This window comes from Saccostrea cucullata, unplaced genomic scaffold (assembly GCF_032062105.1).
Source record: "Saccostrea cucullata isolate Sc308-1 unplaced genomic scaffold, CSIRO_AGI_Scuc_v1 ctg2988, whole genome shotgun sequence".
NCBI classification, from domain to species: Eukaryota; Metazoa; Mollusca; class Bivalvia; order Ostreida; family Ostreidae; genus Saccostrea; species Saccostrea cuccullata.
The window spans coordinates 2,356-74,444 of NW_026940002.1; the positions used below are offsets into that span (position 1 = coordinate 2,356).

Genomic DNA, 72,089 nt, shown 5'->3' on the forward strand with positions numbered 1-72,089 from the left:
TTTGTTCTTTTTAGTTTGTGTATGCTTTTTCATAGGCAAATATTTTCAGTCTTTGTGAGATTTTTGTAAATTATGGAGATTTTACAGTAAATATACTCTAATATTAGATAAAATATCAAATAAAATTGGGATATAATTGAGATTTAATTTTTCACCTCTTATCTGTCGCGCTATAGGCACTTCGACCGCCTCATCCCCCAACTTCTTTCCTCTCACCACATATATAAGCTTTTATCAAATTTACGCGTGTTTTACATCACCTCATTTACATAGTTTGAAAACCTAAACTGAATTAGCATTATTTCGCTGTTTCATTTTAGATGTTATCAAAAAATAATAGAATTGAATGAAGATTTCATAAACTCACTGGTATTGCATATATACAGTTTAAGACGGTCGAATCTTTTCTTGGGATCTAAAAAATTTCTGTATTTCAAGATGGAAAATTCCTCCTTTCCATCCGGAAGCATATCCACTTTTTTTCCATCTGGATAAACCAGGACGAACTGGGTATGACTCTTGAACTTCTGCTTGAAGGGGCGGTTTTGCATGGAAAATTTTTCAAATGCTGCCTTTTTAATCTCCTCCGTGGTGTTTCCTTCTGTATTAAAAGGTCCCACAAGTACAATACCTCTCTGAAGAGATAAACTGTTGGCTGAAATCCGGGTAAATTTCCATGATTTGAACTGACCATGCCCAACCTTTAACTTAAAAAATAAAGGAGTCATTAGTATATCTACTTTTCTGTCATACATGTAGCAAATGTAAAGAGCATTAGCGCATTTGATAGTCACTTTCGCCTACTCTAGTAGTGATTTTAACCAAATTTTGTCATACAATATTAGTTTATACATGCCTTAAAGCAACTCACACAAAAATAATACTCAATTATTAATAGTTCCCTCATATGATACTTATAAAAATCGTTTAGTTATATGGAGAATATAGTAAATACTGAGGTACCCCCATAAACAATGACAAACTGTAGGAAAAAACCACCCTTAACCAGAAAAACAACTTCTGAATGATTTTCTTTGGATATGACTGCACTTCATTATGTTTAGATAATTTTGGTTAAAGGTGGTTTTCATATGGAAAATGTTGAAAATATGTATTTAATTTTTCTAAAATTATTTCAAAATTCAACAATCTGTCTTAATTTTATTCAGTTGATGATCAAGACTTCGCAGCGTAGTGGTTTGATTGCTGGATTGAAGACATAGTGATCGTGAGTTCGAATCTCACAGTGCGTGTAACTTAACTATTTTATTTTTTTTCTCTGTGTGCATTTTCATGTTTTCTTTTATTATTTTATAATACATGTATAAATATTTTTTAAAAGAGATATATAATACATTTAAACTATTTTAATGACCCAAAATCATAGCTGTTAGCCTGTTTTATTTTTAAATTTTCAAACAATCTTGTTTAGAATAAGAGTATTGGACGAGTAAAATTGCTGTCATGCAACAAACTTGTAACTATGAAAATATAGCACTGGTTCACAAATGATAACATACATGTACTTTGATTTTAAATTGTATATATAAACAGAAACAGGTGACTCGACTCACTCGAGTAGGCCGAGTCATCGGTAAGGCAGCTATGTCTCTTTTCAATAAGGAGTTTAATTTTCGAGATTGTAAATAAGAACATATTTACCATAACTGCTGCTTCTTCGTCTTTTGTGCTGCGTTTTTCTTTTCCGTTAGACGATGATGCTAACTGACGCCTATATGACTGAAAAAGTCCGTGGTGAGAGGTAATCCCATCTACAGTGTATATGAACAGACCATGCACAGTTATCGTTCATACGTTGAAAGAATTGAGTATAACTATTTTCTGAGACACTACAATTTTGAGAATCAGATACACACCTCTTTGTCCAACCCCACAGACAGCTAGATACATTCGATTATTTTTTAACCAACCCCCATCTGGCTCTACTAATTTGTCGTCTTTACTTATTATGTGGTAATGAAGTTTCTGGTCTTCGTCAGTGTAACGCAGGGAAATGATATTAGGGAAAGCACAACCTTTAGTAAGAGAAGTATAATGCTTGAATAAATACAGACATACAATCATGTTACACATTGAAAATGAATATAAATTATATTCGTATAGTGTCTATTTATTTACTACTACATGTAGCAATTCATATCCATGAGAAACGAAACCGATGTACATACGTAAATCACTTAGAGATATTTCCGTTCCAACAGGAAACAAAATAGGAGTTTCATCTTCAACATCGGCCCTTCTAATGGTTATAAAGGACCTAAAGTATTAAACAATAAGGTCTTACTGAACGTGATAATTAAATTTAGCAATACGTAAGGTATTCAGTGTATAATGAGGGGTTTTGAGTGATTTAAAATAATTATAAACTAGTGAAAAAAACATTGCTAGATAACGATAAAAGTTAACCATATTCACAAGACTGATAACATGTAACGAGTCAGTCATTTTGCACTTTAAAAGTTTTGGAAGAATTATCTGCCCTTGATGAAAAGAAGAAAATTTTTCTTTTCTCAAAATTTCTGTGGTAGATTATTTATTTTATTTCACAGTATAATAAAGAGAGGGTTAATGCATATTTTCTTCAAAAAAATTGTTTGAAATTCAAATTGCTTTTTACAAAATCTGAAAAAATCTTACACTGCTAGACTTCAATATTAAATTCAAGTTACAATTAAATGGAAAATAATCAAAATTCTGTGAATGCCATTGGTGGAGCATTTTAATTGGATAACATCTTGATAAAACATATTGGATCATACATTTTAGGTACAAAATATGGTCGTTATACATTGAATATTTTAATTAATCATCATACTTGCTATCATCATAAAATAGAATAATGATCTTTGTATTCTTAGCCATATTACATTACTTGTTGTTTATGAATGTTCCATAAATCTTAAATTACACTTAATTAATGGTATATTGTATTTTGATTCCGACTTTTGCAGAAAACAGTACTCACATTTTCAAATAGAAACCGTCCTTATTCCCCAAAAGATGAAATGGATCTGTTCTTTGTTCATTTCAGCAACGGTGTCTTAAAGTTCAATCCGCAATAAATGTCTCTGTTTATCATTCATTTAATTGAAAAAGCGTGAAAACCATGCACAAAGAATTTTAATGCGAGTAAAGTGTAAACTGCCACCGGTGAAAACGAAGTCAGATCACTCATTACTAGCAGTATGAGTGCCAAAGCTGATTTGAAATTTTGGTGTGCACGTTGTACACTTTACGAAAGCTATAAGAAAGCAAACAACGTAACGTGTACAAAACGCTGTCACTTTACACTTAATTTAACTGTAGAGTGTCATGGCTGATTTCGGCCATCGTAGAATATCGCCTCCCGTAGCAAAAGGTGACGACGAAGCACATAGGTGTACATATTGGGTAAACACAGAAACAGGTAACACACGTGGTGAATAGGCTGATAATTCTCCACTAACAGAAATAGTAGCTGTTACACCAGTTTTACGATCAAAACGATATAGAGACAAGTATTAGCTTTCCGAAAAAGCTTGTCTGACGTGGTTTGCTTTAATTCATAGAGCGGAAAAAAATAATTATTATACAATTATTGCATGATAGTGAGGGAGACATGAAGATTTCTTCGCCCATGAAAAATCATATTCCCCGAGGGCAACGGAGACATGAAGATTTCTTCGCCCATGAAAAATCATATTCCCCGAGGGCAACGCCCGAGGGCGAAGAAATCTTCATGTCTCCCGAACATTCATGCAATAATTATTTTATTATACCGAATCAAGCACAATGCAAAAAATAAAAAGAGAATCCAATAAATAAAGTAAACATTTGATGAGAACAATATGAAAAACCAATAGGTGTAAGTCACACTGCTAGCGTTTCATCAAAAAAACTCGCCGCATTGTGACGACACAGTCGGGGAACACGACGTGAAACACGTTCTGAACACCTCGGCTGATTACATCCAGATGTGGAATAGCGTAGTCAGCCGAGGTGAACCGAATGCGGGAAACACGAAGTTTTGTTGCAGGGCGAACACGACGGTCACGTGACTGCCTCAGCCAATCAGATTCCTCTTCACTTGTGTTTATTTATATGAGGTATAATAATATGTTTTAATATATCAGTTGTATATATATAATTTCTTTAGTTTGATAATATATATCTTCAAGAAACCATGCGTAATCAATATTGTATACAATATATAACTTTAAACTTTAAATTGAAGCTTCTGGCTCCAGGATCATGAAACAAACTAAGACTTATTAATAAGTGAAATTTTTAATCGCCGATAAAATATTTATTATATAATTATGGAATTTATTTCTTCATTTGCACATGACAACATCTCTGTAAAACAATATCAAAAATATCCCTAACCCTGACCTTTCTGGTCTGCTTGACTTTTACAACATTCTGTTATAAAATAAAGATTTTGATCGACTTAGGCTTAACGAGGCCGAGTCTAATTATTTCCGCCCTAGGGATTTTAATAATTTTTTGATAATTAATTTTTACTGTTATATTTTTTGTTTTAGGATTAAAAAATCGAATGTTTACCACCCCGAAGCCTTAGTGGGCCATCTTAAATGTTGTCAAACTTTACTATTGGACCCCAAGGGAATTTGTTGGAAAATCGCAAAATTTTTTTCAATATTTTTTGTACTTCTGCCCTAGGGATTTCTTTTTCATTCAAGTAAATGAAAGTAAATGAAAAAAGTCACTAAATTGTGAATTTTTAAAAAAGTTTACCATCTCGATTGGTCTAGGTAGTACATGTAATTACTAAGGTTATTTTTTCGAAGCCAACTACATGTACCTCTAAAATTGTCATTTTACAGTATAAATACATATCTTTTCTGATGAATTATCGGTGCATACAATTTTTTTCGGCATAATTAGCAATTTTTAGATTGCAAGTATGTTTCGTGGGAAGTTATGTCATCAGTTTTTAGTATAATATCTATGGACGTCTTGAACATACAATCGAGTCATGAGTCATTTTTCAGTGTTATGTATTGCTTACAAAATCCGATAATGGTGACGTTGTTAGAGCCATTTCAACATTCTTTTTCCAAGAATTGTCGTAAAATCACATTTTCAGATCAGTAGGAGTTACAAATAATGCTATTTTTGTATTAAAATGAAAATAATTCATTACTGCATGAAATTAAAAAACTGCGCAAAGTGATGCGCACTCGAATTAGACTCGGCCTCGTTAAGATGTTTCAAGATCCCGGGTCAGCATTTTTCAAGTAATTAATGTTTTATATGTTAAATGGCCTAACTTATTTTTTATTCAACAAACAGAATAAAATGAAGGTTGGAAATGAAATGAAATGAAATAGGAAGATCTTTGATCACTTAATGGGCGCGTATAAATAACCCTGGTGATAACAATCTTGGCAGAGCGTTACACATGCTGACCATTCCCCTGCTGTTCTTGAAAGCTTTCATTGCTTCTCTACTTAACACTGTTACGTTATTGATTGATGAAATTCTGAACTGACGCATCTAGGAAAAGAAACAAGAAGATGCAAACTAATTTACAATGTAATATCGTCCAAATTATAATCGTTGGATAGGAGTGAAGTATAAGACTTCAGCAACATACAAATCTTTTTACACAATAAAGAATTAAAAGCGTACTTGAATAAGACATTTTTTTCTGTTTTCACTGCATTTTCCTCAGGCACTGTATTATCAGTTTTTACAATACATGGAGCATGGCAACTAAATATTTAATTTGACCACGTGCCTGATGTTTAGGTACTAGTAATTCAATGTCAAGGTATAATTTTACTGAAAATAAGCAATTATTTAACCATAAAATGTAAAATGACTTAATCTTTGATACACAACACAAAACTGAGATTTATATGATAAGGCATTTTTTAAAGAGAACTGAAGCGGACATGTTCAAAGATGAAAGCACAGTTATACTAAAGACAAGACCATTCAATTATGTAAATAAAAGCTCATTTCCTCCTGGGACGAACAACATGCGTCTTTGGAGATTATGCATGTATCGAAATTTCCACCATCGAACTATCTAAAGAATTTCATGGAACGACTGCATAAATAAGCCCTGGTTAAATCTAGTACTGTCTGACGCCAGACAACAATAACGAGCAGTATTCAATCTCAATGTCCATAAAACAATACAAAATAAGAGCAGAGCAAACACGGACCTCCGAAACATCAGAGGTGGAACCAGGTGTCATTTCACGGGATTGTCGCGAGAAAACATCTTTGCATACTGTTGAATGACAGAATTTTTCACAGACTTTCTCCTTTCCTTAGCTTCTTCTCGCTCTAAATTTCATTGCATAGTCTGTTTTCTAGGGGGTGAATTTTCTTTGGGGTCAACAAAATCACTATTTGGCACTCGCATAATCACTAAATATTAAGAAAATCACCATCATGAGTATGCCGTTAAGGACAGAAGATTTCAAGATATTTTGATGAATTAAGTATTGCATGCTACCGGCCCGAAGTACAGTCATATTTTACAATGTTAAATTTACAATTTCAGATCAGGCTTTAAATATTCAATATGGATACATATAAACTATGCTTATAAATTATTATGTATTAAATTTTCAATGAACCTTTCCCTCTCTTTAAAAGCTAAAAAGGAAAATTTTGCAATGTCATTTAACACTACATCATTTCCATATACATGTATAACATTTTCACAGTGTTTTTATGATATCTTAATTGTTTCAAAATATTACAATTTACTCTAAATATCCATATATAGACAACACCCATTATATTGTTCACGACATCGTCTAACATCATCATTTTGTTTACCTGCCATTCAGTGGCTGAATGGCAACTGAAAAGTCACTGAAAGCCGCCTTTCAGTTTTAACTGAAAGGTCTCGTTTCTTCCTTTGAAAGGCTTGGACAGCAGCTGTCACTCCGAAATAAGTATTTGGGAACTTCCGCAGCCAAGTCCTCATCACTTCGGCTCTTCTCATAAAGCAGTCAATATGAACTTTCTGTTCAGGGTCACAGTAATCTTTCGTTAGCATGAGGCAACGGCCATGAACATCCGAGGAATATGTGTCTCCTCTCGGTCCTCTGAGGTAGGACTGCTCGACTGTTGAGCTTCCATTCCGAAACGTGAGAATGTGAAAGTTAGCGACATCAATCAACCAAACTTGTAAGAGATTTATTAGGACCCGACACTCCAAACAACACTTTTAATAGATATGTTTTCGCATAGAGCAGATTAATATTTGATTTGAATTATGCAAGTTGTTGTAGAGTGTTTCGGCTATTAAGAAGCCTCATCAGGGGTCACGGACATAAATCATGGTGTTTGTTTTAGGTGAGACCGGATTATCTCTTCACCTATATTCTTGTGTTTGCTGTAAGCTATAATTGGTAGAGAATGAAATAAAGTTTTGCATTCTGGATTTCTAAGAATGGTGTTCCAATATTTCAGAATTTGTAACCAACTTCTCTCATCAGTAAATGAGGATTACACACAGGCCAATAAAATGCAATTAGACATTCCATATCCTAACTTTGAAGGATCTAAACTTCTTACTGAAATGCGTCTTGGAAAACAATTACTTTGAATTTGATGGAAAATATTACAAACAAATAATAGGAGCAAGTATGGGGGCAATCCTCAGTCCAGAGATTTGTGACATCAGAATGTATCAAATTACAAAGCATATAATGGCACAATTTCGCCATGCCAGTAATATCGTCTTCCACGGCAGATACCGTGATGACGGTTTCATAATATTCAGTGGAACACAACCAGAGATAGAAGAATTCTTCAATATTGGCAATCACTGCCACAAGCATCTAAGATTTACATTTGAAATTTCTCCATCTGCTGTGAACTTTCTTGATACTACAGTTTACAAGGGACCGAAATTTCAAACCCTTAACAAACTTGATATCAAGTCGTTTATCAAACCAACAAATAACTTTCAATATTTACACAGACAGAGTGCTCACAGCCCAGCTGTTTTTAAAGGATTCATTAAAGGAGAGTGCATTAGACATGCAAGAAATACTACTGACCCTGAGATATTACATGCAACACTAAATGATTTCAAAGCGAGGCTACTCTACCCCGGAAATTGATCCTACTATCGAAGAAACGATCAAAACAAACCGATCAAAACTCATCATCAAAAGCAATAAGGAACAGTCATTACTTAACCCTACAGTATTGGTTACTAAATTTAACCCTTGCATTAAAGGACTGAAAAAACGAATTCTGAAGTATTGGAACACCATTCTTAGAAATCCAGAATGCAAAACTTTATTTCATTCTCAACCAATTATAGCTTACAGCAAACATAAGAATACAGGTGACGAGATAATCCGGTCTCACCTAAAACAAACACCATGATTTATGTCCGTGACCCCTGATGAGGCTTCTTAATAGCCGAAACACTCTACAACAACTTGCATAATTCAAATCAAATATTAATCTGCTCTATGCAAAAAATCATATCTACTAGAAGTGTGGTTTGGAGTGTCGGATCCTAATAAATCTCTTACAAGTTTGGTTGATTGATGTCGCTTTTATGTAAAATCTCTACAATTTAAAAAAATCTCACAAAGACTAAAAATATTTGCCTATGAAAAAGCTTACACACACTAAAAAGAACAAAAAACGATCATTTTCTCATACTTAAACAAAATTTTTCAATATGGGTGGGTCTTCTCTCCATTTTTTTGAAAGATGATCCTAAAAGTTGGCAATAAAATACACATTTTTTGGTTTTCAAAAACATGGAGAGAAGACCCACTATACCTTAAAAGTACACTTTTATGACACAACATTCGCATATTTCCGGGAAATACTTCAAGTCCATTAAGTCGGGGGTCATATCACTAACATGATTTAAATGCCAAAAAATCATCATGAGCGGTGTAGCATAGTGGTTAACGCGTTAGTCTCAAAGCCGTATGCTATTGATACGTCGGATTTTTATTGTTAGGGTTCGAATCCAACGAATACCATCTAATAATTTTATGAAAGAAAATTTTTTACGAGATTTTTTTTCTCTCAGAAAAGTTATTTTTTCTCATAATTTCTAAAATTTCAATAATTAGACGTTAATTTAGATAATCAATTCACATATTTGATATGATTTCTTAATATCTGACGCTATAGGCATTCTGCCCGCCTTGTTCGCCCATCTTCTTTGAGTGACTTTATGTTATTTGCAATGTTAAGGTTCGAATTCTTTATCATGAATTGTTTTTGCTGATAATTTTCAATTTAAGATCTTAGAATCTTCAAAAAAAAATTAGAAATAAAATTTTTATTTTTCAAGTAGTTTCGAAGAGTTCTCATGTGATAAAAATTCTTATGTTTTAAAAAGAAAAAAAAGGAACAAACTAAAGCTAAGGTTTGTTGTCCTGAATATTTTATATTCAGGGGATGTGTATAGTTTCATAAGATATCATAAATGTCCTTCAAGTATTGGATCTATTAATTTATACATGGAATGAGATTTTACAAAAGTAGAAATTTAACAAGAAATAATATAAAACTAGAGGTACTGTGAGCAAGGAGCTCACTAAATAATACCCTCTGTCTCCAATATAAATATAATGGCAGTGTCCATGTTTTTTATGGTAAAAACAAAATATGTTTCAGATTAAAAATTAAAATTAGAGGTGCACAATGCTAAAATGTAATGAAGATCTTATTCAGTGGTATAAAAGGAGTTCCGGGTAAGAGATGGATACACGCAAGGGTAACAGACAGATTGATTGATTGTATATTGTCCATCTCGAGAATTTTTCACGCATATGGAGACGTCACCGTATGCCGGTGAAGGGCTTCAAATTTTGACCTTTACTCGGCACTCAGGGCCATTGAGCAGTGAGGGATCTTTATCGTGCCAACGCCTGCCGCTGAAACATGGCCTCAGTTTTTAAGGTCTCATCCGAAGGACCCGCAACTTTCACTTCAAAGTGCCGAGCGCATTGCGAAGGAACAGTTGCTACCCATTTTAACGACTAGGCGGTCGCGGCCGAGATGCGAACTCACGACCTCCCGATCACGGAGCGAGCGCTCTACCGACTGAGCTACCGTGAACGGTTGTAACAGACGGACGGACATACCGATTACTATATACCCTCCCGCTTTTCAAGCGGGGGTAAAAGATCGCATTCGAGAACAAAAATCACAGACTTTACGATTTTTTACCCTTTAATTCTAGCAGACATACAGTAAACTATCTGTAACAGTCTCTGTTTTATCAAACAATTAAAATATTGTATCGGTTAGGTCGGATCTCCTTTTTGGAGAGGTGTGCTTTTATCACTTTATCATAAAGATTTTTAACTGATTTTCGAGAATACTGTCATAAAAAGACAACTGCAAACTTCAATTACAGGTCAATCCCCAAGTACTCATCTGACTCAAGATGTCTCCTCTACTGCCTTTTATTCTTGGATAAGTATGCACTCAACATCAATGAACAAAGTCATAAAAATTTGTGCAAAACGGTCAGAGGAAGGTATTTCAAAGATCTGGCATTATGCAACGAAATTAAGGTGCCAGCTGAGCTGAAGGGAGTGGTCAACAAACAGAAAAGTTGTTATAAGTTTAAATCGGTGGAAATCAGGCAAGACGTTATGTACGCTTTTGTGACGGAATGTTTAGTTGAGGAAAGCGATCTGGAGTTTTTCCTGAAGATGGCATCCAAACATGTGGTATCAGAGTACTGCAGGTCCTGGAATTATGAAAGGAGTGCAAATGAGAAATGTTTGTATATACCCGACAAACCAAAGGAGATGTACGATCTCTTCATAGACAATTTACAGGTGGATATCTTTAGTACATTGTTTCATGTCAGAGAAAGAGCATCATAGTAATATAAGGAAACGCCGTAAGTACATATTAAATATAATATCCCCCACGCTCTCTTTTTTTGAACTGATTTTACTTAAAAGGGCTTGGTGGTCGTGGCAATTTTCACCCTATTTTGATTTCCTTTAGAAAAAGCTTGCCATATGAAATAAAATGATCAAATTTTAATCTAAAATTTATAATTATTTCCTTGCCAAATGAGAGTTGAAAGTTTAAGATATCATATCTTAAAATTTAAGATATATTGGATGCTTAATTTGTTGAATCCAAGTCAACTTAATGCAAATATTATAATAAAAAAAGAATTGCAATTAAAACAAACATTCTAAGATTGCATCAACCGATTTTAAAAACACTGGCAATTATAAGAAATATTTATTTAATATTTAATGAATATAAAACAAATTAAAGAAAAACAGAAAAATTAGCAGTTGTAATAAAGTTATTGATTGGAGAAATAACGATAGGTTTGTTCAGATTTGTTAATACCTATTTAACATCAAATTTATTATTAATAAAAAAACCAATTATTATTATTTGTTCAAGTTTACATATATCTTTCAGATTAATGCTCAGACTCGATATAAAGTTCAGAAAGATATGAAAAATACTGATATTTTTAAACAGCAAGTGCGAAGTGATCCGTAATAAAATTCTTTATAAAATGCCTTGGGTCACCAGATGAAAGTTTTGGGATAATTAATTGGATTTTTGCGAGAATTGATTTTTTTCAGACGAATTTTTATTTGAATTTTATCTTTCTGTATTTCTCTTCTCGCTCTTGATGGCCAGAGGTAGTTATGCTCACGATCCTTATTAAGTTTTTTCCTTACATCAGCTACTATCAATACATGCATGGTTGTTGCAATATATAGCTACCGTAATTGTTATTAAATTTCAATTTATTTTGTTAACTTTATTGTATATTGGGAAACTCTTATTTTATGTCTTTTTATAGATACGTGTTACTGACTACTCTTGGAAGATTCTGAAATCTACAACATATCAGAATGTTTTCTTCAAAAAGTGTTTTCATGCTTTTGATTTTATTTTTTATTGCACTAGTATATGTTTAATCATGTAGATATGTCTTGATGTCCTTTTAGTGAATATACCTGAGGAAATTTTCTCGTGGGATCTCAGTGCTAGAAAACGATTTGTTGAAATCTCCAGGAAGGAAGAGTAGAAATGTTCCGCGCTAGAGGAATGATCGTTGGATGCGCTGGCGCTGGAAAAACAACTCTCCTTGAAAACCTAAAGAGGGTAAAAAGGAATAATGAATTCGAAAAAACTGAGACAACTGTTGGCCTGGAGGTCCATGAGGATTTGTTCGAAATCATAGACGACAAGCTAATGGGTGATAGTTCCTTTTCTTTACGAAATGTTCTATTAAAATATAGCGAAAAAATGTCTACCATAAAAATGTCTTTTATCCATTTTGCGGTTTGAATACGATGATTCAAATTTCAACTGAAAGCTAACGGTCTAATATTTTTACCCTGATTTACTCAAGAAAATCTAAATTCCAAAAGCCAAATTCTTTAAACATGTGACCCTTATTCTTCACATAACTTAGATTTAAAAAATATACAACTTCTATAGGGATGTCAAATCGGTCAATATGTGATTATCGGTTATACTCGCACGTTTTTCCGATTACGTACCCGGGTAGTCGGTAAACTTGTAAATACAAGTCTGTTAATTTTCTTTAACTCTGTGAAACACCAATATTTTTCTTACCTTTTGAGTGCATGTTTAAAAATAACGAGTCCAACAGATAATTTCTTGCACTTAATTTATTCATTTTATAAAAAAAATATGTACACACTTACAGAGGACATCAATTTGATGCTCCGATAATTACAATTGATTGATAGTTTTTGTTTGGATAGAGCTTTAATCAATCTGTCATGCCTCATGCCCCTTCGTGATGACTACACTAACGAAACAGAAAGAACAGACGTTGTTGGGATCGCTTGTCGTATATTATTATTGTTACTTCGTATACGCTACATTTACTCCTCATAGCTGACTTTAAACTTTTTTTTAAATCTTTAATTACATATTTTACCAAAATACGTCTTTACATTTTTAAGGTTGATGCAGCATATTTATGCATGTCGGATTTCGTTATTATTTACTTAATTATTTTAAAATGATGTAAGATAATAGAACACCAATGAAAAACAAATCATTGAAGCCATCTAATGATTAAGGACCGTGATAGGTAAGAAAAGCTGTGTACCACGTGATTGGTCACTAATTACTATATATACACAACCATAAGCGATAACAGGTGTTTTACAGATCTGCGCGACGGTACTCAATTATCGTGTGACTGTACAATTGAGTTCTTTTTTATGTTTTTGATAAATATATGTACTTTAGAATAATAGATATAAATACCTCCGAGTAACCAATTTTGGTATTTGATACTCGGACGTTTCGCTCGGGTACCCTGTAAAGCGGATACTCGTTGACATCCCTAATTTTCTGTAAAATTTTATTTTGATAAATATGCAATTGTTCTACCAAGAATGCATGAATTCAATTTAATGTCTTCTTCATTTAATCAGAAATCATTTCTGTAGTGCATGTATTTGTAAACAGATTTCAGTACCAATGAAGATGGGCTGCCTATCAGAGGAATTCAATATGAGAGCAGTCATGGGAAAAAGTTGATTAGCATGACTGACTTTGCAGGACAAGTAGCTTATTATGCCTGCCACCAAGTTTACTTGTCAAAAAGAGCGTTTTATCTCATTGTTATCGATATGTCCAAAGAACTTAAAGAAAAAGTATGCAAGCACAATGTTGACCGTCATAATCCAAAAGGATCTTTATTCCATGCATGGAAATACAAAGGTAATAGGTGACATGAAAATAAATTAAAAACTTATTTTATATCAAACCCTTTCAGATTATTCAAAATTGTTCAAAAATTTTTTTTTACAGAGAATTGATTTTGTTTTTCTCATTTAAAAAGCTGAAACCATAAAATAGTTCATTCATTGATAAAAATCTGGAATTTGCTTTACCACGGAAAATTAAATAACTTTTTTGTATATTCTTTGGATTGCATAGGTAAGCCTCTTCATGCAAACTAATCTTATACATGTATTTGAAAGGACCTTTTTGTAATGATTTCAAGATAAAAAATGAATTAAAATCTTTTTAAAAAACACAAACCGAAATAAAAGTTGTTTGGACTCGGAATGAAATTTAAGTTTCATTTAAAATTAATTAACCATAATAAAAAGCTATCCTGAACTTATGTTTCGTTAGTGGTTAGTTTAGATAAAAATATTTGAAATGTTATTAAAAAATATTAACGAAATCATTTTTATATTAATGCAATAATATAAGTATTTTGATAGAAGAAAGATATGAAAATAACGAACAGTATTCAATCTCAACGTCCATTAAACAAATATACAAAATAAGAGCAGAGCAAACACGGACCTCTGAAACATCAGAGTTGGGATCAGGTGCCATGGAGGAGTGAGCATCCCCTGCCGACCGGTCACACCCGCCGTGTGCTCGTTGTCATAATCAGGAAATAACGGAAAAAATCCTTGGTCAATTCAGTGTATAAATAATGGACTAACAATTGGTATGAAAACGTCAGTCAGCATTTCATTCAATGATAAATTGTATTTGCTGACAAGGTCATTGTATCGACCATAGAATTTACGAAATGATGACTTTAAACGAGACTGTTGATATTCTTGTTTCATCAACTTGCTTGTCAATAATTTGCCTCGTTTAAGAAATTGTTCATACGTAGAGCATGCTCTTGCGTATCGAATCAACTGCGATATAAATACTCCGTATGCAGATGATGAAGGTATATTGCTGCATAAGTAAGGGAAGTTGACGATAGAAATGTTAAAGTCATCACGTTTATCATATAGCTTGGTTGTTAGATTACCATTAGAGTCTTTTTCAAGTAAAATATCCAAGTATGAAGCAGAGGTTTTGGACTCTGTGGTATCTTTTATCTCAAGCTCACCAGGATATATCGTGTCGACGTAGGAATGGAAATTGTCATTATTAATTGACAATACGTCGTCGATATATCTAAATGTCGAGTTGAAGGCCACAGCAAGTGTTTTCTTCTTTTCACGCAAAAGAGTTTACATAAATTCTGCTTCATATGAATATAAAAATAAGTCTGCTAATAACGGAGCGCAATTTGTACCCATGGGAATTCCAATAGATTGTTGGAAGATCAAATACCCATAAAATCATTTACATATGTAATTTTCTCTATAATCCTCTAACACTAAAATGCATTTTATTTCTTCAATGAACAAAAAGTCAGTAAAATGTTGTTGTCACTTTTCTGACGTTTAACTATTTGTTTGAAATGCTAAAATTTATTATTACGAATGACATTATTTTGGTAGACACAAATATAAATATTTTTCTTTTTATTTCTTGGATATTTGGCAGCCAAACCATTTTAAATTTATACTTACTGAGTAGCAGTTTAATGACTTTTTTTTTAGAATATCTATATTCTATAGGGTTAACAATACCCTATTCATACATTTTTTAGACGAACAAAATAATTACTTGATTATAAATTACATAAAAGAAAAAAACACCAAGAAGGCGAAAGCGCAATGGAAATTAGTTCCATCTTGTGCTAAATCTTTATTATTTTCTGGTTAACAACCGGTGTCCTATGTATGATTTAACGTCATATTATGACCAAATTTAGTACACATATTTTAACAACAAATTCAAATGACTTGAGCAAAAAAATTGGAAAATATCTTGATAATTATCAAAATTATCAAATATCTAATACAGCAAAAATGGGGTCACGGAGCAGGGTCAAAATTGAACTATTTACTAATTTTACACTTCATAATGTCTAGAGTCATACCTCAAATAAATGGCGCTTAAACAAAATAAAATTGAATTGTTTAAATTTAGTATCGTTTTATAACTTCAGGTGCTAAAATTCAATATGATACATCGCTTCGTTTAAAAGATATCAGTTTCTGAAGGCAGATAGACTTCATGAAAATAAGCAGAAAACGATGACGTCGAAGGACGTTACGGAGCAGCGAGTAGCGATAAAATTTTGTCTTGCATTCGGGAAACCCTTTAAAACAAACTCTGAGAATGCTTTATGAACCAGTAAACAGATACAAAATGTGCTGTGCATTTGTTTACAATGGAATGACTATTTTTTGAGTGTTACAGACTTCAAATTGGACCCTGAATGATCTACGAAGAAACAAATAATAGTTAAAAAGATTGTCAATGAGTTAGTAACGTCATGGAACGTGATGAGCTATTCACTTTTGCTGAACTTGTGCAAACAAAACTTACGCGATAAAAAATTGAAAATATTGAGAATCTACCTTTAAGGTATATTCAAACAATTGCTAGCGAACTAGGTGTCAAGGGCTAAGGATACAATTTGATGAATCGAGAAGAATGTACAAACCTTGTATGAAATGAAAAAAAAAGCTTAGTAATTTTGAGAAACTTTCTCGACGTTGATTTTGACGTCACGGTATTGTTAACCGTACTCCGTGATGACAAAACATGCTGCTTTTAACATTTTCTAATACGAGTTCCATTTAATCAAATCGAATAAAACTTTACACACAAAAATGTTTTTACATATGAAAATGTGTTGATCTTAAATTTTGTAAGAATAATATCATGATAGAGGACATTGTCTACGTATTTTTTGAATGACCCTCGTATATGGTTTGTAAATTGAATTCTATTCGTGTTTTATTTTTACATGTAGAATGTGATATCGGCTTTTATGGCACAAACTGTACAAATAGATGCTTAAACTGTCTAAATAGTGCATGTAACGCTGGCAACGGGATTTGTATTCAGGGATGTGAAGACGGATACATGGGTCAAAGATGTGAACAAAGTATGTTATCCCATTATCAATCGACTGATACTTTTCAATAAAAAAAAAGAAAAATAAAGAATAGAAATCGTATTAATCTGATTCCTTTAAACACATATGTACTTCAAGAATGTGAAATCTTTTTGTTTTCCTATTTTTTTAAACGTGCTTTAAATTTACTATCTTTGCCCTAAAGCTTGCATAACGGGACGGTTCGGGCGAAATTGTTCTAGTGTGTGTAACCGCAACTGTAGATTGAAATCGTGTGAAAACACACAGGGTGGGTGCACAAATGGTTGTGAACCAGGATGGGAGGGATTCAATTGTTCAGAAGAAGGTAATCTAGGATTCTTATGCGCCCGGATTGATAGATCGGGGCTGATATTGTTTTTGGCCTGTCATTTTGTCTATCAACTTTCACTTAATTAAGCTCTTTTGAATGACACCATGGCAAAACATGACGTTGGAGTACGTCACGGAGCACTGGACAGTAGCGGTCAACTTTTTCAAAGCCAAATTACTTTCACATCCAAATTTTTTTCTACAACTCCTTGATATCAATATACTATGGTAAAAAGTGGGGGGCCAACCATCCTTTCAATGAAGATTTTCTATAGTAAAGGTAATACTGGGGGAAAAAGTGGGGGGGCCACCCTCCCCCCCTGTTGCTATGTCCCTGGAACTCCAATTATACAATATTTTTAAATGTGATGCATGTTAACTGTCGCCGTCTATACAATTCTGCTCAAACAAATTGATTCTGATGTTTTTTATGTCTTTGTTTATGAATGCAAAATTACAAATACAAAGTTAATTTTCGTAGAAAATGTAATTTTAAAAATCTATTTTAGCATTGAATTTGAAAATAGCAGACTCAAGGATAACTGATGCAGATAAAGGTGTTTTGGCTGGATCATTAGCTACAAGCATCATTTTTATTGGTGCTGTTACAATCACAATCATAATCATTATTAGGTACTGTATTATTATGATATAATTACTTTTTTGTTATATACATGTATTGAATGGATACAGTTGTAAAGTTTATTTAGCCAGTTTTTCTTGTCCATGTCTTGGTTTATCTTTATTTGTCATGTCTCGCTCGTTGCCTTCCCGCAAATTAACCTTAGCAATTTAAAGTGCAATATTTCTTTATTGTTAAAGTTAAAGTTTAATAAAATTTATTGGTTATTACGGAATGTTTTGTTAAATACATTACTTATGGTAAAATTATAGAGTAGGCCAATCATGTCTGAAAAATTAAATGTAGGTATATAAGACGATTCCAAACTAACAATTGTTTTTTTCAGACGGAGAAGAAACACCAAAGAGAGATACACTGCAAATCAACAACAAGGTTCGGGATCATTGAATTTAAACGGTTAAGTATTCCACACAATAAAAGATAGTTGCAATTTGTGAAGGAAATTTTAAGCTGGAACATTATATTCAAAAAGGCTCTAAATTTCTTTCAAATAAGGAAATATGCAGATGTTTAGCATATTTTAGAATATCAATATGCACTGGGTTTTTTTTTTCGATTATCGACATGGGCGTTTTTAAATAAACTTAATCCAGGAAATTAAAGATGTATCAGTCTAGAAATTAAAAGTTAATATGAAATATGTTATCTGACTTTTGTAGGATTTGAAGAAAATGAAATAGATGGCTTTGATAACCCTGTTTATATAACAAATTCTTTGGAAAAAACACATTCTCCAAGACACAATACCCTGAAGATTTTTGAATTACAAGCCATCATTGAATCTATGCCAGTCAGCGAGAATGTTTCATTTAAAAGTGAATATGAGGTGTGTAATCAAAATATATTTCAGCTGATATTTACTTTTATCAAACCCCTTCCATATGTTGAAAGAAGGAAATCAATCATAACACCAACGAAGAAGAAATAAAGAGAACATTAATGATATAACATTCAAAACTAATCATATCCAATTATTAAGTAATTTTTACAACTCTCTTGCAAAACATATCTTCCATAATTTGATGGCTAAAATTGAAAGACTATTTTTGGTAAATTTTTTTTTTTTTTTTTTTTTTTTTTGTTCTAATCTAAGAAAATACCAAAAGGAGAATTGTATCCATGTACCGAATGGAAAAAGGTTGAAAATGTTCCCAAAAATCGATTCCTGTCTGCTTTACCATGTAAGTATGTTATTGCCATTACTTCAAATATTTGATAAAATTCTTTCCTAAACTTGGAATCGATATAAAAATTTTACATTTAGGTGAAAGATTATGAAGTTAACTCCTTTCTCCTTTGTTAGGAAGCATATATTGATTAAGGAATTTTCTCCTTTTGAATGTCCCTATATTATTTTCTATTTTTAGAGGAAATATTCAAAATTAAAATAAAAACTTTTAAAATGTATCATTCTGGCTGTAATTACATTACGTTATTATGTTAAACATAAATATGTCATTGTAACATTACGATATTATATATTATAAAAAAAATAATTAGATGTTATTATAGACGACCATTCCAGAGTTATTCTTAAGAAATCTTGTCCAGGGGAATCGGACTATATAAATGCAAATTACGTAAAGGTAAGATTTCAAAGGATAAATGGCAAATAATACATAATCATAAGATCAAACCTTTAGTAAAGCAATACAATCATATTTTCTTTTTAATTGAAGGACGTTCAAGGACAAAAAGCTTACATTGCCACACAAGGTAAACTGCATGAGAGAAATGATTTGTTCTCTGGATCTGATGGATGATTAAGATTCTTTTATTTTCATTTTTTGTTAATTATTGATCAATGTAAAAAATATTGTGTATATATATCCGATTACTCTTCATTTCGTTTAGGGCCAAAACCAAAGACATTTACCGACTTCTGGAGAATGGTTTCGCAGGAAAACGTTTCAATAATTGTTTGTTTAACTAATTTAAAGGATGGTATAAAGGTATAGAATAATGAAACGTTAAGCCGACTTTCGTATGATACATACTTTTAAAACCAGAACACGATTCATAAAAGGCATTTATCTGTCATATTTTATTTGTTTCTCGCTATATTTAGGACCCCTATATAAAGCTGCTGCCTTGATCATTGCTCAGTGTAATCAGGTGTTACCTGTGTAACCTGGCATATGCTAAACAGCATTTAGTAGCGACAAAATATAACTGTACCTCTTCTACTGCAGGGGAGTATACCAAGGAAACTTCCAACGGTTTTATAGGTCAATGCAGGATACCAACCAACTGAAATATACGTAACTGATTTAAAATGTAAACAAAAGTAATGTGAGATAGCCAGCGTGAACAAGTGTCGTGATTCCACACCAATGCCCGTGACAATAAAGCAGTAATGTGTTACAAATCAATGGGAATGATAAAACCCGGTGCTGATATCGTAGCAAGTAGCATCGAAAATGGTGTATGGCTTTTTACGAGTCGCGTTCAGCTTTAACTATATGGTGTAATGTTGCATCATGTTTATGTTTATTTATTCTAAGATATAAATATTCATACCAACAAATTATCCTTTTAGGCAAAATGTGCACTTTATTGGCCAAATGCAAATAGTAGAATACAAAATGGTTATTTGTCTGTTCAACACCGAGATGAAAAAGTATATGCTAACTACATAGTCAGAAGATTTTGGATCCAGAACATCTCTGTAAGTATACATGTATAATGTTATTGTGATTGTTAACCCAGATACGTATTATTCCTAGTATATTCCTTTAACCTTTGTTATGTAATTGATTTACATGTACCAAAACATGTATATATTGTATGTCATCAAAAGGTATTGATGAAAAACTCTTATCTAGCTTAAGTGTGCATCATTTATTAGTAACTTTATAAGTATTATATTTAACAGAACAATTCGAAACGTGACGTCATCATGTTCCACTTCACGCAGTGGCCTGTTCATGGTGCCCCAGAACCACTAAGTCTCGTGATATTTCATCGTCACGTGATGAAGATGTCTAGAATATACCGGGGAAAATATACATTAGTACATTGCAGGTATAAAATAAACAAACTTGTAATATCGGACGCTTTTTAGATTCTTGCTAAGGCCATAAAAATTTCCAAAACCTCAAAAATTCCTGTTGTCCTTTTGGTCATCTTGGAAAATGTCTCCAGGGCAAAACAAATGCAGCAAAGTACAAAGCATATTTCAGTGAAGAAATGCAATATAGTGGAAATATTTTATTACATGTTATTAATCGTAATATAATTTCATTTTGTTAATTTGAATAAGTGCGGGGATTGGTAGAACCGGGATTTACATTGCGCTTGACGCCCTCTATCGGCAGGCTGAAGAAACTGGAGAAATTGATGTTCCTCATTATTTGGAAAGTATGAGAAAAGACCGAATGAATATGATGCAGGGGGAGGTAATATATTTTTAAAATTCCTTTTAAACATCTAATAATTAAGTTTTAAAATGTTTGAATTATCAAAATTCTCATGATGTACATGTATATATGTTGTTATTGATGTGTTGTAATTCAAATCTCCATATGGAGGAAATAAAGAACGAATGAACGAATGAATGAATGAATGATTGCTAAATTTAAAAAGTGATCTTATGACGATTTGGTTTTTATAATTGCTAAATGTAATATTTTAAAATCATACACGCGCAGGAGTGGCTAAAATTAGAAATTTTTGATTGCCTGATTTGATACGTTTGCAGAGACCAATATTACCAGTACCTGATCACTCTGTGCCTAGGTCTGATCATAAATGTTTCCTTTGTCTAATGGAATAACAAGAATCAATAGATTGAAAAAACAAACGAAAAAAATTAGACGGACGATAATATTTTTAAAGTGTAGAAAGAGAATGGGTTCATCGAATTCTGTAGAAGCCTTCTAAATACTTCAAAAGAACATCAAGATCCACGAATGGGTGTTTTATACATATCTACAAACTATTTTGAATTCCTACCCTTGTCAACAGGAACAGATTTTCACTAAATGCATTTACAAATTTAAATAATAATTCTCAATGAGTCAATCATATTTTATTCACTATATATTTTAAAGAAATCATGGATGATATGATCAATTCAATCAATTTTGTCAATTTAGAAAAAAAACACTATTAATCTTAATAAATTTATATGGCCTGGTATCGTCTCCATGGCAAAATAGTGCAGTTTGGCAATATAACGTCAACAAGTTTTTCAAGTAAATCCACCCGGCAAATACTTTTTTAGATGTGATGATTTGGAGGCATGCACTGACAAAAGATGCAAAACAGAAATTGCGGGTTTCTAGTGCATTTAGCTCTTGGCATCAATTATATGTTGGTTTTTTGAAATTTGAAAAATCCTGAAAAAAATGTTTTCATCACATGTAATTAGGTATACACGTAACATGATAAAATATCTCAATATTGAACTCAAAAAACTAGACAAAGGATATCAAAATTAAAATCGAATATAGACAGGGAAAGAAATGAAACATAATTTTTAAGGATTTCGAATTACTCGTGTTATTGCATTCATGTAAATCATGATTTTTCATCAGTTATATAAAAATCTTCTGTATTATCAGTTTGTCTCTGGGTCAGCAAGGTAAAAAAAATATTGAACAGTTAGTTTTCAAGGAGAACAATCTTTATACACATAATCTAGCAGTGCATAGTGTCTTCGGTTACAAAAGCGATCAATTACCTGAATCAATAGGGTGAACATATAAATATGGTATAAAAATTAATAACAGCAATAATGAAATAACGTACATGTAGAAAATTTGTGTTGTAACATTTCCTTAAGTTATTTTCGTGTAAATATTTTACACAGACACATGATAGTATATGCATCTTGATATGTTGAAACACAAAATCAAATTTCTAAATATAAAACCACATTAAAGCTACACAAGACTCGAAAATGTAAATAGGCATAAGTTATATTACATTTAAGATATTCGTTTAATATTTTAGATGTATGTTCAGCTTTAATTCACTTTACTATCTAGCTGTCATAGAATTCTTTTTCTAAAGATATCTTATTCTGTAGTATGCTTGGGGAAGATGTCTTCAATGAATAAATATCCAAATACGTTTCAATGGCGGTAGTGATTCGAATACACAACTGTTCGCAAAATTGCAGAAAGTATCATGATGAAAATTCCAATTACAACGGAAGTGACGACAAGGCTACGTGCGAGTCTCGACTGCGCTTGTGCTTCTACTTCATCTCCCTCAGCAGCTGCAGCGTTTGCCTGAATAAGAATGACAAATATTTGAAAATATATGACATTTTTATACAATTAATTTTTTTCAAAACTTCTTACTGTCCAAACCTATATAACATATATCCCTTATCTCCCCTTTCAGCGATGAATGTGAAAATTATTTTGTAAGTTGCAATTTTCTGTGCTCAAGTTTAAGCTTAAGTTATGATGATAATGTCTAAAACAAAGACGCCATTAAAAGACATTATACTTTGACAGGTTGGTTAAAGAGAAATCGATTACAAAAGTGTTTCTGAGTTCACATACTGCTACCAGTCCATTCAATTGGAGAAAATGAAAGCTCATTCTAAACGTAAACACTTAAGATTGTTATTGCAAATGAAAACATACATTTACACCATTTATGTATAATTCTGCCCTAATTAAATTAGCTATGGATACTTCCATTGCAAAAGGGGTTATTCTGAATTTGCAATGAATAATTTGAATCTAACATATTACTTGTGCGTTCATATATTAATTTTAGCATATTTTAATATGAAATATTGACATCCTACTCTAATTATTCTCTCATTTTATTTCTAAAGAAAGCCGTTGTTCTTTATCAGTCAATACACCCTAAGCATATCAACTGTACAGATGTGTTGAGCTGTTGCTATTCCATTATAACACCCATAGAACAATATTTAAGGACAGACGAGACGTTCCTCAATAATATATGATTTTTTCCATTTTTTTTTCATTAAAGAATTACTACCTTAGCATGTTTACATGTACTCGCAAAAAATCAAGGAACCTTATCATGCGTTTTTTGTGAGATCCCAGAGGATGGCATTTTATATACAATTCTTTAGAAAAAAATACTTAGTTTTCCAAAATCACATTTTCAGTCTTTTAATTTTTAAATACAATTAAAAACCGGTTTAGAAAACAGAGTCATAAAGACTTTGTTTATTTTTCATAAATTATGAAGATATACAAAACAAATATTCGGGGAAATTATCGAGCTAGTGTAAAAGAAATATTACCTAACTCGCTTTATATTTTTTTTTACAGTTGCAACAACTATTCGCATACAAACTAACCAATGTAAAAAAAAATATTATTTGAATAACCACAGATTTCTTTTTTAAAACTTTTAGATTGGGTTATGATTGATTATAAATAGATCATTTTGAGACCCTTATACATTGCATTAACAACTGTAAGACATAAAACAAAACTTAATGGGTATCTCATATATTACAGCCATCTAAAAAAATATTTGTTTATTTTAGGGACGACCAATTGTAAAGTGCTCACTCAAATAGGGCTAGACATAGATTTTATTTTTTTTCGAATTATATTGTGAATTTGTAAATGTCATTGTAAGCATTTTAACTTTCTGGTTCTTTCTTCACGGTAGAATTATACTTAGATACTCTTTCTTGTCCTCTTTACTTTCATGAAATACTATTTCAGTGTAATGTATCTCCAAGTATAGAAGTTTTCATAGACAATCAATGTGCTCAAATAATGATAATAATTCTATGTCTCATCTGATTTTGTGAAATTCTATTCCACATATATTCATAACAAAAGACTTTCTGTTACAAATAGCTTGATGTTTTATCATAAATATACTACATGTACATTGTGTAGTTTGCACTTAAGTTATACACATGCTTACATGGCAGTCAATAAATAAGCTCTTGTCTATTCTCCATAGTCATAAAGGTAAGAGTACTAATTTCACATACTCGTTTTTATATAATGATATCATAAATGCAAGATAAAAAGCAGACCAACAGAGCCCTTGTTTAGGAGAGTATACGAGAATGATATTTTATAATATTTCCATTTCTACTTTTTTCTCTGTGATAACTCATTGACAGTTGACGGAGTCGATTTCTTGATAATCTACCAAAATGTAAATTAGGCAGGTCGATAGGGCTAAGGGGGCTTACAGGCATGCAACTCTCGTGCGCATATGTCTCTGAGGCGGACGATAAGGGGGCAAAATGTGCATAAATCTCGCGCAGATGTCTTTGTGTTTGACGTCAGTGGGCAAGCACTATTGACATTTGCATAGGAATCCTCGTGTGATTTAAATCTATGTCTACATTTTTAAAGTCTAAATCGCCAATTTTTACAAAAAAATGGAAAAAATAAGGAATCATTTTCTAGATAGTATAGTATGCCAGGGACATCAATGTTATGCATTAGCCAAATTATTCCATGTTTCCCACTACCGCTGATGCCCTGGCATGCTATACTAACTAGAGGGTAATTCCTTAAATAACACATACAGCTGCTTCTACTCTACTTACGATTGAGAAACTCGTCTTAAAAAAAGTTATTCATATAAATGCTAAAATCACTAAAAATACGAGTAAATTCATTTCTCCAATTACCTTGCAAGCTGCAAAAATGGCAAAAATTCCTGTTGGCCAAAAACAGCATAAACAAGAAAGAATGGCAGGCAGTGTCCAATCCTGTCTCATGAGCCGTGATATCATCGTGGTAGCAGAACCAGGCTGACTGACCTAATAAGGATTCGCAGATATGACTTTTTGAATGGTTATCTACCTTTTGATATATTAAGGCAACATCAAGATATCATACTCGCCTATATACAATATGATATCATAGTAAGCTGTATAAATTGAACTTTATCGATACTGATTTTTTAATATGCACACGTACATGTATGTGCATGACTACCATACCTTTGTTTAGAAATCCATAATGTCTATCTTTTCTAAATTTCATATTGTGTTTATGCGCCCGGATCAATAGATCTGGGGCATATTTTGTTTTTGTCCTGCCTGTCTGTTTGTCCGCAAACTTTAACCTTCGCCATAACTTTTGAACCATGAAAGATAGAGAGATAGCTAAAATAGCTTTTTTGAACGTTACCCATTCCAATCGAGCCACGGGTTATTCTTTTTTCTCTTAGATATCTATAAGATTATTCTTATATTCATCTCAAAAGCGTTTCATTTTACTATGTTAATATATTTTCGAGTGTATTATATGTCTCTACATGTTCGTAGTCTACAAGAAAAAGATTTATTTATTATGTTTTGTACCATAGCTTTTCATGAACATCCAAAGTAAGATCCAGTAAATAAAAATGAAATCATACCATCCCCAGCACGCTAATTTATGGAGAGAAGGAATTAAGAAAAACGTAAGTAATTGTGACGTTTTTTCTTTCTTTTTTATAAAAAGGGAAAAATAGAGCAGGTCTTTGTTAATTTTGTTAGCGGGTCTCGCTCGAAGACCTCAATATTATGGATTTTGTCCATTACCGACTGAGCTAGTCGGCACTTATATTCGAACACGCGAATTGTTGACATCAGCAATTGCTGTTGATTATCAATGGCTACTTCTACCGGTCTATGTTATTTGTTATTAGTTATATACTTTATTTCAAAATTAAAAAATAATAGTGACAAACATATGCCGAGAGAGAGAGATAGAGAAAGAGAGAGAAAGAGGGAGAGAATGCACCAAACATAAATACAGTAACTATTCTAATTTTAGAATATAAATACAGTAACTATTCTAATTTTAGACCACTCTTCACAATTTCAGCTCCGCCTCTTATGCATATTTATAAATCTTATCTCCAATCAAGGGCAGGTAAGTCTAATTTCCCGATATTTGCAGAGAGGTGGGGTAAGAAAACAACAAATTATTTTATTGCAACGCAGTTTATAAGCTTTATGACAATGCCTTTCATTTGGAAAAAGACCAAACTCTATAACAAATGACTTAAGGCAAAAATGAAAACAAAAATAAATGTGACAACAGAGATTGAAAAAGACCCAAAAACTATAAAGTCTTTTGATAATATAGAAAAATAATAAAAAAGGAAACCTCGTTTACATTAACATTTGATTTAGTATATTTCAAAAATAACATCATACAATATTTCGAGTTTGAATTTAAGAAACTGCATAAAACATTGATATGATATATGAATATACACAGGGAAGGAAATGAAGCAATTTTGAGTTATGATCCTTCATCAGTTACATAAAACAATATTTGTACTATAAATGTGAAAATGAATGTATCTAGGTCAGCAAGTTTTAGGATATTGAATATTATATTAAAAAAAAATCCTAATATTACAAGAAAAGGTGATCTACCCGTGCATAATGTTTCGAGAGAGAAAAAAAAAACAAAGAATGGTTAGCTTTAATAAAATTAAATTAACAGCAAATCTGTGAAGGTGCATGTAATGAAACGACGTTGAAAAAAAAAATATGTATCATGATTTACTTAAGATGTATTTTTTCGTTATATATTTTACACATTTTTACATCCTGAGATAAAAAAAATTACAAAATCCATTTATTGAAAATAAAGTCACATTTAAGTCACAAACGACTCATACATGTAAAATTCCATACGTCAGATTAGATTTTGGATATCCGATTTTAGCATGGTACATGTAGCAAACCTTTTCGAATTTGTCACATCCGACGGTATTTTTGTCACGGGGACCGGTGTGGAATGGTAGGCACGTAAGCATTCATGCAACTTATCTTACACTACCTGTGTTTTCCATTTATCTACAGTTAAAGTTTACTTGTGTTTGTTTTTTGTATTGTTTCTTTTATCTCTTTCTTCTTCCACACACAATAAAAAAGAAAAATTATGCAGCATTAGGTAACGACTAATTTCACAGGATAGTGAACGCCTTGTACATGGGCTTCATATAACAAAAAAAAAACAATATGAAAGACAAATCCCTGTTCAGGTTTAACTGAACTAAACAATCCAATTGTTAAAGCTTTCGTTCTTCTGAATTATTCTTATTCAAAAGTATGTCTGCCGAGAAAGTCTTCAATGACGATAGTGGTTTGAATACACAATGGTTCGCAAAATTGCAGAAAGTATCATGATGAAAATTCCAATAACAACGGTAGTGACAACAAGGCTACGTGCTCGATTTGACTGCACTTGTGCTTCTTCGTCATTTCCGCTAGCTGCTGCAGCATTTGCCTGTATAAAGAAAACAAATATTTGAAAATATATGACATTTTTACCCAAAATTATATATTCTCTTTTCTCCAGTGAATTAAGTACAATGGATTTAGGAAATTGCAATTCCCTTTGCTCAAGTTAAATCTTAAGTTACAATAATAATATCGAAAAGAATGCGGCTACAAAAATATGTACTTTGATCAAAATAAAGACAATTCTATTACAAAAGTGCATGCTTCTATGTTCACATACTCTACTCAATTCAAAGCTCAATCCGAAAGTAAACCCTAACAATTGTCATAGTAAATTAAAACTTATATTTACAACATTTAAGTCCAATGTTTCCACGATTACTTGTACCAAAACTGTGGATACTTCTATTGTATAAGGGATTTAATCTGAATTTGCGATGGATAATTTGAATCTATCTTTTTTGATTTGCGCACTAATTTGCTTATTCAAGAACATTTTGATACAAAATTCTAAATCCTAAATAAAATTCTCTCAGTTTACGTGTATATCTGAAGAAAAGCATTGTTGTTTAAGCACATCAATCTAACAGATTTCTTCAGCTGTACGTTACTTTTCCATTATGAACTCATAAGATTTCGCCAACATCAACAGCTTAAAAACTGACGACTTTTCAACTTTTATACACAACAACTTCCCACGATAAATTAAAATCCAGACTTTTTGATATCATTGACAGTTGTTATTTTTTTTAATAAAATGGAACTCGTAAATTTACTTACCTGGTCATTGGTCATTTGCAAAATTAATTTGTTAAGAAAGATTCAGATTGCAGACACAAGTACTCTGAAGTTGATATCAAGAAACTTGAGATTCTGATTGACAATATCTTTGTGTTTTTCGGAGACCAGGTCTTCCGACAATCTATCGGAATTCCAGTGGGAACCAATTGCGCTCCGTTATAAGCTGACCTATTTTTGTATTCATAAGAAGCAGAAATTATGCAAAATCTTATGCGAAAAAAGAAGAAAGCACTTGCTGTGGCCTTCAACTCGACCTTCAGATATATCGACGACGTATTATCGATTAACAATGGTAATTTCCATTCCTACGTCGACAGGATATATTCAGGAGAGCTTGAGATAAAAAAAAAAAAAAACACAGAGTCTGACACATCCACTTCATACTGGGATATTTTACTTAAAAAAGACGTTAATGGTAACCTAACAACCAAGTTATATGATAAACGTGATAAAACCACCTTAACTTTCCTATCGTCAACTTCTCTTACTTATGCAGCAATATTACTTCATTACCTGTATACGGAGTGTATATATCTCTGTTGATTCGAGACGCAAGAGCATGCTCTACGTATGAACAATTTCTAGAACGAGGTAAATTTCGGACAATAAGTCGATGAAACAAGAATACCAGCCGTCTCGTTTAAAGTCATCATTTCGTTAGTTCTATGGTCGATACAATGACCTTGTCAGCAAATACAGTTTGTTATTGAGCCAAATGCTGACTGACGTTTTGTATACCGATTGTTAGTCCATTATTTATACACTGAATTGACGACAAAATTTTCCGTTATTTCACGATCATGACAATGAGCACACAGCGGGTGTGATCAGACAGCAGGAAATGCTCACTCCTCTATGGCACCCGATCCCACCTCTTATGTTATGGAGGTCTGTGTTTGCTCTGCTCCTATTTTGAATTGTTTAATAGACTTTGATTTTGAATATTGTTCGTTATCTCCATATCTATATTAAAAGTACAATATTTATTCATCATGAACTTAATACTGTTATAATTGAGTATTTGTATAATTATGAATATAAACAATAAGACGGTCTTTGTTTAATGTATCAGAATTAATTTTACAGCTATATTATAAAACAAAAATAACCCAACCCTCTTGCATGATTACATTTTTACTATTACAGCTGCAACATCGATTCGCATACAAACTAACCAATGAAAGCATTTAATTTTAATTACTGCATTTTTCTTTAATCCATTAGATTGAATTGTGATTGGGTACGAATGAATAGTTTTGAAGCCCTCATATATGTACTGAAAAACAGTAAGACATAGGGACAAAACGTAATGGGTATCTAATAAATTGTAGCCATCTGAAAATAATTAGTTTATTTATCTATATATTTTGGGGACTAGAAATTGCATGTAGTTACTCATATGGGCCTAAACATCTATTTTTTTTTTCAAAATTTGGAATTTTTCATGCATTTGTATATGCCATCGACAGCATTTATATTTTCTGGTTCGTTCTTCAAGGAAGACATTGTGAAAAATATTTACCAATATTCATTAAGTATTTGATGATTCGTTTTCGCTTTTATGAAATACTATACATGTACAAGTAAAGAAATTATAAAAGTTTACATGGACAATTAAAGTGCTTCAAAATGAAAAGTCCCTATCGTCCGATGTTGAGAGATTCTTATCAAAATATATTCATAATGAAAAAAAGACTTTCTCTTAACAGATAGTTTGATGTTTTATCATAAATATACTAGGTTATATTTTTGCATTCAAGTAATGCGCATGTTTACTTGGCAGTCAATACAGAAGCTCATGTCTATTCTCAATAGTTATGAAGATTGAGTCCTAATTCACATATACATTTAAATTACTTCAATTTACCTAATATCGATGGAAGATTTAAAAGCAGACAACCAAAGCCTAGTTGGTTTACAATAGTGATATTTTACAAGAACATAATCATACAGCTGCTTCTATTTTGTTAATGACTGAAAGGCTTCACTTGTCTTTAAAATAATTCTTCCTATGTTTGCTGAAATCACTAAAATTACGAGTAAAGTCATTCCTCCAATTACCTTGCAAGCAGCAAAAATGGCAAAGATTCCCGTTGGCCAAAAACAGCATAAACAAGAAAGAATGGCCGGAATTGTCCAATCCTGTCTGGCGGGTCGTGATATCACCATGATAGCAGGACCAGGCTGACTGACCTAATAAGAATTCGCAGATGCATGACTTTCTCTGGTTTTTAACTTATTTAAATCTTAAGGCTACTTTAGAAATCCAATTCACCTAATATGTAGAAATGTATAAAGTTGAGCAGGGTTTAAACTTTAAAACGTTTTTTGTGAAGGAATAGCATGATTTTAGCAGCATTTTTCATGAACATTTGATGCTTTGATATATATATATATATATATATATATATATATATATATATATATATATATATATATATATATATATATATATATATATATATATATATATTTTTTTTTTTTTTTTTTTTAAAGAATAAAAAGAATAAATTATACAGGTATTGTTTGATCTTTTCAATTATTCCATAACAATGTCTGAAAATATTTAAATCGTTGTTTTTAGAATTAATTTGAATTGGAAATATTTGTTACTTTGGTTACACAAGCAGTAAAATTGTAAAATTTGGAGAGGAATATCTAAGTTTTTGGAACTTGTTTCCAATCCATTTGAAATATATCATGCATATTGTCATAAGTTCAAAACAAACTAAATTGTTATTCAATTTACATGGTTTTCCAAAACCATAATTTATCAACTGTTTAACACAAAAATGTATGCATAAAAGATAAATTCATAAAGTTGTTCATTTGAGTATATCCACCAAGATATGGCTGAAATATTGCCGACTCGGCGTAAAAAGACAATAATCAATCATTTGAGTATACGCTAAAATCATTTACATGCATTTCGCAACATGAAGTAAGCTTCTTGTGTTATGAAAATGATATAAATTGTTACTACATCGTCTATAAAAATAATAATCCAAATCTTCTTAGAAGAAAGGTCTTGTCAAGTATAAAAGGTATAAACTCAAGAGTAAAAATCCATAGTTAAATGATATATATTGTTCATTTTAAATTTCATACCTTAATAATTAGTAAACATAACCCTAAAATATCGTAAAGAACTTTATTCGGTAATAACCAATATTTGATGGAGATATATTTAATTAAGTTGTTAAACATGGGAGTATATGCTGACTTCAATGCACTGAATATTCTCATGAGTAATGACGCCATATGTACGTAATGACGTCACAAACATGACGTAAATTTCAGTTTTTTAAGAATTTTACAGAAAAATGTACATGTTTCGTCGATATTTTGAGTAAAAGTCACCGAGCGCATGTGTGTTCAGGATCAATATTTTGATATAATGTGTAGAATGATAATATCAATGAAATATGTCAAAATTGTTCCTGAACAAACTTGCGCTCTATAAACTTTAAAGCTAAAATTGTTGAAATTTCGTCCATTTTGTCCTCTTTCTTAAAAAGGATATAAAATCGGACCAGTTTGTGACGTCATAAAAACAAAAATTGCGAATACACTGCTTTTACACTATAATATTTTTGTTAATTTATATTTCTCATACGATTTATTGAATTCAGCACATTTTAGGAAGTTTCAAAATTTGACTTTTGTGGGAGCAAATATATGCAATATACCGCATATAGTTCTTTGTCTGTGGTTCTAGTTTGTTATAGTCCGACTTTGTGTAGTCCGAGTTTGCTACGGTCCGATTTTGTTTTAGTCCGACATTTTTTTGGTCCGACCTATCAGTAAATCACTTATTCATACAGGAAATTCTTCATGTTAAAAACAAAACACTAGATGATGACGTCAAAGTGATTTCTGTTAGTATAATGCTCAATTAAGTCTTAATATTGGATACTAGACGTACTATGATATACTATGACTTTTTTTTAAAAAACCATATATAAAACCTGACCAATTATGTATTTTAAATTAAAAAAAACAAAACAAAATATGCCAAAATGTTCTGTGTTCTGGCTTAACACAGACCTTCGTCTATGATGTTATAATGTTTTTTCTTTATTTACTCAAAATAACACCTTACCACCACATTGTGAGTCAATCTTTGCGGAGCGCCCGGTACGTGTTGGTAACTATAGGGACCAGTAGAACTACCCTTTGGAGGATATTGATAACCGGGATATTGTCCTGTAGCGCCACCTGGCGGCTGATACTGGTTGTACTGGTTCTCAGGTGTAAAGAGAAGCTGGGAACTAGGATTGGTTACTTCATCGTAAGAAGGGGGAGCTACAAAAATTAAATACCTCATGGTAACATTACATTTCAGCAAATAAACATTGTTATCATTACGAGGGTAAATAATGTCATCAGCTCGATGACATACAACACAGACATCATACATGTATGACATAATGATTTACTTTCTGTCATTATTGAATCTTCAATTAACTGTTAATATTTATGTGACCATTTTTACCACATACTTTCATTGTGGGAAGCTATAAAACAAGGGCTATTCGAGTCATTGCATTAAAGTTAATTTTAAAGAATCAGTAAACTAGAGCAAAGTTAAAAGCTTTATTAAAGGTGCTGTAAAAATTGGTTAGAATCCTAAAGAAATTGAATTCTACTTAAATATCTTAAATTTACTGCAACCAATGTCTCTTTTATAACAAATAAGCTGTTGGATTTTCATGAACAGAAATGAAAAAAATTGCATGAAAAAATGGGTACCATCCAATGTTTTGTTTGCAAAATGTCAACAAATTATGTTTGATTGACTTTAAGACACATACTAAATTTGATAGGATTTATTCTTGGGGTAGTTCACAATGTTTTAAAGAAACATATAACAAAGCTGTATACTTAAAGGTCACATTAAGTTTTGAAAAGTGGATGTAAATGGCACGTAAGAATATCTAAACATTTATTTTTAAACATAAAATATTGTACTTATCCACGTGTCAAAAATTAAAAAAGATATTCTTGATATCCATTGTCTTAAACCCTCAAATAAAATCTACATTACATGTAATAAGATACACTTGACAAAACAGCAAAGGCCTGAAAAGAGCAGAGAATTGCAAAAGCACAAAAACTGGTTTATATGCTATTTTCGTAAATATTAGTGGTCTGATTGTTCAAATTCTTATTCGGGGAAGCGGTTCAATTTCTAGAGGAGTCTAGAAAGCATTTTTTGCCAAAAAAATCGAGAGGTTTGTGAGAGGAAGCGACCGGAATCAGTAATCCACTACATTAATTTTCTTCACGTCAGCATCAAAACCAACAGACCAAGAAGAGTGACGGTTTTGGAAATAAATAGAAAGTTAATGTTTTGTCTCATCAACAATATTCATAATATCTTTCAACCTCTGACGTTTTTAATCCCTAAACATGTAAAAACACCTTTCAGAAAGAAAAAAAAAACAAGTACAGGAAATCATGGGATCTGCTCTATTTCAGTATGCGATGGATAATGCTCAAAAATGTGTTCTATAAAAACAATAAAAAATTGAATAAGAATGTTACGGACAAGTAGTTTAATTAAAAGAGAAAATCTGTGTGAAATCATCAAGGTTAAACCATTGGAAAACGTTCATTGTTTCTTTCCAAGCAATGATGACATTACTTACTGAATAATCCTCGTATTAAAGATGGCCAATAGGTTAAGAGAGATGTTCTCTTTAAATTACAGAATAGGAGAAAACAAATTTATAATATGTTGATGTATTAATTTTCAGAATTAAGTGGTTTTTGTTTTTCTTTTACCTAATAAAAGACTTAAAGATTCTCTTAAATATTTAGATTGTGGTTCACATTATTTTGGTTCACACTGATATAAATTGTACGGTCTGCCTCTAAACTTTGAAATGAAGCAAATGACATTTCTTTTATTGCAAATCTCTTATAATTAATTAGTATTTGGTAAGTAAATTTTCTGGTTTTTGATACAGTCATAAAAAGTATCGATTAATCAAAAGTTTTTATTTAACATTGATTTGAAAATTTAATTGTGGCTCTCGTTTTAAAAAAAAAATGTGCAAAACAAGTATTTTCCGTCAATACTTTAAAAGCATTTAATCATAATAGTGTTAAAAATAGTTAATGTGTTTAGACAATTACATTGCATAGGTTAAAACAAAATCGAAACAGTTGTCTTAAGATTCTACGAGTAAGTAAATGATACTTGTAACAGTTGAAATGAAATTAAAAAAAACCCTGTCCTACGTTTGGGTTGCAGTAAAACTGTATGTTCAAAGACATATACATCAATTAAAAAAAAAATGAATGAGTATAAACAATGATAAAAAGAATTTTTATCACGGGTCAGCTCATATTGACCCAAAGAACCCAATGAAAATATTGGGATAATATTAACACTTTAGTACTATAGTATGCAGTTTTGCATAGTTATAGTGTATTCATAGTATTGATCAATCTTTGTTATGAAATAGTCGCCGTACACCACTGTGTAATTTATTTGTTTCTGAAAAAAAAACAGTCGTGAGATAAGTTTGTAAGCATGTATATATCTTCATGTATATGTTTCTGCATGCAATTTCAATAAACATGTGTTCAATGTTAATGTCAACAAATATATTTTTAGGTTATTATAATTTCCAAGAAAGCTTGATCGATCGATCTCACTAATGACCTCAGTGTTACTCCATTCATCAGTATGGGATCAATAAATACTCCTAGAACATTCTACACTACTCTAGTCTTCATTATACTACGCTACTCTAGTCTATTTGGTCCTGTATATATTCCAGCAGCAATAACATGAAGCTATGCAGATGGATTGCAAAAATTCATTTTCATGAAAAATTGTTTCAATTACAGGCCCAGTTTTTCTTTTTAAAACACACACGTGTGTATAGTTTCTGTTTACATCCTAAGCCAGGAGATCTTGATGCAGAGAAGAAATGATAATAGAATTGATTACATATACAGATTTGAAATAAAACAAAACATATACAATACTGAAAATTATATATGCCTACTTACGTCCTCTTTTATCCTCCGAAGACATATTGACACTGCTCAATACGCAATAACCATCATATTATCGCACGGAAGTACTGACAGATTAGCCAAAACTGCGCACGCAATATTGAATTCCCTCTGCAGAGGATGAAATCTAATGCAAACAGAATTCTTAAATCTGTACAGTACATGCGCGGATCTAGAGGGGGGGGGGGGGGGGGGGGGGGGGGCAGGAACCCCCCCCCCCCCTGGAATTTACACGGTTAAAAAATGTATTTATTAAAGCAAGAAAAAGTCACCTTGGACCCCCCTCCCCCTTGAAAACGCTAACCCCCTGGTGAACCTGATAATGTGTGAAATGGGTATGAAAAGTGAAAGATTTAAGGCAATAGAAGTCATAGACTACACCCCCCCCTCACGAAATAGATTTTTCACCTTTGGGCGAGTTAAGTTTTTTTTTTTTTTTTGCTTGTCAAGGAATTTCTGGGATTGGAATTTTTTTGGACTAGGTGGACCCCCCCCTGGAAAAAATTTCAGGATCCGCGCCTGCAGTATACACTGGTGTATTGTAATTCTCTCTCTCTCTCTCTCTCTCTCTCTCTCTCTCTCTCTCTCTCTCTCTCTCTGTATTAACAATAAAATAATATTATTGTCAAAAATATAAGGGGAAAAAGAAATTCATTATTACAATCTTTGTTTTAAAACAGTAGATATAACTAAATATAACTAACAAAGCTGCGCATATACTTGTAGAATCTACAATCTAAGTAACTAAGACGACTTTCACAGGAAGGTATCTTCCTGTGGAAATATTTCGTTTCCCGCCAAATGTTGATAATCAGATAAGATAATGATAGACTGTTATAAGTCAGCTTCTGAGAAACAAATACAAAGAACTTTCAACTTACAGTTATCACAATTCAATATTTAAAAAAAGACATACATGCATACAAAATAAACAATTTAGAATACAAAACTTTTAACAGTCTAAAAAACGTAAATAAACAAGACATATATTCATTTATTTATCATGTTTCTCTTAATTGGAGATATGTGGAGGAGAAACCTTTAAATGTCATTAGGTTAAGGATCTTTAATCCGATATATTTTTATTAACGGGTTTTTTCCTCTCATTATATGCTAGAAATACATGTATTGAATAATTTCTTTTTAAATGATATTTTAAAGAATAGTTTACGCATTGAATCAAAAGATTTTGCCCGCAAGAAGATTGCAGACTGGTTGTGAAAATGTCATTGTTTGATTAATATTATTCTTAAAATCAGTGACTCCAACTTTTGAACTAAATACATATAATACGCAAGGCCGACCAGGAGGACAGAGGTTTTAAAACCAGATTCAGTATTTTATAAGAATTCTAATGAAACAAGTAAGTCAAACTAGGGCCCAAATGTAGGTTAAATTTTCTAACAAAATCATAAAGTATAAAATTTATGAACAACACTGAATGAAAAATCCAGTTTCCGCAAAACTGAAACTATATTGAACTGTTAATATTAAAATCTTTTGGAAACTTGGGGTTTCACTTTTTAGTATGGTTTCCGCAGTGCTATAACGATATAATATAACTGACTTTTAAAAAAGGTGCGTACTCGGTGAATATCGTGAAAATTTAAAAAAAAAAAAAAACTGAGAGAAATAAAAACCGTATGCAGGTGAAAGCGGGATATATTAGCATAAATTTGAAAAGTTCACGATAGATAAGTTGACATCTAGACTTCCACAAGTATTACCGTAAATCTGGAAATTTTTGCTGTGGATAAATTTTTAGCAAATTTGCGAGTTCATTGCATTCGCAAAAATATTTTTCTTAAAAATAAATTACCAATAAGAAAATGTTAACAAAGCAGTGGTAATTCGCAAAAGTTTGAAACATAAAAATTAATCAACACCATTTTGACTCAAATTCGAAAAATAAAATCGACGTAAAAATTTCCAGATTTACGGTAATGCTTTTATTTTTATTTTTTATATTTTTTTTTTTATAATTATTTGTTTATTTTTTGTATTGGTGTCCTCTGCTCTATACCATAGTTAAATGGTATTAAACATAGATCTGTTCTCATGTCTGTATGTTTCTATTTTTTATTTTCTTGATTGTTTTAAATTCTTTGTTCATTTTTGTATTGCTTTTCTCTGCTCTCTTCCATAGTAAAATGTTATCAAAATTAGACTTATGATAATGAGCCCCACTATTAAATCTGTCATCATGTATAGCTTTACGAGTCATTGTTATGGCCTTTCACAGAATTCAGGTGTTTTTCTCAGCTAACAAGTAAACTCGAATGGCTGCTTCTGCATCTAGAAAGATTTGTTTTAGTTTTTTTTAAAAATACACCGAGAACAAAGAAATTATTTGTTTATTGTGTGGGGAAAAAAACTGAGGTTAGTAATTTTAGAACAGATGATACAAACATTTAATAGTTAAAAATAGTAATTCAAAGTATCAAGTTTTCGTCAAAGTTTTTCAAAGAGTCAAAGTTTTCGCCAAAGATTTTCAAAGTTTCAAAGTTTTCGCCAAAGTTTTTCAAAATGTCAAAGTTTTCACCAAAGTTTTCCAAAGTGTCAAATTTTTCCAAAAAGTTTTTCAAAGTGTGAGAGTTTTCGATAACGTTTTTCAAAGTATCAAAGTTTTCTACAACGTTTTCCAAAGTATCAAAGTTTTTTATAAACGTTTTCAAAGTGTCAAAGTTTTCCATAAACTTTTTCAAAGTTTCAAAGTTTTCGATAAAGTTTTTAGAAGTGTTAAATTATCCAAGTTTTCGATAAATTTTTTTAAAGTGTCAAAGTTTTCGATAAAGATTTTCAAAGTGTCAAAGTTTTTCATAAAATTTTTGAAAGTATCAAAGTTTTCAATAAAGTTTTTCACTATAGTAAATCAAAGTTTACAAAGTGTCAAAGTTATAACTATACAGGTAACTCTTGATGGCTCGAACTTCGATCTCTCGAAGTTCTTGATCGCTCGAAGTGAGTCTTCGGTCCCGAATTTTTTCCTTATATAACTAAGTTATACTCTTCATTTCTCGAACTCTTGATCTCTCGAAACCCTTGATCTCTCGAAGTAAAATTGCAAGTCCCGCGGTGCATCTTCTATTGAAATTCACCCTTGATACCTCGAAGTGGCTTTGTATATACAAAGTTACATAATTAGTAACTTTATCTGGACATTTAATGTTCAGGTGACACTTATTCTGGAAGGTGATAATTGATTTATTTATAATCTAATGATGCCTATATGCTATCAAAATAATGATCATCGTCTGTATTACGATTATTCAGATATGTAGTATCGCTTAGAAATTGTAATTGTAGATTACGAGACGAATCAATTAATTAATTAAATTTTTATTTCGAATCAGTTTCAAAGTTTAACGAAATATGAAAATTCAGAAACAGCCTCGCTGTCAATATGACGACTTTTTTTCGGACAAATACATACAGAATTTCGTTCAATGCACATGTTTGGAGAAGTCACAATGCTATGTACCACGCGACGCTGGTCTATGCCGTTTTCATATAACGAATGAGTAGAATGATATCCGTATGATAAAAAAAAAAATTAAAAACACGAACTGCCGATGTACATTTTTTGCTTTACTCAGTTTAATAAATATTCACTTAAAATACGAAAACATATCGTTGTTTTGTAAAATTAACCACGTGTAAAAGGTTTTTTAAAATAAATAATCATTACAAATTGATTTCAAATCAATTACTAAAACCTTAGTCTAGGTTTGTTTGTTTTTTTATACATATTTTTTTCAAATGTCACAATAGTAAAAAAAAATGTTGATGTACTATCTTAACGCAACAAAAAATCAAAGTGCTTTGGGTGTGTCCCAAATTAAACGCACTTTGATTTTTTTTGTTTCAAAGTGCGTTGATTTTGTTCTTTTTTTTTTAATTTTCAAAGTGATTTAATTTTGCTACAATGCAAAGTGCGTTGCCACAATTGACATAAATCCAGAGACCCATACAGAAACCGTTTACCGCAAATGTGAAGTGAAATTAATAATAAAAGTGAATGAGACTGTCTTAAAACTAATGCACTCAGCCAATGTGCACTCAATACTTTCTTTTGTAATGCATTTACTTGACTTCTTATAAGAGAGGTCAAAGGGGAACAATTGTTTTATCGAGTTGAACATAAGGCTCAGAACAAAAAAGAGCCAGATATAAGGATATACCACTTCCTGTATTTTAACAGAGGAAAACATCCTTTTTTTTGTATAAATAAACTTCTATAATTTTTTTCTGGTTCAGTTTTATTTCACTTATTAATATTAGAAAATTGCTTTAATCAATTAGATATTGCTTGAAATATTTTTTTTTTTCATTTTACTCAGAGAAGCTTAAGAAAAATGTGTTAAATTCGACCAACTTTGTAACATTTAGGAAATCACCTAAACCATTCATCACCTGTCAACTCTAAAATTATAACCAATTCTCCAGCTGCTCGCTTCAGTGGTGTAATATGATCCTGTAACCGACCATATTCTGGTCGGTGAGGATATTATAAAAAATTATGAAAACATAGAGAATTGAGCAAGCTCATAAAAATGTTTATGAATAAATATATCATGCACTGGCAATAAAATATTTCATGTAAGTCTATTTGTCATGAAAAATACCATTAAAACTGAAAAATATATAAGGATATTAATAAAAGCATAAGACGGTGGGCACTGCGATGAGAAACCTGCTGCTGACAAATAAATCCAATAAGAATAAAGCTAATTAACTAAGAAAAAATTGTTCAATTTATTAATCTTTTAGCACAGAAAAAGAAACCGGGATTGTATTTTATGCATGAAGTCTTATTTTATCCTGTAACCTAAGAGATTTCATAGCTAGAACATTATCAAAAATTTGAAAGATAGCACCAAAATATTTAGAGCATGTGCTCTTGCGTATCGAATCAACTGAGATGCATAAACTCTGTATGCAGGTGATGAAGGTATATTGCTGCATAAGTAAGGAAAGTTGACGACGAAAGAAGAGTCATCAGGTTCATCATGAATCTTGGTTGTTCGATTATATCATTAACGTTTTTTTTCCCAAGTCAAATATCTAAATATGAAACAGATGTGTCAGACTCTGTATTATCTTTTATATCAAGCTCACCAGGATACATGTACATCGCATCGATATAAGAATGGAAATTACAATTGTTAATTGACATCGATATCTCTAAATGTCGAGTTAAAGGCCACAGCAAGTGTTCTTTTTTTTCTTTTTACGCACAATATTTTGCACAGAGTCTGCTTCATAAGTATACAAAAATTAGCTCTGCTAATAACGGGGTAATACAATATTATTTTCTTATTATTTGGACCAAGACCTTTTATTAAAAATTCAGTACTTTCCTAAGGTATAATTTGTAAATAATGAAAAGTTCAATTTCTTTTTTCATTAACATAGCTGAGCTATTATTGTTCAATGCAGATAAGAATCCCTGTATTTTTAAAATATTTTTCATCATTGTCTAAAAGCCATCATATAAAGAGATTAACTCTGTAAGAGTAATTTCTCTTTTTATGCACTAAACTCTTATAGACTTATCGACACTTTTCATTGAGATTTTGCAGTGTTTTCATTTATATATATACACTGTACTGTTCACATACACATTGCTTTTTTTCTTTTATTCAATTCTTGTAAAGTGCAACCACAGAAATATGGTGTTGACATCTCCCAATATATTTACTTTTGTTTTCATACTCCGAGTACAATAATTTTTTTTAAATGTACCTGTGGACAAAATAAGTTGTAATGCAGGGTTTTTCAACAACTTCTTTTAATATCGATATTTTAATTGAATTAAATGATTGTAAGTTATATTGACTATGTAAGCAAATATTACCTATCATTTGGTCTTATTAAGGCTGTTTTTTAACCATTTGATAGACCTTTGTTTCACACTAAATATGACTACTTAACGTTAGACCTGTCTTCCTGATCAATAGAAAGGGCTTACGGCGGACATGACCAGTCAAAAGGAAGTACTGACTTCAACATGAGGACCTGACATCCTATCCCTACTCTAAAAATCCAGGGCTCCGTGCTTCATGCATCTTTATCTGAGTTTTCCTAAAAATGATTATCTTTATGTCCGATTGATGTTCAATATCCTATTTTTGATTAAAGAGATTTGAAGTTATTTATTGATAACCAATTGTTAAGCCAATTTGAAAAAAACATTTATTTTTTGTAGGCAAATTCAATTATTTCTGTATAATTGAATGTTAAGTTTGCTAGTGTTTAGATAGTGTGTGCGTGTGTGTGTGTTTTAATGGAGATTGCCTAACAGTCGTTAGGAATTTATGTAGGCATGCATGTTAACTTTAAAGTTAAGCACAATGGACGAATTCTGAAAAGGGGGTTTCCCGTAACTTCACCGATTAATTGCGTTTTCTCCTGTAGTGTGACGTCTTCGGAATCCATGATTTGCCCAATCTGCTTTTAACAAGCAAAACATGACCATCCCACCTTTAGAAACATTGTACCCCGTGTCAAAATATTACTTCCTGGTCTGCACTGTTTCAATTTAAATTTAACGATTCCTTATTCTTTAATCTCATTTTTACGTTCTGTGGGAAGATATTTCCACATTAAAAACGTAATTTTAGTTAATTTCAATTCGATAAATTAATCAAAACTTGAGAACCGTACCTTTTACAGTGTATTTATTCCAGTTTATATTAATTTTTGATATAAAAAATGATTAACATCAAAAATGTTTTGCAATGTGCCTATTTTTTTTAAGCAGGGCATATTAAGTACGTCTTTCATAACAACAGCCAATACTTGTACTTTGTCCGCTTAGAGTGGTCCTTTGTCAGTATTAGAGTGCATTTATTTATTAAGTAGTTTTAAAACATTATACAGTGTGGCAGGTGCACTAAAATTTTTGATTATGCAGAAAGTGATTTAAAAAAATAATAATTAAAGCTGTTATTTCGATACAGATCTAAGATAAAAGACTCATAGTCTGGTCCGATTTATAAAAAAAAAATACTTCTAACGGCAAATATCTATTATTTGGTCCAGCATAGTTTTTTAACCTAATTCTAGTATGCTGAATCCGAAAAAATATGCTGGCCTTCATGAAAATGGCGTTAAAGAGGTCAAAATGGCGATTCAAAATGGCGGACATCCAATTTTTCTAATTTTCTATTAATGTCGTTCAAAATGGAGAAGTAATGAGTGAATATTTAACTGAGTGTAATAAAACTTTATAAAGGATAATAGAATGCTAACATTATTAGTTTAACTCAGAAAATTTAGTCGTTTATTCACTTAATTCGAATTTTCTCTGATTTATTTGGCTATTGTTTCTCTATTCTTCTTTGTTTAGGATTTTACATTTGCAAATATCCATACACTGCAGATTTGTAATTTTTCTCTGCATCTCACTATTCTACAATTGAATGATGGGGCAGCTGTAAGTTAAAAGTCAAAATGGCGATTCAAAATGGCGGGTATTCATTTTTTCCCCAAATTATTTCTTAATGTCGTTTACATAGGAGAAAGGATTTGTGAATATCTTACTCAGCGTAGTACAACTATGCAAAATGTCAAAAGAACTCTAATAGTATCACTTTTATTTGGAAAATTTAGTCATTTAAATTTGAAATATGTTAATTAGCTCAAAATGGAGATTCAGATTCAAAATGACGTCATTTTCACTAGAATTTTGTACAGAGTTGTTTTGCATAAAATAAATTACAGTTTGTTTTTAATATATAGTATATAAATAGTATATTGATTAGTCCATTAAATATGAACAAACAAAAAAAAACTAGAAAAGATTCATTTTTTGCGGGAAATAGTTAAAACAAATTCGACTTAAGAGTTTCCAAATTTTCTCCCTCGTATTTGACCCTTTAAGCCACCATCCACCCAAAATCAGTCCTGAACCGCTGTCATTATCAACTCGCACTTTTACATCCCTCAGCACACCTTCAAATATAACTGAAGATATTCTTGTATGATTTATCGAACACTTTGTACTAGCTTTTGAAATTAGCCCTTATAAGAACTTAGTAATATCCCCTAACATCTTCTATTCCAGCTTTATTTGTTTTATGTTTGTCTTCGGAATTTTGGAATTTTCAACACTCAAGTAAAATGGTACCCCGTGTCAAGGAAGACAACGTAAAAGTTCAATTCTCTGGAGTTCGAAAAAGAGTAAGCTCACTGGGGGCCACCAGAGAAATCAAAATTCTACAAAAACCGATTATTTAAACTGATAGTCCGCCGTTCGAAACATGGGTGAAAAATTGCCGACTCGGCGTTAAACAATATACAATCAATCAATCAACACTTAAGGAACAAACATTTATGTTCAAATGTTAACAGTATATTTTGTTTTCCAAAACCTTATGCAAAATGAACTAGAAGTACTGTGAGCAATTAGCTCACTAAATGATACCCCCGTCTCCAATATGAATATAATGACAGTGTCCATATTTTTCTATGGGAAACCCAAAATTTTTGTCGGATCAAAAAGTAAAATAAAAGGTGCACAATGGCAATATGTAATAAAAATTCTGTGAAAGTTTCATCCAATTTAATTCAGTGGTATGAGAGGAGTTGCGGATAAGAGATGGGTACCTCAAAGCGTAACAGACGGACGGACGGACATACTGATTACTCTATACCCTCCCGCTTTTCAATTATGCAATTTAAGAGTGCCTGCAGAGTCCTCGTGATTCTTATCACGTACAAGCTTTCGTACCAATAGGCCTAAGCCATTCCTGACTTCGATCTAGTCAACACTTCTCTTGACAACAAAATTTTCTTGAACACTCCAAGAACTTTACATATACAAGGCAACTTGATTAACACTTATTTGATAGGATAGTGTAAGGTTTATCAAGAATCGAGGGGGGGGGGGGTGAACACAAACATTTTCTTCTTTTAGATTTTGTAAATTACAATTTTTTTTAAATTCATATACTGTTCAATACAAGATTATCCGTTCACAACATGAAATATTTGAGAATGCAGTTGAATATTTGTCTGAGAATAACAAAATCCAAATGCAAAATCAGAGCTGGACAATCAAGAAAATTTATGGTTTACGTATATTATACTGATAATTCTTAATAAATGTTTACATTTGGATATTTTAATATGTTCCGATTTATATGAAGTATCATTTAATAGCCCTCTAATTGGTCATGGTCCATCATTTTAAAAATCATACTAAGTTATGTTGCACTAGACCTTCCACTTGAACAAAAACATTTTTTTTCACTGGACTAAAAATAGATCAAGAATTTCCAACAGCTGATATGATTTAGCAACCCTCAAATTACAATGTTCACTCGCCTTAATGCACGGGGAATACTGCTCTTGAGGTAGCTTAATTTTCATTTTGTCGTCAAAACAGCAATTATTGTATATTATTAACTTTTTATATGAAAAAGCATGGTGAGACAGGTACATGCAATAGGTAAAAATGTCTTCGGAATTGTCGTCAAATATTTATCTTAATAATAGAAGTATATTAAACGGAAATCCATGTTATAAGAATTCAATGTCATTAACAAAAATATCCTCCAAATTTTATTGCATATTTGAACATTATTTCATAAATAAAAAAAACTCTGTAATTTATTTTCCGCAAAACGAATCAAAATTAAGCAGTTTGGGTATTTTCTGAAATTCGAGTGCATATGACGTCATTTGAATTGCCATTTTGAGCTAATTAACACATTTCAAAATTAAACGACTAAATTTGTCGATTTAAAGTGATAACATTAGTGTTCTACTGTCACTTTATATTACTACGCTCCGTTAGATATCCACATATCCTTTCTCCTATGTAAACGACATTAAGAAATAATAATTTGAAGAAAAAAAATGAATACCCGCCATTTTGAATCGCCATTTTTACTTTTAACTTACAGCTGCACCATCATTCAATTGTAAAATAGTGAGATGTAGAGAAAAAAATACAAATTTGCAGTGTATGGATATTTGCATATGTAAAATTCTGAACAAAGAAGAATAGAGAAACAATAGACAAAAAAATCAGAGATAATTCGAATTAAGTGAATAAACGACTAAATTTTTTGAGTTAAACTAATAATGTTAGCATTCTATTATCCTTTTTATAGTTTTATTACACCCAGTTATGTATTCACTCATTACTTCTCCATTTTGAACGACATTAATAGAAAATTAGAAAAACTTGATGTCCGCCATTTTGACCTCTTTAACGCAATTTTCATGAAGGCCAGCATATTTTTTCGGATTCAGCATACTCGACTTAGGTTAAAAAACTATGCTGGACCAAATAATAATTATTTGCCGTTAGAAGTTATTTCTTGCCTTCTTTTTAAAAAACAGGACCTGACTATCATACATTTTAAACTTCAACCAAAATATCTTTAATGTATGTTATGCACTGCCCATGGATCGCTTTCATTTTCATCTAATTCAAATAAAATATAATATTGTTTTTATTTCAAAAACGTAAATGAAGGATTGTTTTTGATTTTGAATTATTCACTTGTTAAATCAATCTCACTAAAGTCCTTCATTAAAAAAAATCAAATTACTTTGTAAACTGGTTGGAAGTGCGAATGTTGAACATTTCCAGGAGAGAAATAGGTATTGCCGACAAATACTGGTGATAAATACATAAAGTAACTAATCTTTATTGAAAAAAAACTTAATTAATTCACCAAGAAAATTTATTTGTTACAAGTTTACAGTTAATGAGTCACAGAAAAATATTACTGGTAGTACATGTATATATTAGTAATTTAAAAAATCACAACTTTTTCGACCCAGAATTCAATACACTGAGTTCATTAACACTTACAATAAGAAAGACAATGTGTGTTAACTAAGTGCTCATTTTAATCTCTTCTGAAACTGAGATTATTAAACTACACGTAAAATAGCTTACATTTAAAGTACTAAATTTCTAATGAGATATGAATAGATACAAGGTTGTCTCCTTTATCAGCAGGTTTTGAACTGTTTTAAAACAAGTGGAAATATACATGCATGCATGAAAATATACCTGATGAAAAAATGAAACATAAAATATGCAAAACAGTTATATCGTTTTAATGAGTTCACAACATGTGTTTGTGAAACATGGATGTCCCGAACTGATTACCGTCGGTCAAAACAAAGTATAAAGTATCCAAATATGCAGATCAAATTCCCTAGGTCAAGGCAACCAGTTAAAAAATATTTGTACAAATAAAAAGCTCTTGTCACATCGAATACATATTTGAAATAGAAAAGCATTAGCAGCAATCGTCCAAAATTATGTTTGGGGTTGAAGTTTGGAAAAATCTTGAAAAAGAATATCAAACTCCAAGGTCAAGGTGATAAGATACATGTAAAAATGTATTGGTACCGAAAAAAAGTCTTGTTACAAAGTAATATACGTGTTTAATACATGTATATAATTCCAGCAACCCCTCAAACGTAATAGGCAAGATATTTTTTGGCAGACAGAAAATACGATTATCAGACAAACAGACAGACGGACAGACCTAAAATCTTCAATCTGACACGGAAGAGATTTAAAGAAGAAAAACACCACATATCAGGTTATGAGCATATTGTAAAATTGCCAAATCATCTTTGGTTTTGAAAAGCAGAAAATAATTGAAGATTTCTTACAAGAAATCCCGTATAAACTTGACTTGACGCACTTTGACATTTCAGCATACTGTTTGTATAAGGTGATACACACTGTACATACATGAATATGCCCAGAATCTGTTTCTCTCTCTCTTTCTCTCATTATCCAAAAATAGATACAAGTAAAGTATTCAATATGCCGAATCGGCGTTGAAAAATATATTATTTTATCAAAATAGGCTTTCGGAAAAATATGCACAATATCTAATTACTATAGTACCTTATTAACAGCAAGGATAGCGAAGATCCCTGTTGGCCAGAAGCAGCACGAACAGGATAAAATGGCGGGAACCATCCAGTCTTGTTGTGGGGGCTGGGCTACCACCATTGTAGGCCCGGGCTGGGCAACCTGTTAGGAATATTAGGGGAAAAACATTAATGTCTGCATTATAAATGAATTTGTTATTTTCCTCCATATATTCTAGATTATCAAATATCTATCATTTTTTTATTTACGTACATAGGCGACGGAAATCTTATCATAATGACCCATGCAATGTTTTTACTAGATTTAACTGAACGAAGCTTAGTAGATAATATAAATGAAAGTTAAACTTTAGTGCAAAACATTTATACATTATTTTTTTTTTTTTTTTGGAAAGTTTACATCTCCTTTAGTTTAGTTTATCTTCTTTGCAATGATATCGATATATTTTTCCATTATTATCTGTTTTTATCATCGTTGAAGCCCTTTGGTTTTTCTCTCTGTTACACCGCATAGTAACGGAGAGAAAACCCATGGGTTCCGAAGATGTTGTTTTCTCCCTGATAAGTCTTTGAAAAATAGTAGAGTTGAATCTTGATAATTCTTCACCCTTTATGCAAATTATCCCACGTGTCAAACTATCGTTCATACGCTGGCCTACTCTACTAACTAGACAGTGATTCTATGAGCAACTCGTTTATTGATCAGGTAGATTGTTATGATCGAATATGCATATTAAGATTTTTATCATGGCTGTTAATTACAAGTGCGTTCAGTATGCATGGCCGAAGGAATCATGGGGCCCCGATAAATTTCCCGATATATAGTATAATAGAGAAAACATAGTTACTACATGCCTTGTGTCCTATCAATAATACATGTTGCTTGTCACAGATGATTTTTGGGAGTTGATAGTGCACCCCTCCTGAAAATCAATGAATATGCCCCCCCCCCCCCTTTCCCCCAATCTGAAAGGCTTCAAATGGCTGAAATGGAATTTGAATTTGAATGTAATGCTTTTAACACGTTACAAAATTAAGCCTTAAACTTCAGGCCTTAAGTCCTCACCCGTGCAGATGTCAAGAATTTTACAATTTTTGGTGAAGGCATCGTTGCATGATATACATGGGATATTAGAAGAACTTTTGAAGTAGAAAAATGCCTTTTAAATTAGGCCACACCAATAAAATTTCTTGTTCATCGGACCCGCCCGCTCGTAAAAAATATTATTATTTTAAATTTCCCGCTTCCGAAAATTTTCGTTCCATTTCCCGCTACTTGAACCACAGTGTATGCAAGTTGTAGGTAAAATCGTTTCCACCTCAGACAAATCTTAAACAAATTCCGTGTTTATTTTAAAAACCACAGCAATTTCATTTCTTTTCAACATTTTTCAAGTTTTACATGTACTAATTCCAAGCTGTCGTGGATTAGCCAAAATATATTTAAATATCTTTGATTCTTTATTTTAAAATATATACCAGGCAACCCTTCAGAGTAGAAAATTATATCCTCATTTTTTACATATTATATTTTCTCATTTTACTTTTTATTACTGATAATCAACCTTGTTATTATGCGTTCTATGCCAATTATATTTTATTATATATTTGTCAATTACTATATGCAATAATAACTTATCACTGCTGGCATTAATTATAAATGATAAATAGTAATGAGACATACTTGTCAACAGTTCTACAATGTCTTTTTTTTATGTGAAGTGTTTGGGGCGATGTTCAGCTTCTGATATTGTGCATAAATACATAAAAAAAATGATATCAGTACTGCTGTTGTAATTGGCCAGTTTTATGCGATTGTTCATAGTCTTAATCGCATCACATTTTGTTAATACTGTTTTCAAATATATGTAAAAGATGTAGGTAACAAACACTTTTTAACAGTGTTAAATGTACATGTATAAAACCAAGCAAATCTTATACAGGACAAAAACATGGATTCCAGAAATCATCAAATGTTTGGGGTGCATAAGTGAGTTAATATTCTATATTATTAGGCGATTTATTTACAGAATTTTGTACCTTTTTGAAATGAGAAACATGTATCAAATGCCCTAATGATACTCTAAACACACAGATACTTGTGGACAAGACCCCCCCCCCCCCGATATTCAACCCCGGGGCTTATTGGACATTTTTTTCAAAAAGTATATTTATTACACTTATTCATCATGTGTACAATACGAAAAAAATCGTCAAAACCCCAAAACAATCGCTCCACAAAAAATACCTCCCTTATAATGTATAGTAGGGTATTTTTTTTTTTTTTTGGAGCGATTATTTTGGGGTTTTGACGGGCGGTTTAGGATCTTTCGTCCGATATATTTTTATTAAGAGTTTTCTTTTTCAATATACATGATATATGCAAAAAATATAAAATACTCTTTTTAAAAAGAAGTTTGCAAAACATTTTACACATTAAATTTAAAGATTTTGTCCGCAAAATGTCTGCAAACTAAGACTTTTACCGGTTATGAAAATTGCATAATTTGGTTAATATAAATCTTAAAATCGGTGACTCCAACTGACCTAGTCGATAAATGGGTAGCAACTGTTTCTTCTTGGCACTTTGAAGTAAAAGTTGCGAGTTCTTCGGATGAGACTTTAAAAACCGATGCCCTGTGTCAGCGGCAGGCGATGGCACGATAAAGATCCCTAACTCCTCAATGGCTTTGAGTGCCGAGTAAAGGTCAACATTTGAAGCCCTTCATCAGCGTACGGTGACGTCTCCATATGCGTGAACAATTCTCGAGAGGGACGTTAAACAATATACGATCAACAATCAAAAAGCCGTTTGTACTCGAAGTACAGTACCGAAAGGACACAACCTAACAAAAAGCAAACCCGCAGCTGACCCCGGGTTCGCTCTCTGGGTCCGCTTCGGGTTCGCTCGGGATCCGCTAGGTCTGACCCCGAGTGAGCCCTTAGCGGACCCTCAGCGAACCCGAAGCGGACCCAGAGCGAACCCGAAGCGGACCCAGAGAGCGAACCACAAATTCAGTAGCGGTCTTTGAAAGCGAAAGCGCTTTCCGTATTTCTTTACAGAGCTGTCAACCAGAATTAGCGATTAACCAATCAGCGCGTCGACCAATAAAAATGGCATATTAATTTGAATAAATATATTTGCAATCTCCAAAAATATTTGTCACACAGTTGCCAACCGTGATAGAAAGTTTTACTAGAATGTGCAATTACACAGATATATGAGAATGAATATATTAAAAGTGCATAAACTGCGTCACTGACCGTGAATCTCACAAACAGTGCATATTTTTACCATTTTTTTTAACAATAACTTATAAATCTGTATAACGAGAAATATATTTCACACGCACTTATTTATTTAAACAAATGATTTTACACTTGTGTTGCTTAATTTTGATGTCAACAAGAGGCCCACGGGCCTTATAGGTCACCTGAGTATTGTGCAACAACTTTCAAATTATTAAATTTGGTTCCTGTTTTAAACCAAAGGCCATAAAATTCGCAATTCACAAGTTTGAAAGAGGCACCATTGCTTATCATAATTATAGAATTTTACATAATACCAAAAGGTAGATCAGAGTAACAAAGAGAAAATGCACTTCCGCTTTATAACTAGTTGTGCACATCATCCCATAGGAACCACTGACCTTGGGGCCACATATTTCAAAATTTTGAAAATTTTATCATAAAATGGTTGATTAATACCTAAGAGCAGATTTCAAAGCATTAATTTTATTTTCATACTTTGTACCACCACCCCCCCCAAAAAAAAAACACAGGAAGGGGGGCATAAAAAAAATAACCATTTTGCTAGATGCACCTTTCTTCAAAATAAATATATATTCTTAGATCATTGGCATAAAACCCAGGAGCAAAAAAGAAGGTTTTCAAAGAATGTATTTTCACTATATTATCAATAGAGCCCCACCCAGGCTAACACCAGAACCCCTGACCCTGGGGCCACAAAATTCACAATTTTGGAAGAGGTCCTCTAGCTGTTCATAACTATATACTTAGTTATTTTATTTAATACCCAGGTGCAAAGAAGAAGGTTTGCAAAGAATAAATGCATTTTCACTATATAATCAATAGGGCCCCTCCCTAACACCAACACCCCTGACCCTGGGGCCTCAAAATTCACAATTTTGGAAGAGGCACTCTTGCTCATCATAACTATGTACTTAGTTATTTTATTTAATACCCAGGAGCAGAGAAGAAGATTTTCAAAGAAATCATGCATTTTCACTATATTATCTATTTAGCCCAGCCCTAACACCAGAACCCCTGACCCTGGGGCCATGAATTTTAAAATTTTGGTAGAGGACCCAATGCTCATTACATTCATGCCAACAGTTTGCCTGCTTGATGTGCAGGAGTAAAGAAGAAGATTTTTAAAGATTGCAATAATTTTAGTGGTTTTGGCTCCACCCCTCAGGACCCAGGGGGTGGGGACCATAAAATTCACAATTTTTGTTGCCCTTGACCCATAGATGCTGTATACCAAATTTGGTTGAAATTGGTTCAGTGGTTTCAGAGAAGAAGCTGAAAATGTTTAAATGTTAACACACGACGCACGACACACGACGACGGACGAAAACGGATAGCAATAGGTCACCTGAGTTACTCAGGTGACCTAAAAATATATAACAAATTAAAGCTTTACTTGGATATACATGTACATACAAGAATTTTTCTTCAATTTTCATTTTTGGAGTAGGGATAATTATTTACTATGAAATGAAGTGAATTAAGGTCTTCCGTCTTCAGCGGAAGACCTTCTTGTTATTCTTAGGTTTCTTTTCCACTATTTTTATTATTAGGGTCTTCCGTCTTCAGCGGAAGACCCTTCTATTATTCTTCGGTTTCTTTTTTACCTTTATTAAGGTCTTCCGTTTCCAACGGAAGACCTTATTGTTTTCGTTCGGTTTCTTTTTCCCTATTATTAAGGTCTTCCGTCTTCAGCGGAAGACTTTCTTGTTATTCGTTTGTTTCTTTTCCACTGTTTTTCTTATTATTTTTTTTCTCCCCAATTTTGTGCACGCGATTTCTCAAAAACGGCTTGATGGATTTCCATGAAACTTTCAGGACTTATGTAACATTACTTGAACCTTATGCATTTTTTTCCGATTTGATGACGTCACTTCCGGTTTGGAGATATTGCCGATTTTATGATTTTTGAAGGGTCAGTTTGTCCGCAGACTTTCTCAATAATGGCTTAAGATAGAAACATGAAACTTTCAGGTATGATAGACCAAAGTCTGTAGATATGTACAACGTATTTCATTTTAATCGGAAGTGCCGCACGTCGGCACTCGCTATGGCCCGAAAATAGACGTATCACGAATTTCAAAATTTGTAACACTTTTTCGTAGATATCTTTTTACCTATAAATATTTTGTTAAGACATATAGAGCAAAAGAAGTGCAGTATTTCAAGATCTTTCAAATGATATCTCGCAAAAAAGGGCTGGCCCCTAAAATAAGGGCCTAGAGGGGCCGAAACTTTTTTCGTTATATCTCAAAATTCATAAAGAATTTGTAATACGTCAAAGAAGCAAAGTTGTTCAAAAGGTCAAGCTTAATCTATTGGCGTCGTCAAAATTCGTCCGGCGACGTCACTTCCGGCCAAACCGGAAGTAGTTTGAAAATACGTATTTTTGCCGTTCATGACAAGTTTTGGGGTAACAAATGTCTCTGGGGGCATGAAAATTAATTTTCTGTCCGGCGTCGTCACTTCCGGTCAGACCGGAAGTAGCTAAAAACGGCTTATTTTTGCATTAATTAACAAACTTTTAGAGGATTCAGGCTATTTTGGGGCGTTATTTCGCATATTTGTTATAAATAAAATCTACTTCCGGTAAAACAGGACGGAAGACCTACTCGTTGCTTTGCAACGAGCTTTGCTCTAGTTATTAAGGTCTTCCGTCTTCAGCGGAAGACCTTATTGTTTTTCTTAGGTTTCTTTTCCACTATTTTTATTATTGTTTTTTTTTCTTACCGATTTTGTGCGCGCGATTTCTCGAGAACGCCTCGATCGATTTTCATGAAACTTTCAGGTCTGATAGAACATCAAAAAATCTAGATATATATTTTTTTTATTTTGATGACGTCACTTCCGGTTCGGAGATTTCTGCAATTTAGTGATTTTTAGAGGGTCACTTTGTCCGGCAGTTTTCTTAAAAAGTACTTTACACAGAAGCATGAAATTTTCAGTGATGCTAGAGCAACCTTTGGAGAAGTGCACTAAGTATATCACAACAACCGGAAGTACGCAGCGCCGACGCTCGCTATGGCTCGAAAATAGTCCTATCAAGAATTTCAAAATTTTTAGCACCTTTTCTACGATAACTTTTTACCTAGAAATATTTTGTTAAAGCATGTAGAACAAAAAAGGTGTAGAATTTCAAGATCTTTCAAATGACATCTAGAAAAAAGGGCTGACCCCTTAAATTAGGGGCTGAGAGGGGCCGAAAGTCTTTCCTTTATATCTTAAAAAGTATTGAGAATTTGTGATACGTGAAAGAAGCAAAGTTGTTCAAAATGTCAAGCTGAATCTATTGTAGTCGTCAAAATACGCCCGGCGTCGTCACTTCCGGCAAAACCGGAAGTAATCGTAAAACGCGTATTTTTGCCGTTCTTGACAGTTTTTTTGGTAACATATGTCTCTGGAAGCATTAAAATAAATTTTCCGTCCGTCGTCATCACTTCCGGTCAAACCGGAAGTAGCAGAAAATGGCTTATTTTTCATTTCTTAATATGGATTTAGAGGATTCAAACCATTTTGGGGCCTTATTTCACATATTTATTAAATGAAAGCTACATCCGGTCAAACAGGATGGAAGACCTACTCGTTGCTTTGCAACGAGCTTTGCTCTAGTTATTATTATTTTTCTTCCAACCGATTTTGTGCAAGCGATTTCTCAGAGATGGCTCGTCCGATATATACCAAACGTTCAGATCTGAAAGATATTCAATTGATCTTGATAGATTTTTTTTCTTTTTGATGATCTCACTTCCGGTCGTGAGATATGGTCGATTTTCTGATTTTCAGAGGGTCGGTTTGTCCAGGAAACTCCTCCGAAACGACTTAAGATATCAACTTAAGATTTTCAGTGAAAGTAAAGGAAGGTTTGGTGAGTTGTAATTGGGTCTCCAAATCTTCTAGCGCAAAAGGCGCCGGAGCTCGGTAGGGCCCGAAAAAATGTCTCAGAAATATCTCACAAAAATTGACACATTTTGTTTCATATCTTCATACGCGTTCATAATTTGTTAAAGCATATTGAAGAAAAAATGTGCAAAATCACAAGGCCTTTCATTTGATGTCAAAAAAATGGGGCTGACCCCTAAAATTAGGGGCTCAGAGGGGCCGAAAGTCTTTTATCTATAACTCTCTAATGATCAATATTTTGTTATACAATACAGAAGCAAAACTATTTATCTTAACTATTTGCAACAATACATGATGCAATTTTGATCATATGTTACGTAATTAGGGGTCACAAGGGGCCAGAATGTCAAATCTTTGACGCTTCATATCTCGAAAAGGGTGAATATTTTGATAAGCAATATTAAACAAAAGATGGCTAGATTAATGTGCTAAACAATATGCATACTTTGAATTTTTGTAAAACGGCCCCATTAAGGACTTGTAGGAGTGGCCCCTAAATATTTATATAAAGCATATCTCCTAAACGAAAAGAAATCTCTGAATAGGTGTAGAACAAAAAGTCTTTGAAATCACAAGACCTTTCGTTTGATATCAAGAAAAAGGGGCCGACTCCTCAAATAAGGGGCTCAGAGGGGCCAGAAGTCTTTTATCTTTAACTCTTTAATGATCAATATTTTGTGATACATTACAGAAGCAAAGATGTTCATATTAACGATTTGCAACAATATATGATAAAATTTTGATCATATGTTACGTAATTAGGGGTCACAAGGGGCCAGAATGTCAAATCTTTGACGCTTCATATCTCGAAAAGGGTGAATATTTTGATAAGCAATATTGAACAAAAGATGGCTAGATTAATGTGCTAAACAACATGCATACTTTGAATTTTTGTAAAACGGCCCCATTAAGGAATTGTAGGAGTGGCCCCTAAATATTTATATAAAGCATATCTCCTAAACGAAAAGAAATCTCTGAATAGGTGTAGAACAAAAAGTCTTTGAAATCACAAGACCTTTCGTTTGACATCAATAAAAAGGGGCCGACTTCTCAAATTAGGGGCTGAGAGGGGCCAGAAGTCTTTCATCTTTAACTCTTTTATGGTCAATATTTTGTGATGCATTACAGAAGCAAAGATGTTCATATTAACGATTTGCAACAATATATGATAAAATTTTGATCATATGTTACGTAATTAGGGGTCACAAGGGGCCAGAATGTCAAATCTTTGATGCTTCATATCTCGAAAAGGGTGAATATTTTGATAAGCAATATTGAATAAAAGATGGCTAGATTAATGTGCTAAACAATATGCATACTTTGAATTTTTGTAAAACGGCCCCATTAAGGACTTGTAGGAGTGGCCCCTAAATATTTATATTAAGCATATCTCCTAAACGAAACGAAATCTCTGAATAGGTGTAGAACAAAAAGTCTTTGAAATCACAAGACCTTTCGTTTGATATCAAGAAAAAGGGGCCGACTCCTCAAATTAGGGGCTGCGAGGGGCCAGAAGTCTTTCATCTTAAACTCTTTAATGATCAAAATTTAATGATGTATTTTAGAAGCAAGATGTTCATATTAACGATTTGCAACGATAAATTATAAAATTTTGATCATATGTTACGTAATTAGGGGTCACAAGGGGCCAGAATGTCAAATCTTTGACGCTTGATATCTCGAAAAGGGGGAAAATTTTGATAAGTAATATTGAAGAAAGGATGGTCAGAATAATGTTTTAAACAATATGCATACTTTGAATTTTGGTAAACAGGCCCCATTAAGGACTTGAAGGGGTTGCCCCTAAATATTTATATTAAGCATTTCTCCTAAACGTAAAGAAATCTCTAAACAAGTGTATAACAAAAAGTCTTTGAAATCACAAGACCTAACGTTTGATATCAAGAAAAAGGGGCCGTCTCATCAAATTAGGGGCTCAGAGGGGCCAGAAGTCTTTAACTCTTTAATGATCAATATTTTGTAATAAGTATACATTTTGAGAAGCAAAGATATTCATTTTTATATTCATATGCAACAATATGTTATAATATTTTGATCATATGTTATGTAATAAGGGATCGCCAGGGGCCAAAATGCTATATTTTTTATGCTTTACGTCTCGAAAAGGGGGAGTATTTTTATAAGCAATATTGAACAAAAGATGTTCAGAATATTGGATAAAAAAACAGAAACTTTAAATTTAATGAAGAAAAACTTAATGTCATTCTCTTTTAACGAATATCTCAGTCAAAATCACATCTCATCTTATCTAGAAATTTAACGGAAGACCTACTCGTTGCTCGCAACGAGATCTCATCTAGTTATTATTATTAAGGTCTTCCGTCTTCAGCGGAAGACCTTCTTGTTATTCTTAGGTTTCTTTTCCACTATTTTTATTATTAGGGTCTTCCGTCTTCAGCGGAAGACCCTTCTATTATTCTATTGTTTCTTTTTCACTATTATTATTATTATTCTTTTTTTCTGCACAAATTTTGTGCCGACGATTTCTCAGAGATCTTTGAATCGATTTGTTTCAAATTTTCAGGGTTGGTGTAGAATTATCTGAAGTTAATTCCGGCTGAAGGATTTTTTGAAAATCACTTCCGGTCTAGAGTTATCGCCCTTTTCTTAAAATTTTGATGACCTCCGTGTCTGTGATAGAACTCAATAATGGCTTAAGCTAGAGCGCTGAAATTTTCAGTGATAATAGAGGACATGTTGCCATGGTGCACCTGGGTCAGGATATTTTCCGGAAGTGTCTAGTATGGAAGCTCGGTAGGGGTCAAAATTTAGGACACGAATCATGACTGATTTTTTAAGACATTTTGCATCATATCTTTTAAAGTATAATCATTTTGATAAAACATACTGAACAAAATTTGTGCAGAATGACAATATCTTTAGAATGATATCAAGAAAAAAGTGCTGACTCATCACATTAAGGGCCAAAAGGGGCTTAAAGTGTTTTTTCGATAACTCTTTAACAATCAATATTTTGTTATGCACTACTGAAGCAAAAATGTTTATCTCAACAAACTACCACTGTGTATTATGAATTTAATGTAGTATAATACAAGATTAGGGGCCAAAAGGGGCCAGAATGCTAAATCTTTGACGCTTTATATCTCGAAAGTGAGAAATATTTTGACAAGTAATATTGAACAAAAGATGTTCAAAATCATGTTCTGAACAATATGCAACCTTTAATGTTTTGCTAAAAGTCCCCATTAGGGAGTTGAGAGTTGGCCCCTAAATATTTCTTTTGCGAATAACTCGAGAACGAAAAGAAATCTCTGAATTGTTATTGAACAAAAAGTGATCAAAATCTTAAGAGCTTCAAAATGAAATCAAGAAAAAGGGGCTGGGCAATCAAATTAGGGGCCAAAAGGGGCTAAAAGTCTTTTTTTGATAACTCATTAACAGTCAATATTTTGTTATATATTAATGAAGCAAATATGTCTATCTCAACAATCTACAGCTATATATCATAATTTTTATGACGTAAGTTACATAATTAGGGGCCACAAGGGGCCAGAATGCCAAATCTTTGATGTTTTATATCTCGAGAGTGAGAAATATTTTGACAAGTAATATTGAACAAAAGATGTTCAAAATCATGTTCTGAACAATATGCAATCTTCCATTTTTTGCTAAACGTCCCCATTAGGGAGTTGAAGGGTTGGCCCCTAAATATTTCTTTTGCGAATAACTCGAAAACGAAAACGAATAAATGAATAGTTGTTGAACAAAAAGTGCTCAAAATCCTAAGAGCTTTAAGATGAAATCCAGAAAAAGGGGCTGGACACTCAAATTAGGGGCCAAGAGGGGCTAAAAGTCTTTTTTCGATAACTCTTTAACAGTCTATATTTTGCTATGCATTACTGAAGCAAGAATGTTTATCTCAACAATCTACAACTGTATGTTATGATTTTTATGTTGTACATTACATGATTAGGGGCCACAAGGGGCCAGAATGCCAAATCTTTGATGTTTTATATCTCGAGAGTGAGAAATATTTTGATAAGTAATATTGAACAAAAGATGTTCAAATTCATGTTCTGAACAATATGCAACCTTCCATTTTTCGCTAAACGTCCCCATTAGGGAGTTGAAGGGTTGGCCCCTAAATATTTCTTTTGCAAATAACTCGAAAACAAATACGAATCAATGAATAGTTGTTGAACAAAAAGTGCTCAAAATCCTAAGAGCTTTAAGATGAAATCCAGAAAAAGGGGTTGGACACTCAAATTAGGGGCCAAGAGAGGCTAAAAGTCTTTTTTCGATAACTCTTTAACAGTCAATATTTTGCTATGCATTACTGAAGCAAGAATGTTTATCTCAACAATCTACAACTGTATGTTATGATTTTTATGTTGTACATTACATAATTAGGGGCTACAAGGGGCCAGAATGCTAAATCGTTGATGCTTTATATCTCGAAATTGAGAAATATTTTGATAAGTAATATTGAACAAAAGATGTTCAAAATCATGTTCTGAACAATATGCAACCTTTCATTTTTCGCTAAGCGTCCCCATTAGGGAGTTGAAGGGATGGCCCCTAAATATTTCTTTTGCAAATAACTCGAAAACGAATCAATGAATAGTTGTTGAACAAAAAGTGTTCATAATCCTGAGAGCTTTAAAATGTTATATAGAAAAAAAGGGCTGATCCCTAATATTAGGGGCCGTGAGGGGCCAAAAGTCGATTTAAGAAGTCTATTGTTCAATGTCTTTTTACAGATTATGGGTAATCATTACTTTAGAATGAAAATCTCAATCAAAATATGATCTCATCTCATCAAAAATCGAACGGAAGACCCACTCGTTGCTCGCAACGAGATCGTATCTAGTTTTTATTATTGTTTTTTTTCTTACCGATTTTGTGCACGCGATTTCTCGGAAACGGATCGATCGATTTTCATGAAACTTTCAGGACTGATGGAACATCAATCAAACCTGATATATATTTTTTTATTTTTATGACGTCACTTCCGGTTTCGAGATTTCCGCGATTTAGTGATTTTCAGAGGGTCACATTGTCCAGCATTTTTCTCAAAAATGCTTTTAGATAGAAACGTAAGATTTTTAGCGATGATAGAGCAACATTTGCTGATGTGACACACACCTTTCTTATTCTCCGGAAGTGCTGCACGTTGGCGCTCCCTATGGCTCGAAAAAAGACCTATTTGGAATTTAGAAATTTTTCACACATTTTTTTAAATATCTTTTTACACGTTAATATTTTGTAAAGACATATAGAACAAAAGTTGTGAAGAATGTCACGATCTTTCGAAGCTATCAACGATAAGGGGCTGGCCCCTATAATAAAGGGCCAAAAGGGGCCGAAAGTTTTTCCTTTATATCTCAAAAAGTATTGAGAATTTGTAATACGTCAAAGAAGCAAAGTTGTTTTAAATATCAAGCTTTATCTAATGGCGTCGTCAAAATACGTCCGGCGACGTCACTTCCGGTCAAACCGGAAGTAGTCAAAAATTGCATATTTTTGCTGTTCTTGACAGGTTTTTGGATATCATATGTTACTGGAAGCTTAAATCTTAATTTTCCGTCCGTCGTCGTCACTTCCGGTCAAACCGGAAGTTGCAGAAAATGGCTTAATATTGCAATAATTAACATAGATTTGTAGGATTAAACAATTCTGGGACTTCATTACTCTTTATTTGTTTTAAATGAAAGTTACTTCCGGTCAAACAGGACGGAAGACCTACTCGTTGCTTTGCAACGAGCTTTGCTCTAGTTATTATTATTTTTATTCTTTTTTCTTCTTACAAAATTTGTGCAGAAGATTTCTCGGAGATGGCTCGTTCGATTTGCTTCAAATTTTCACGGTCGATGCGTTGTAATCTGAAGTTAATTCCGGCAAATTATTTTTTGGAAATTTTACTTCCGGTCGGGAGTTATCGCCCTTTGATCAAAATTTAGAGGACCTCCTTGTCTGTGATGGAACTCAAAAACGGCTCAAGCTAGAAAGCTGAAATTTTTAGTGATGATAGAGGACATGTTGCCACGTTGCAACATGGTCAGGATATTTTCCGGAAGTGCCTAGTATGGAAGCTCGGTAGGGGTCAAAATTTAGGACACGTTTTATGAGTGGTTTTTTGAGACATTTTGTATCATATCTTTTAAAATATGAATATTTTGTTAAAACATACTGAACAACATTTGTGCAAAATATCAAGATCTTTAATATGATATCAAGAAATATGTGCTGACTCATCAAATTAAGGGCTGAAAGGGGCCAACATTTTTTATTCAATAACTCTTTTAAAGTCAATATTTTGTTATACATTACTGAAGCAAAGATGTTCATCTCAACCATTTACAACTTTATATGATAATTTTTATGTCGTATGGTACATAATTAGGGGCCACAAGGGGCCAGAATGCTAAATCTTTGATGCTTTATATCTCGAAATGGAGAAATATTTTGATAAGCAATATTGAACAAAAGATGTTCAAAATAATGTTCTGAACAATATGCTACCTTTCATTTTTTGCTAAACGGCCCCATTAAGGAGTTGAAGGGTTGGCCCCTAAATATTTCTTTTGCTAATAGCCCTTAAACGAAAAGGAATTTCTAAACAGTTGTTGAACAAAAAATGTTCAAAATCTAAAGATCTTTAAGATGAGATCCAGAAAAAGGGGCTAGGCACTCGAATTAGGGGCCAAGAGGGGCCAAAAGTCTTCAATCGATAACTCTATATCAGTTAATATTTTGTAATACATTACTGACGCAAAGATGTTCATCTCAACCATCTACATCTAAATATTATGATTTTTATGTCGTATGGTACATAATTAGGGGCCACAAGGGGCCAGAATGCTAAATCTTTGATGCTTTATATCTCGAAATGGAGAAATATTTTGATAAGCAATATTGAACAAAAGATGTTCAAAATAATGTTCTGAAGAATATGCTACCTTTCATTTTTTGCTAAACAGCCCCATTAAGGAGTTGAAGGGTTGGCCCCTAAATATTTCTTTTGCTAATAGCTCAAAAACGAAAAGGAATTTTTAAACAGTTGTTGAACACAAAATATTCAAAATCTTAAGAGCTTTAAGATGAGATCCTGAAAAAGGGGCTGGGCACTCAAATTAGGGGCCAAGAGGGGCCAAAAGTCTTTAATCAATAACTCTTCATCAGTTAATATTTTTAATACATTACTGAAGCAAAGATGTTCATCTCAACCATTTACATCTAAATATTATGATTTTTTGTCGTATGGTACATAATTAGGGGCCACAAGGGGCCAGAATGCTAAATCTTTGATGCTTTATATCTCGAAATGGAGAAATATTTTGATAAGCAATATTGAACAAAAGATGTTCAAAATACTGTTCTGAACAATATGCTACCTTTTATTTTTTGCTAAACGGCCCCATTAAGGAGTTGAAGGGTTGGCCCCTAAATATTTCTTTTGCTAATAGCTCAAAAACGAAAAGGAATTTCTAAACAGTTGTTGAACACAAAATGTTCAAAATCTTAAGAGCTTTAAGATGAGATCCTGAAAAAGGGGCTGGGCACTCGAATTAGGGGCCAAGAGGGGCCAAAAGTCTTCAATCGATAACTCTATATCAGTTAATATTTTGTAATACATTACTGAAGCAAAGATGTTCATCTCAACCATCTACATCTAAATATTATGATTTTTATGTCTTATGGTACATAATTAGGGGCCACAAGGGGCCAGAATGCTAAATCTTTGATGCTTTATATCTCGAAATGGAGAAATATTTTGATAAGCAATATTGAACAAAAGATGTTCAAAATAATGTTCTGAACAATATACTACCTTTCATTTTTTGCTAAACAGCCCCATTAAGGAGTTGAAGGGTTGGCCCCTAAATATTTCTTTTGCTAATAGCTCAAAAACGAAAAGGAATTTCTAAACAGTTGTTGAACACAAAATGTTCAAAATCTTAAGAGCTTTAAGATGAGATCCTGAAAAAGGGGCTGGGCACTCAAATTAGGGGCCAAGAGGGGCCAAAAGTCTTCAATCGATAACTCTTCATCAGTTAATATTTTGTAATACATTACTGAAGCAAAGATGTTCATCTCAACCATTTACATCTAAATATTATGATTTTTATGTCGTATAGTACATAATTAGGGGCCACAAGGGGCCAGAATGCTAAATCTTTGATGCTTTATATCTCGAAATGGAGAAATATTTTGATAAGCAATATTGAACAAAAGATGTTCAAAATAATGTTCTGAACAATATGCTACCTTTAATTTTTTGCTAAACGACCCCATTAAGGAGTTGAAGGGTTGGCCCCTAAATATTTCTTTTGCTAATAGCTCAAAAACGAAAAGGAATTTCTAAACAGTTGTTGAACACAAAATGTTCAAAATCTTAAGAGCTTTAAGATGAGATCCTGAAAAAGGGGCTGGGCACTCAAATTAGGGGCCAAGAGGGGCCAAAAGTCTTCAATCGATAAGTCTTTATCAGTTAATATTTTTTAATACATTACTGATGCAAAGATGTTCATCTCAACCATCTACATCTAAATATTATGATTTTTATGTCGTATAGTTCATAATTAGGGGCCACAAGGGGCCAGAATGCTAAATTTTTGATGCTTTTATGATATCTTGAAAGGGAGAAATATTTTGATAAGCAATATTGAACAAAATATGTTCAAAATAATGTTCTGAACAATATGCAACCTTTCATTTTTTGCTAAACGTCCCTATTAGGGTGTTGAAGGGTTGCCCCTTAAATATTTCTTTTGCTAATATCTCAAAAACTAAAATCAATTTCTGAATAGTTGTTGAACAAAAAATCTTCAAAATCTTAAGAGCTTTAAGATGATATGAATAAAGAGGGCTGATTCCTAAAATTAGTGGCCGTTAGGGGCAAAAGGCCGATTTTTAAAAGTCTTTAATGTTCAATGTCTTTTTACAGATTGTGGTAAATCATTATATTAGAATGAAAATCGCAATCAAAATCTTATCTTATCTCATCAAGAATTGGACGGAAGACCCACTCGTTGCTCGCAACGAGATCTCATCTAGTTATTATTGTTTTTTTTTCTTACCGATTTTGTGCACGCGATTTCTCGGAAACGGCTCGCTCGATTTTCATGAAACTTTCAGGACTGATAGAACATCAAACAAACCTGATATGTAATTTTTTGTTTTGATGACGTCACTTCCAGTTTTGAGATTTTCGCGATTTAGTGATTTTCAGAGGGTCAGTTTGTCCGCGAGTTTTCTCAAAAACGGCTTAGGATAGAAACTTGAGTTTTTCAGCAAAGATAAAGCAGTATATGTAGATGTGACATACGTATTTCATTTTCACCGGAAGTGCTGCACGCCGACGCTCGCTATGGTCCGAAAAAGGGCATGTCGAGAATTTTAAAATTTCTAACACTTTTTCTTCGATATCTTTTCACATACAAATATTTCGTTAAGATATATAGAACAAAAGAAGTGTAGAATCACTTGATCTTTCAAACGATATTTTTGAAAAAGGGCTGGCCCCTATAATTAAGGGCCGAGAGGGGCCAAAAGTTTTTTCTTTATATATCAAAAAGTATGAAGAATTTGTAATACGTCAAAGAAGCAAAGTTGTTCAAAATCACTTGATCTTTCATACGATATTTTCGAAAAAGGGCTGGCCCCTATAATTAAGGGCCGAGAGGGGCCAAAAGTTTTTCCTTTATATCTCAAAAATTATTAAGAATTTGTAATACGTCAAAGAAGCAAAGTTGTTCAAAATGATAAGTTTAATCTATCTGGGTCGTCAAAATACATCCGGCGACGTCACTTCCGGTCAAACCGGAAGTAGTACGAAAATGCATATTTTTGTCGTTCTTGACATATTTTTGGGTAACACATGTCACTGGAAGCATAAAAACTTAATTTTCCGTCCGTCAACATCACTTCCGGTCAAACCGGAAGTACCCAAAAATAGCTTATTTTTTAAGTTTTTGACGCAAAATTGAAATTATAAAGTCAACGGAGACAACTTAGCTCATTGCTTTCTTTTGTTGACGTCACTTCTGGTCAAAACAGGACGGAAGACCTACTCGTTGCTTTGCAACGAGCTTTGCTCTAGTTGATTTATATATTTGTTACAATATTACAACAATGTTAAATTTCGCAAAAAAAAAAAAAAACAACAACATATATTGGCAATATTTATTATCAACTCACTTTTCACATTTCAAATACGTATTTTATCTCCAACAAAATGATGTTAAGGCTATAGACTTTTTGCTTTTATGGAATATAATCCACTGTATTTATATTTTGCAGGACCCTTCTCTTACCCTCCATTTGATCATTTTATATTATCCCCTTTAGGGTTAGGGCCTAAGTCTGAATCCAGTCAACTTAGGATTATTCATGACTTATCTTATCCTCGAGACAATTCAATAAATTTGAATATTCCAAAAGAAAATTCAGTTGTACAATATGACTCCATTGACTGGGTTATACATCTTGTCCAACAAAATGGAGCCTACACTGGGTGAAAAAAGTGGTTTCCCATCATGGGAAACTTTATGGAAACCACATGGAAACCTCAAGTTTACATCATGTTTCCCAGTGGTTTCCGTAGCGGATGCTAGGTTATTCCGCCAAGTTTCCGTGACACGGAAACCCCCTACGCTCCGATTCCATAAGGTATCCCGAACCACGGAAACCTCTGTAAACCTGAAGTTTCCCGAACATCCATGTAGTTTCCCGTAATGGGAAACCTGAAGATTCCACTGGTTTCCAGAATCAGGAAACTTGATGGAATCGGAGCGTAGGGGGTTTCCGTGGAATGGAAACTTGGTGGAATCTTTAGGTTTCCTTTTACGGGAAACTACATGGAAGCTCGGGAAACCTCACAATTCCTAAAGTTTCCTTGACTCAGGAAACCATATGGAATCGGAGCGTAGTGGTTTCTGTGGAATGGAAACTTGATGGAATCTTAAGGTTTCCTTATACAGGAAACTACATGGAAGCTCGGGAAACCTCATGATTCCTAAAGTTTCCTCAACTCAGGAAACCATATGGAATATAAGCGTAGTGGTTTCCGTGGAATGGAAACTTGATGGAATCTTAAGGTTTTCTTTTATGGGAAACTACATAGAAGCTCGTGAAACCTTATGATTCCTAAAGTTTCCGTGACACAGGAAACTAATTGGACTTTGAGTGTAGCAGTTTCCGTGTGACGGAAACTTGGTGGAATTATCTGGTGTCCCATTCCTGGTGAAAATTACTGGGAAACTTCAAGATTCCCGAACTTTTCTAAAGGAAGCAATGCGAAATAATGGGTATTCTTCTAAAAATCTATCAAAAAAATTTATTACATGTAAAAGAAAAAAGCATTACCATTTCATATGTTTAATAATTCATTTGATGTACAAAAACTATAACTGAATTTTTCAATGATATCAAAATATGAAATAAATTCATATATCTTAGATAAACAATGGAACAGTCTTTCACATTTAAGTCCATTCATAAGGGTCATTAAGTACTTCTTTCAACATCAGTTTCCTGGTTTTCTTCACATCACCTATGATCTGCAATATTCATAAAAAATTATTATATGATGACAGAATTATAATGCTTGAATATAACTTCTGAAAGATCAGTCAATGTCCTTTAATAAAGCAATATCAATAATTACTTTCCATGACCATGATACATATGATTTCAGCATTTAATGAATCTCTTTAATATTAAATGCTTTATGATAAGTGAAAAAAATAACATAATATAAATAATGTTTTCAGCCTTATTATGTCATTGAGAATATATTACTACATGTATCTCATACTAAGAACCCTGCTTTAAGTTTGATTAGTTTGAGAGAAAACATACTCTTTATAATAACAAAAATATTAGGGAGAGATTTTTTTCTTAATTTTGATATTCGACCTAGAAATTGGATGAAGATCATTGCAGACCCTCCAACCCATTGCACAAAAGCTAGATTACACCAGGGGAGAAATATACTCTAGCTGGACTACAATTTTAGATAAAGATATACAGTAGATTTTGATACTGACCTTTGACCTAGAAAATTAGTCCAAGGTCACTCTTCATCCTCTATCCACAGGCTCTCTGTAGTTTAAGTTTGAGAGAGAAACAAGCTCAGAACAAGTGATATCAGATGGCGTGATGGGTAGACACTGTCTTAGGGCATCCACAGAACAGGACCTAAAAATAATGCAATATATATATGTATTACAGTATAGATACACATGTACTTGTATGTTAATGATTTATCATATGCTGCATTGGACACATGTGATTTTATCATGGTTTAAATATACATGTATCTTATGAGTAATTTTATACCGGTATTGCATGTACGCTCAGTTTATTTAAGAAATAAATAACAAGTTTATAAACTGCAATGGGAGACTCAGAGATACCATAAATGTACAGGGTGTCCCAAAACATATGTTACACTTTTGAACCATTATAAAAATTTTATTTCATCATGTTCATGAATTGGCTGATCAAAATTCAGTCAGTTTTAGATCTATATGATATACCATAAGGGAATTTCACATTTACAAAAGTTATTCCCCTTCGCAGGGTCGATCTGGGGTCAACCGGCTTAAGATGCTGTTTTCCCTCTTTAACCGTATCAACTTTGAGGGACAATATCTTAGAAATAAAATCTGTATGAACATATGGCCGAACATATTCATTATGATTTTCATGTTGCCCCCATACTCTGGCAATACAGATACAGACAGTAATTGTCCAATATTTTTGAAGATTGAAAATATTAACAACTTAAAAACATAAAAAGGACAAAGTGGGAAAAATGAGCGATACGCCGACAATTGAAGAAAACTCTTAGGAATGTGAAATTTGTGTATTGGTGATGAAATTCCTGTTTTAATGTCACTGAAAAATTAAGAGACATTAAAAATTTAAGCCCTATTGTCATACACGCATGCTGTTTTTCATTCATATAACCTTTTAGTATCATAAAATTTACCAAAATTTAATACTTCAAATAATTTCATTGAATATCTATGAAATAAAGGAAAGCTTCCTTTAAGTAATCAAAATACTGACCAGCAAGAAATCAGTAAATAAGCATTTCCTTTTTTTCATTCAAATTTTGGGAGAGATCTCAGAGTTTCTTCCTGTTCAATTCAGGTTCGAGACGACAAAGTTTTATTGAAGTGTATGTATTAGAGAACTGATTGTATGTGACGTCAATCATAGCAATACACACATAACATGGAGGGGCAAATTGTTTCAGCCCTAGTTTTTACATAAAACTTCTTGCAGCTCACAGCTGATATACCACAGTTCAGTATTTAAATAAAATTTAGAATCTTTTTCTTTTTCAGGCAATTGTCATATACATACGAATCATGAATGAATTACCACTTACCAAATGACCACATCCTGAATCATCATACATTTTCTATGATTTTATCTCACTGGTTTTCTTTTAAAGTCACACAGTTTTCTTCTCTCTGAAATGATAAATTATGTCCAGGTACTATTGCATTCTAATTTAAACTAATTATGTAATAGCATTAGCAATAGTGATGGGTCTAAATAATCGGCTGGGCATAATCAATTAATAATCGATTATAATCGAAATTTTGAACTTCAATGAAATTAATAAAGAAAAGTTAAAACTTATTCAGATTTCTGTCAGACAAAAAAATCATTTACTTACATAAAAAATTCAAAAATTGAATTTTCTTTTTTAAAAAGTGGAAAATAATATTTTATTTTCTTTAAACAGTATACATGGTAAATGGTATAGGACTATTAAAACAGAATTGGAATTTATTTTTCATAAAGTCCATGCAATGGGTATTTTACTGATATTAGTCCCACCTTTCATTTAAATACATGTATTTATTTCTTAAAATTAGTTTTAATTAGTTTAAATTGCAAGTTTTAATAGTAGTTATCCAGACGTAAGACTTGTATTTCTGATTATAAATTACATTTAAAGATTGACTCTATTATGTTTTCCTTTGTATAGTAAAACCTTACAATTTCAACGTTTCCTGGTTTTAGTTTGACCCCATATTTAATCATGGCGGTAAAGGTATCAACAAGACACGGAATCCTTCCATGTTTTCAACATTCATTACTACTTTTATGCTCTTTCCACTTGGATTTGGTAATAAAATTAAAGTATGACAATTTATTTTTTGTTAGCGATTTCGGCGACATTTATTTTATAATCGATTAATAGCATCGACGAGCTTCTAACGACTGACAATCGATTGTCGGCGACAATCGTTCCATCACTAATTAGCAACAACCGGGATGGAAGAAAAAATAACAAGAAGTCTCTGTTGAGACTGTAGCTCTACTGGTTTGTACTTATCAAAAACTGATGCACAGAATTATGTATCTTAGTATAGTCTACTTGTGTGCCGTTATATTGAAATCAGACTAAAATTTAAGTAGGAGTAGTGTTTGCAGACAAATGGACAGACAGGCAGATGGACGGACGCCGGATGCATTACTATCGCATAAGCTATTCTGGTCTCTGACCAGTAGAGCTAAAAACAAGATGCGCTTGTGAAACTCAGCAACAAAGTTCGAAAAAGCAATTTTTTTTTTAGCATACAGGTCACAGTCAAGATCACATAATCATTGTCCTTGTTGCCATTTGAAAGCACTTCATTAGTGGAATATGCATACTAAATATGAAGCAACTATCTCGTATAGTTCTTAAGTTATGGTGAAGGTTTAAGTTGACAACAGACACTCAGACAGACACACAGACATACAGTTATGGCAAAAGTTTGAACATTATAACTTGGTATACACACAGCCACTTCGAGGTATCAAGGGTAAAATTCACAGCACAAAGGGACTGCATTTTGACCTCGAGGGATCAAGGGTTTCGAGAGATCAGGAGTTCAAGAAATCAAGAGCAAATCTGCTTAGTTATATAGTGGAAAAAATGGGGACTGGAGACTCACTTCAAGCGATCAAGAACTTCCGAGAAATCGAAGTTCAAGCCATCAAGAGTTACCTGTATATACAGATATAAGAAGCATGTTATTATTTGCAATTTTGACCTAATGACAGCTAAATCTGTTTAGTAAGACAATACCGTGTACATGTATGTAAGTAGTTTTATTGTGCATGATTATTTACTTATTTTCTTGATCTTCTCAGCTTGAAGTGTTCTATATTTTATTACGAAGTTTGTAATAAACATAATGAAACATACCCTTTTCCACGTCACATCCTGTATCAGACCTTCGACCAATATCAGCCCTAGGGCCTGTGTCCCTCTGGCTAATATTGGTGTCTCGGGCTAGGATGTGATATGGAAAAGAGTATGTATTATTCGCTATACATTGACCTCCTCAGGTCAATAATTGTGAAAAAACTGATAATTCATTTGCATTTCTTGACATACTATCAATATTAATTCACTATTAGGCTTTTCTTTTTTTTTTCATCTTCATTTCAACAGGTTAGACATTACAAAAAAAATCTTTTGAGCAGTAAACTACTTCAATAAACAATAAAACAAACCTAATCTCTTCAGAAAAGTGGACAGGCTTTCACCTACATTCACTTTTTTTATGTACGAGTATTTTCCCTCCATATCATCGTCATGCATATGATTAAGGGTTATGCTATTCGCTACAATCTATTCCGACTGTTCTGATGAGGATATCCTTCATGAATAATCGGATATGCTGAGATTGAAGACACTTTTTGTAAATATCGATGCTTTATCAAAGTTTTGAACCAAAACTATTTAATTTATACCTGTCCATAAGTCGTAAGTTCCAAAAAAACAAGAGTTGGCTATCCGAAAAGTCAGAAAACACTGTATTCAAACCGGATGTTCTACAGTCTGAATTTAACTACGAAACCATGCTCGGTGTAACTATTATCATCCGGATTATTTGAGCGGGGTTAAAAATATTTTTTTTTTTTAATTCCGAAAAGTATTCATTTATATATAGAGAGAGAACATACATATGGAGCATACATTTTAATAAACATGATAAAAGGCGAAAAGTTGCCATTTTACAACATACAGCATGCACATGCACGGTGCCTTTGGGGCCTCCATAATCTAAGTTATGCTATATCACTGTCTCAAATTTCTCTCTCAATTTCTCTTTCTCTCTGCAATATATACACTTAACAATTTAAAACTTAGGTATCCAACTTTTGAAAATGGCGTCAGAACAAAAGTTGCCTCCGATAGTGAAGAATTGTTGTTGCCAAATATTACAACTATTTACCGTAAAAAATTAACAAAAATATACGTACACTAATCCTTCATCGTTGGCCATTGCATTTATCACAGTCTTAAAGACACTGGGTGGTGAAACCATCTTAACTTTTCACATTTACCAGCTGCTTACACCTTCTTCTTCGTCCTTCTCGATCCTCCAAAAATGGGACATACTAAAACAAGTCCCACGGGGAAAATAAGTCCCACATGAGTCCCACAGAAAAATAATGAGTCCCACCAGTAAATATGATATTTTATTAATTTTTAACAACATATCTTTATAGGTTATCATTGTTTAGATATATTTTGAATAAAATTTTGTCACAAAAAATGTTTTAGAAGCCGGTTACAACGATTAGTTACAAAAACAAAGAACGATAACTCCTATATCCTCATATAACTCTATAGTGTTTCCTAATCCCAACAATAATGATAACATTTTAGTAGTTTTTGAAAACAAAAATTAAAAGATATAATAATTTTATTATTGAATTAATTCTATTTTAAAAATGCAAGAAGTTCTAAGATGTTTTCTAATGATCGTGTATAAACAAAGAGCAATAACTCTTACATCTGCCTCAAGTATTGAAGTAACAAGCCATCCAAATTTTAATTCTAAAGATTTTATGAAACTTTAACAATGTTCCTTGGTTTTTATGCCTTCTGTAGCAGTTCTAATGACTAAAAAAACTACTACCAAAAACAGACATTTACAATCAATTTTTATATAAATTTAACAATTTTACAACATCAGAACCTTGGGAAATTCAATGATTTTTTTCAATGCTAGTCTTGTATTTATTAAGCATATGAGAAAGAGATTTTTAGTTAATATGTGCAATGTAAAATCTAAATCTATAATCTAAAGCCATTCTTTCTTTTGAAAATTACGACTATACAGTCCTAGGAAATTATATAGACCTACAAGTATTGTTTTAAAGATAAAGATTTTTAGTGAACTAGTTTACTCATTCATAACATGGTATGAAATTGGAAGTGATTTATATCTGACAACAGTGATAAACTAGTATTTTAATGATATCTTAATTTTTTTTTTAAATTACATTAAACT

General features: G+C 32.5%; 2 protein-coding genes and 1 long non-coding RNA gene across 4 annotated transcripts; 1 reads left to right on the forward strand and 2 right to left on the reverse strand.

Annotated features, from left to right (window-relative positions):
• The first annotated feature begins 12,046 nt into the window (after positions 1–12,046).
• On the forward strand, positions 12,047–21,519 carry LOC134254442 (receptor-type tyrosine-protein phosphatase delta-like). Its single transcript, XM_062736957.1, has 15 exons — positions 12,047–12,226; positions 13,480–13,734; positions 16,646–16,780; positions 16,956–17,096; positions 17,611–17,734; positions 18,070–18,140; positions 18,404–18,570; positions 18,838–18,925; positions 19,257–19,330; positions 19,424–19,460; positions 19,599–19,696; positions 20,284–20,412; positions 20,620–20,768; positions 21,007–21,142; positions 21,445–21,519. Exons 1-15 carry the CDS (start codon positions 12,058–12,060, stop codon positions 21,517–21,519), a joined length of 1,848 nt encoding a protein of 615 aa, XP_062592941.1. The 5' UTR covers positions 12,047–12,057.
• Positions 21,332–35,825, reverse strand: LOC134254443 (proline-rich transmembrane protein 1-like). 2 transcript variants are annotated; one of them, XM_062736959.1, is made up of 4 exons: positions 35,734–35,825; positions 32,810–33,012; positions 25,348–25,479; positions 21,332–22,981 (listed from the first exon to the last, which is right to left on the reverse strand). In XM_062736959.1, exons 1-4 carry the CDS (start codon positions 35,756–35,758, stop codon positions 22,823–22,825), a joined length of 519 nt encoding a protein of 172 aa, XP_062592943.1. In that variant the 5' UTR covers positions 35,759–35,825; the 3' UTR covers positions 21,332–22,822. The 2 variants fall into 2 exon arrangements, with proteins under 2 accessions (XP_062592943.1, XP_062592942.1); XM_062736958.1 differs by lacking the exons at positions 21,332–22,981; positions 25,348–25,479 and adding exons at positions 26,823–27,952; positions 30,769–30,900.
• A 30,391-nt stretch (positions 35,826–66,216) lies between these two features.
• On the reverse strand, positions 66,217–71,178 carry LOC134254444 (uncharacterized). Its single transcript, XR_009989319.1, has 4 exons — positions 71,053–71,178; positions 68,171–68,255; positions 66,819–66,969; positions 66,217–66,329 (listed from the first exon to the last, which is right to left on the reverse strand). It is a non-coding gene; the product is annotated as an uncharacterized LOC134254444 (long non-coding RNA).
• Between the last annotated feature and the right edge of the window lie 911 nt (positions 71,179–72,089).

What these genes read in the sequence shown, in the direction of transcription:
- LOC134254442 (XM_062736957.1), top strand. Translation starts at nt 12,058, where the DNA reads ATGTTCCGCGCTAGAGGAATGATCGTTGGATGCGCTGGCGCTGGAAAA. An exon ending in CATAGACGACAAGCTAATGG is followed by an intron (nt 12,227 to 13,479) that starts GTGATAGTTCCT and finishes ATTTGTAAACAG; the next exon opens with ATTTCAGTACCAATGAAGAT. An exon ending in TGAATATGATGCAGGGGGAG is followed by an intron (nt 21,143 to 21,444) that starts GTAATATATTTT and finishes ATACGTTTGCAG; the next exon opens with AGACCAATATTACCAGTACC.
- LOC134254443 (XM_062736959.1), bottom strand. Translation starts at nt 35,758, where the DNA reads ATGTCTTCGGAGGATAAAAGAGGAC. An exon ending in GATTGACTCACAATGTGGTG is followed by an intron (nt 25,480 to 32,809) that starts GTAAGGTGTTAT and finishes AATCCTTATTAG; the next exon opens with GTCAGTCAGCCTGGTTCTGC. An exon ending in CCATTTTTGCAGCTTGCAAG is followed by an intron (nt 22,982 to 25,347) that starts GTAATTGGAGAA and finishes ATTCTTATTCAG; the next exon opens with GCAAACGCTGCAGCTGCTGA.